This window comes from Lygodium microphyllum, chromosome 11 (genome assembly GCF_053477565.2).
Source record: "Lygodium microphyllum isolate KBCC chromosome 11, Lygodium_microphyllum_v1.1.10, whole genome shotgun sequence".
In the NCBI taxonomy this organism is placed as follows: Eukaryota; Viridiplantae; Streptophyta; class Polypodiopsida; order Schizaeales; family Lygodiaceae; genus Lygodium; species Lygodium microphyllum.
Genome location: NC_141145.1, coordinates 100,182,592 through 100,254,680, shown reverse-complemented (window position 1 = coordinate 100,254,680; position 72,089 = coordinate 100,182,592). Strand labels below are relative to the sequence as shown.

Here is a 72,089-nt window from a genome sequence, read left to right as displayed (position 1 = left end):
CGGTTCTTTCCAACCAATTATTCCTCAAATGCACTGACTGGCATTAGCCAAATCTTCTTTGGCTGCTTTACCATGTTTCATTTGATCTAGTGCCTGCATCCATACTTTAGATTGCACATTAGCTTTACATGTTTTCAAACTTGATTTAGTTGGCTCAATTTGTAGCCCATAGGTAGCTGCATCAATTGCTACATAGGCATTCTTTACAGCTAAATCTTCTAATCTTTTCTTCATTCCACCATTGCCAAAATTTGGCTCTAGTGGAAGACCAATTTCAATTGCATGGATTTTTTCATCTTTCCAAAAGATGGCTTCAGTGCTCCAACCTCACGAAAGGCAGAACACTCCCTCTTGTCATGTTGTTGGCTATCGCACCAAATACATCACCTCTTAAAGCCTTCTCTCATGGGTCTTTGAGTTGATGATCGTCCTCATTCTTCAACTTTGACATCCAGGTTTTCTACTTTGGAACTAATTTCTGTAAGATTCAAATGAAGGTCACGGATGCTTTTAATAAGTTCATCCATGACATCATTTTTAGAAGGAATAGAAGAATGGTTGATTAGTCAAAGGAATAGGGGATTTTAAAGGTGGAACAAGCTCCATCAATGGAGTTGTTGAAGTTAAAGTAGAGCCCAATCTTAGTCGCATCCGCTCTCTTCGAGCAATCATGTTAACTGCATCAATAACATCTATCCATGCAGTCTTGACTCTTGATTCGAAGATAGCATCTTCTAGGTGATCAGCAATCTTTTCTTGCAGAATGGGATCTGCAGTCTTAAGGAATAATTCAATCTTCTGACCTTCCATAGTTTGTTGGTCTTCAGCATCAAGTTGCCCAAATTTACTTTCAAATTCATGGTATAGAGCTATTGCAGCTAAACCTTTGTTGGGTTTTTCAACCCATTCAATGAAACTTTTCTTCGTCATAAAGCCAAAGTCTTGTAAGAAGAATTCTTCGCATAGGGCTTTTTTGAATGCAGCCCAATCCGCATCTTGTGGGAAAAGACCATGGATTATTTCTTGAAGACCATGCTTGGCTAGTCTGGCAAAATAACGGCTCCATGCATGTTGCAGTACACCAAAGAATAGCATTTTCTCAACATACAAATGAATGAAAACAGAGACATTTTAACCATTAAATTGTTTTAATTCATGCCTAGGGCCTTGTTAGCTGTGGAATCAATATTCTCTTCTTCTTGCCTTTATTGTTGTTGTTGTTGTTGTAACATGTGGATTTGTTGTTGTTGAGTCTGTTGTAGTATGCGTACCAATTGTTGTAGAGTATCTCCTAAAGAATCCCCCATCTTGGAGTTCTCTTGCACCGACCTTCACGTCAGGTTCACCAATGTCACAGCGTATAGGGTTGAAGATCACCACAAGGGTTTGGCAAGAGAAGAATGTATGGGGGTTCAAGAGCTTAGACTCCAAAGATGGTAGAGATAAGAGAAGGGTTGAAGGTGTCAAGCCAAGTTATTGAAGATAAGTGACAACAGGGTGAAGGTAGATTCAAGGAGAGGAGTAGACAGAAGAGAAGGGGTTCGAAGAGATTGAAGATGTAGAAGAATACTTCAAAAAAAGAATTAGAAGATATAGAAGAATACTAATAGAGATGAAGCCTGTCAGTTTCTTTTAGCATTATGAGAAAATATAACTCTAATAGACAAAAACGTGTACAAAATAATACCTTCCTCTATGCTACTCAGATCACCAATCTGATCCTATCAATGGCTCCGAAAGGGGGGTTAAATATAAGGACACTTGGCTAGAATCCTGCCAGATCACTCCTTCTTCATCTCCCACTTTTGGAGTGCTGTTCACCGCCTGAAAACAGCAATCACGCGTCGCGCGATTTTGCTAATCTCTCTTTTTACATAAAATCCTCTCAAATTAGATGAAAGCTACATGCTTTCTTTTAGATGTCATCCTAATCTAGAAGTTATCTATAGTTTTGTAGATTTTTTTACAAGAGATAATATCTAGACTATTAAAAATTGACTAAAATCTAATATTTTTTAACCATGGACACTAACAATAATGTCTAAAATGGCATTGGCTCTCTAAATCTAAAAGGAAGCCACACTCTAGATTTTTTTACATGGTGTGTGCGTAAGTAGCGGTGTCCAAGGGACCGAGCATCCTCATGCTGCTTGACTCCTTTAAACTTAATTTATAAACGTCCTATATGGTATGCACAAACAAATAGATCAAAATTTCATATGTTCTCAGCAACTAATGAGCATCAAAACCCCTCTTTCCCCCTACTGTTTAGATTATGCTTTGTTGATAGGTGTAAAGAGCGATGTTTTCATGTGTTTTTCTTGTAGAAAGTGGTAAAAACGGACTCTAACATGAAGACAAGCTAAACTGAGGCTTATCCCTCATGCTCTAGCCATATTATACATTCATGAACATAAAGCATATTTTTTTCTAATTTTCTAGCACAAAAAACTAATTTTTTTTATTTTTCACTATTTTTCTTCATTTATTTAGATAAAATTTTGATATTTCTAATTTATGGATCACAATTACTAAGAATTCATTTTACATTCATTTCTACTCCATGTGAACCCCAAAATCACAACAAAATTCCCAAATTTTATAATTTTCATGAAAACCGCATAATCGTAGGTTTTGTGTGTTTTGATGTAAATTATTAAATAACTAATTTTTATGGTTTTCTTCAAGATTTCGAATAAATTTCAGCATTATCAATCAAATGCATCCATTTACAAAAAATTTCATCAAACATCTTTCATGAAACAAATGAAATGATTGCTTACACATAGAAACCCGATTTTAGAGGCACATATTTAATGGTTGGGAGGCCGTTGATGCTCTCTCCAACTCTGATCTCTCATCTCCTTCACTCCGATTCCATTATTCCATCAGCATCTTGCTTTCAACTTCTTCCATAGAATCATGCGTGCGAAGAGCCATCAAGAGGAGAGAGGAGGGAGGAGAGAGAAAGACTAGTTTTTCAACTTTTCCACCAGGCCGTCATTTCTTGATCTAAGACCAGCGATGAGGAGCGAGAAATTGAATATGAAGGTTTTCATTCTCTGATTGGTGGGTTGTGTGCAGTCTTCATAGCCTCCCTCCATGAAATCGTCACCAAGAAGGCATTGTTTCGCTACCACTGCCATTTCAAAAATGCCCCCCCCCCCCCCCCCCCCCGAAATTTTTTGGGGCATCTGGTCCCCCTAAAGGGCCATGCCCAATTTACTTCCTTTGGTTGGTTCATTTCTACCTTTGAATTGTCCGGCTTCTAGTATCTCATTCGATGCTCTATTCCAAATCTGAAAAATCATGCCTGACCGACTTGACATTCAAAATGGCCAGAAAGCTCTCTCTCTTCAATCCTACCATCGAAAAATTTTACTAAAAATCCACAATCACCACAACGGTCAAAGTTTGCATTTCCATCTTCCTTGATCTCTAAAAATTGTCGAATCTTTATGTTCCGCTTCCATCGGCTTTAAACTCCTGCCTAAAATTTGCATTAATCTACTCCTTTTCAACACTTTACGGGTCTTTAAATGCAACTCTCATTGGCAACCACAGGATAGGGCAACTCAACTCGTTGAATCCCACAAATTGATCTGCACAAACAACAACAAAAGAAAGCATCAAGTTGCCACCAAAAAATATACTCAACAAATCTCAAGAACAACTCTCACCCTACCCCCTGATAGAATCAAGGCATGAGAATCCACAAGGGATAGGTCCAACATAATCTGACAGAAATCTACAGCAAGTTGCTAACCAACTACTCTAACATGGACTAGCTAAAAACCCTATCAAAGAGGTCATCATAGTGGTGGTCTAACTACCTACCTAACTTATGAAAACTGGACCACGACCTCCTACTAGGCGAGGACTCCTATAGCTTGGTCATCATATTTTTATTAGCACATTTACCTCCCAAAGTTTCCATACTTGGACGTGTAAAAAGGAGGGAGCTAAGTGTAGAGTGACCCAAGAAGAACAAGGCATCGGCCTCAGGTCCTAACTCGGTACCCAAGAACCTACCAAGCTCTCACAAGGTGACACTTAATCCTTTTCTTTCGCTCACTTTTGTTTTCGCTCCAACCTTCCTTATTATTTTTTCAACTAGCTGCTACCCTTAGGAAGACAAGGCATCGGCCCACAGGTCTAACTCATCCCTAGGAACCTACTAGGCCTCTGCAAGGCGATAATCAACTGCTTGTAGGTTTTTTTTTTTTAATTGAGGGGTTAGAACCTCTTTTTACACACCTTTGAAATTTTTATATTCAGATATATTCAAAACTTGCTCTTCTTTGCTATTTTGGAAAGCTTCGCTAACTGTCTCACACTAGAAGGGACTCCTAGGACAACTGCCTAGCAAGCAGGAAGGACAAGGTCACTAGGACTACCCTCTATCACAGGTCTTTAATGCCTAACAATGTTCTAACAGGAGGTAGAAAACTATTCAAATCTCCCCCAAATATACCTAAGCAAACCCTAGGACTTCATGCCTTGATTGCGAGTCCCCACAAAAAAATAGAAAAGAACCCCACATACACATATAACACTATTAGTTTAAGAGGAAAACTTGGAAAGGTGACAATACCACGTGGAATGGCCATAAGAAGCTCCCACACAGAAAAGGCTCCATCCAGGTACTTCATCCAACCTATATGATGCAATCACTAAAATAGAAAACCATTAAACGTACATGCACCAAACATACGTATGGCCCTCTTAGCCTAACATAAATCATTTTGTTCTAACCAAATATGGTCTACTTGGCATGTAAAATGTATCTTGTCATACTAACCAAGCTAAACGAAAGTCACAAGTCCAAGCCTTCCTACTAATATAACCTCAGTATGGGCTATTCCTCTTTGTGTACTATTAGCTGAATGAATGACCTCCTTGGGCTTGAATGTCTTACCTTTCAAATAGGCTGGTTGTTCCAACTTTCCAAAGGCCTCTCCTATATAGAGATCCGCAGATTTCAGCTCATGTGACCCTTTCCTATTTGGATTTTTGAATGTGTCATTGTCACTAGCCAAATTAGGTAGGGACTCAATCCTAGGCCATCATAATGATGCATCCCAGAATGGTGCAAATTGCTAGATATATCGTTATGGCCTCTAATCTCATCCACTTGGGAATTAACCATAGTATATCCACCTCAAACTCTTTGCTTGTGATCTAGCACACTAGCCACACTTTTAGAGATTTTGGGCCTCCAAAACCATCTCTTTCTAATCTTTGCATTGCATGATTGGCTGCCACCACTTCCTCTATTTTGATATTCTTTCATGATGACCGATCTTTCTTGGCTCACTAGCTATCTATCATTTCCCCTAAATCGAATCATTTTACTAGATTCAAGTCTAGGTGGATCTTTACCATTGTAAATCCCAGGTTCCCTATTACCTTGGCTCTCAATGGTTGAGACAGCCTCCACATGGCAGCATATATTAGCTATGTTGTGGGGCGTCATCTCGTTGACATGATTTTGATTTAAACTTAGACCACTGAAGGGTTGCTCAACCACTCCGCTTCCCCTATTAGGTCTACACCCATTTCTATCTAGCGCATGGGTTTGGAACATGGGATTGGCTACACTAGGATGCTAGGATTCATGGGTCTCAAGGTCTTTATAGTTAATTCTAGGATTCTCCCTAGTATACCTATCATTTGCACCTCAATAATAACTAACATTCAGTAAATGTTGCCAATACTTATGGATTTCAAGAGTGTAGTGAAAACTCTAATAGCTCTCCCAACATCTTTGAATACATCTTTCATAATCTTTAGCTTGAATCTTTGCCTCCTTCAATGACTTAGGGTTTCTCATCCTAACTTGGAACTATGTATTTATTTCCAAGCCATTAACAAAGAGTTCACCAAGTACATCTTCTGGTAGTTGATTGACTTTCCTTGGCCAAAGCTTCAAAATGTCATCAAAGGCTCTCATGTACTCTTTGACGAAGGTATACAACTCTTCTCGAGTCTACATAAGATGTCCCAATACGTGAGTCATGGGAACCTTCTTTTCATATTCATCTAAAAATCAATCATGTAACTCCTCGAAGGATTTGATTGACCTTCTTGGGAGGCTCCAATACCATTTCCTGGCCTCTCCCTTTAGGGTACTCAAGAACACAAGCATGTGATGTAGATCGTCAGACCCACTTGCAAGGCAAGCTAGGCCATATTCTTTCAAGTGTACCATCAGATCCTCATCTAGTAGCCTATGAAACACAGGGAGATCCCTATAAGGAGGAGGGCATTTAGTCCTCTTCTCTAGGATCAAGACTGGGTCATCAAGGTCTTCATATTCATCTTGACCTAGTCCTATCATTTAAGGGCCGCTAATCTCTAGAAGTCAATACCACTACAAGGTGACCTCTTAATGAGATGCATGGCAATAGAGATTGCCTCAGCCCAAAATTATTGTGGTTATCCTGCTTGGCTAAGCATACTATGGACCCTCTCCTGGATATTCCTATGCATACACTCAGCCATACCATTCTAGGGAGGGGTGTAAGGGGTAGCCAACTGACGCTTAATACCCCGCTCGTCACAAAACTGCTCAACGGCACATGAGACATACTCACCCTTGTTATCTATCCTTATACATTTCAGCCTATCCCCAAATTGGTTCTCTGCTAAAGCAAGCCAACGTTGAAAGACTGCCAAGACATTAGATTTTTGCTTTATGGGATAAGCCCAAACCTTACGTGAATATTCATCAATAAATGTGACAAAGTATTTCCCACCCCCTAATGACTGATAGGGCATGGATCCACATATATCTGAATGCACAAGAAAGAGGCAAAGGCTCACCCATGCGTGGAATACCAAACTTTTTATGCAAATTCCTAGTTTGCCTGACATATAAACAATGATCACATGACTCAAAATGCGAGTAGATAAAAGATGAAAGATATTACAAAGCACTAAGCATTTTCATTCTCTTAATAAGTGACATATGCCCAAGATGAGCATGCCAGAGAGATACATGTGGGATAGAACCCATTGGCAAAACATGGTCAACAGTACAAGATACATCCAAGGGGTAGAGGTTGCCATACTTGGCACCTCTTGCAAGAATAAGCCTGCCACAAGCTATCTTCCATGTAGAATCACCAAAGCATATATGATAACCTACATCATCAAGTTACCCAACAAACATAAGGCTTTTACTGAGTGCACGTACATGACGTACATTATGCAAAACAAAAGTACTACTAGAGGGAAACTGTAGAGTGACATCACCAGTGCCAACAATAGCAAGAGACAGATCATCACCTAAGTGCATAATACCAGATACACTGCGATACATATGAAAGACGAACTCGAATCCAAGAGCCAACATTGTGCATACATAGGTTGAGTCTCAATCAGTTGAGAGGCATCACATGAAGAGGCTACTAAGATGTAGTCACTATCGAACTCCTCAAGTTGCATGACATTTATCTCCTCAATCTTTACACTGGACTTTGCAAGTATAATGCTGCGATCATTGGATTTCTCCTACACTTTTTTTCCCCTTTTCTTTGTGCTTGTCATCGCGCATCTTATGGCACTACAACCGTCGTATATGTTCTATTTTTCCACAATAATGGCATGTAAGATCGACTTATGTCCATGGGACTTGCTCTCTCCACATGACTTAGATTGGGACTTTTGAGAGTCCTTCCCATGACAATCATTATCTTTCTTGCCACTTCTGCCACCTCTAACGAATACAGATCAAGTTTCCTTATGGGAAGGACTCTCTACATCTTTCAATTTCATCCCATCCAGTTTGTTGGTACAGATCGCAGTGTGAAATACATCCCAAGACTTGGGTAAAGTGCCAAGAAGAAATAAAGGATGCAAATTATCCTAAAACTCAATACCCTAAGCTGTATCTTTGAGATGACCAGCCATAGTGAGTCAAACAACATAGGCACACTATGCAGAACATAACCTTCTGTAACTAGCAGTAAAATATCCAAAACCACTGCCAAAACAAGTTGAAAATAAGAGAAACTACTAAAATGACCATTTTTCCACCAAATAGTACCAAAAGTACATCAAAATTACATGATTAAGCTCAGTAAATACATCACAGTCTGCATAAAACAATGAGCTAACAGTGATCCAAAGTCAAGTATGGCTACCATGTCAAATCCTGCATGAACCGGGCATGTAAAAGACACTCTAACAACCCAAAAACCATGAGCCAAACACCCAAATATGTCAAAGCAATCTATGTCAGTAGAAGGATACAAGCCCTGGTATAAAGAACTCAGAGAGTAAGACAAGCTAGGTGTATGCCTAATTGATAGGAGACCTGACAAAGATCAGTGTATGATTAAAGAGAAGATGGATCAAATCAACCCAAAAGCATCCAATGCAGACAAGTATCTATCAAGAGTATAGACATGTAAGAAATCCCAATCTCATCTACTCAAGAAGCTCAATTGCATAAACCACAAGCTCTGCAATATCCATAGATAGCATGAACCTCCCATTGGCCAAATTTTCAATGTCAATTGAGCAACCAAGCTCAAAGATAGCATGTGAATACATAAGGCATCATGGAGCCAAGACCGCATATCAACAGAGCATCCAGAGCAAGTGATCGGTCAAGCATCACCTATAACATCGAGTACATCACGTAGCGGTCAATGTCAAATCTCTAACAACCCAAATAAGCATCCAAGAGCTCCAAAGTATGCAAATGAAAGCCCAACTGAAGCTTTAAGTGGCAATCAAACATAGACAATGTAAGGAGCATGCATTTCTAACATATGCATCAAAGCATGTACCGAAGGGCCAAGCAAGACCATAGGCATAATGATTGTCACAAAGCATGCCACTGTAGACCAATGTCAATCAAATGCCAACCAAGACGGAGCTTGATCTAGGCTCAAAAGGCATTCTGGAGCAATACAAGGCATGTGCCAACCTCCATATGCATCCTTGTAGTCATATGAGTCACCCGAGAAGCACTCGTGATTACCAATAAGTAGAGCATACACTAACCAAATAGGCTCAGCCCTGGTTATTACAACAAAAAAATCACTGTCAAAATTGAGTAAATTATTCTTCAAATCAAGCTGAAAGCCACCTCAAATCATGGTCATATGATATACCAATGTACTAGCATCTCTACACATCAATAGTGCATAGAGAACACTCAAATCATGGCCAGGAGAAATAGGCATATTAAATCCTTGTTAAAAGAAGTTCAACCCTCTTATATACAGTATTGAATACACTATCAAACTAAGCTATTTCAATATCAAAATCAGCTCCAAATCCAATCCATAACATGGGTATAGCATTCCCATACATGTAGACATCACCTCAACATAACCAGGCATCATAAGACCAACAAAGCTCACCATAGAAGCATCAAATAGAGTGCTTCCCTGTATTTTCGGCTAGCAAACTTGAGCCAAAAAAAAGTAAATGAAGTGTTTAAATCAGTCCAAAATCAACTCCAAGCAATGACATAGCATCCTCGAATATATAAGTATCAACTAGGCCTTATCGAGCATCATCCAACCAATGGCAATGAGTGTAGACATCAAAGATAAGTGTTGCCCTATTTTATGATAGTCTGTAGAATGTTATAATAGTCCAAAACTGAATCTTAGCACTCAAATCGAATGCCAAGAGTGGAAGGATCAATGCCAAACATCAAAACCAACTGTATAAGTGCTTGTATAGCTGCCCAATGAAGAAGATATAATGTAGGAGATAAAAAACGTGAGCTGTTGCTAAAAAAAAGGGCATATTTCACACAACGTGATGTTGCATCAATAGGGTGAGGGCTATGGAGGGCTGCTCCAACTTGCTCGAGAAGGCTCAAAGGCTGCCCAAGAAGAATGCAACCCATAGGAAGCTCGAACGGAGTGGCTATAACTGCCAACAAAGATATGACTATTGTAGGTATTTGAATGGAAGTTGAGAGTGTGCTGGACTAAGCTCGAGAGCTCGTGAAGAAGAAGGCTCTGATACCAGTTGAAGGGAGGTGAGCCTTGAAGTGGAAGCATGAGTGGGAGCAAGAGCTATGGTGGCAGACGCAAGAGCAAGAGAGAGAGACACACACAATGTGGGAACTCCAATAGTCACAATGTGTGGCTGGCCTTCCCTTTATTCAAATGTCACTGAAAGAATAAATAATAAAGTGACAATGATGGGTGCTTACTAGCTGCAATGTGCAGGCACAGGTACTATCAGTGTGTAGTAATACATGAACGGCTAGGCTAAGGCGCCTTTATCCCCAACACATAACATGTTGGTTACTCCATATACACCTCTTCTTGCAATTCACCATGTAAGAGGGCATTCTTTACATCTATTCACTACAAACTCCAACCTTTGGCTCTACCAAAGCAATCACACATCTAATAGTTGCCATTCCAAACAACTAGACTGAATGTCTCTTCATAATCTATGCCATATGTTTGAGCATAGCCTTTTACAATGAGCCTAGCCTTACACCTACTAATAGAACCATCTATATTATGCTTAATTTTGTAGACCCACTTATAGCCAATATCTTTTTTACCTTTAGAAAATGATACTAGATTATGAGTCTTATTGACTTCTAATACAACCATCTCCTCATCCATTTCTCCATCTCGACGAGCATAGCCAATAGCATCATCAAAACAAGTAGGCTCAACATCCTCAACCACATTTATCATATAAGCATAATGGTGAGCTGCATAACCTTCAAAACTAAATATTTTAAATGGGTATCTAACCCTCCTAGACTACGTATCACTCGATCACTTAGTGGAGCCCTTATATTACCATGTGTTCTCTGTACACCTAGTAGCCTGACTAAGGAGTACCAAGCTTATCATTAAAACTCCATCAAACCCCAAATGACTAGGAGATGTATCATTACCATCTAATACTTTCTTCTTCCCTTTGTCTTTATCCACAATACTAGTAGATGTACCTAAAGATGTGGATCTACTCCTTACTCCCTCAATCCAAGGGCTAATGGTAGATGTAGTACCAAATAATGTTTGTGGTCCACTAAGGCTTCATGATTCTTGCTTTTCTTTCTACAAATAACCATCATGATCATCATCATCATCTAATGTATCACCACTAGATGCATACCAATTGCTCATCTTATCAAAAATAATATCCCTGCTCACTCTGAACTCACTTGTGACAAGGTTATTATAGCAATACTCTTTCTACTCTAAAGAGTATCCAATGAAATACATTTTTTAGCATTTTGATCAAGCTTTTCTCATAGCTCATCTAGCAATTCAGCATATGCAATACAATCAAATACTTTCAAGTGTGGCACATCAAGCTTCTTCCTTGTAAAGCATTCTTTAGGGATCATCCCATCAATTACAATTGTGGGAGTTTTATTCATAATATAGATAACATTATGAATAGCTTCATACCAAAACTGTTTTGGCCAATTCTTTTTAACCATCAATGCCCCTGCAACTTCTACAATATGTATATCTTTTATTTCTACAATCCCATTTTGATGTGGGGTATACTTCCAAAAATCATATATTTATCCCATGAGACCTCAAGAAGTCATTGAACTTATTAGAGAGGTACTCTTCCCTACCATCTAGCCTTAAGCACTTAACTTTCAAGGCTATTTTTATTTCAACAGCAACCTTAAAAGTTCTAAAGTGCTCAAACACGTTACTCTTTTTCTTCATAAAATACACCCATAGCTTTCTTGAACAATCATCAATAAATGTAATAAAATATTTGTTATCACCAAGAGATATGTTTTATGTAGGCCCCTAAATATTTACATGCACAATATCAAGTGTATTCCTACTCACATCTCTATCACGTAGAAATGGTTGTCTTGCATGTTTAACCAAACTAACATGCTTCACACAATTTATGAAATTTTGCAACTCTAAAAGCACGCAACCTTGTAATTACATGAATTTTAATATTTGCACATTTGCATGTCCAATACATTTGTGACATATTTCAATGTTTGCAACCACTCATTTATCTTTATCATACATAGAAACATCTATAGCAAGAATTTCAACATCTAAAGTAAACACATAGCTAACTCCACTTTTGTTTTGTAACCAACTTGCACTTATCATTAAAATCTTCCACAAGATAACCTTTTGCATTAAATTGAACATGCAACCCTTGGTCTACCATTTGGCCAACAAACACTAAATTCTTTGTAATGGATGGCAGATGTAATACATCTAATAGACTCTTTATTTTATCGTCATGCAAGGACAATGGAACTTTTTCAATGTGTAAAAAATTGGGTGGCATGTATCATCACTTGTCTGCATATAACATGGATTTTGTAAATTGTGTATCTCTCCAAACCATTTAACATGACTGGTCATATTATTAGATGTGCATGAATCAACATACCATACATTATCATGTGTCCCCTTTCTTGTCACAACATTCATGATATGCTACATAACAAACATATGTTCATTTTTATCTTCATTCTATCGTGAAGAGGATGCATAGTTTTCTTACTACAATTTACCGATGCAGATATCCTTCTTAGTATAATATTGATCTATAATATTATATATTTTATCACAATAATGATAAACATGACCAAAATTACTTAAACCTCTATTTTTCCATCCACCTCTTTCTCTAAAGCTCCCCTTGTCTCTAAAGTTTCCACAACCTCTTCAAACTTGCATTTCACCAAGCTGCTAACTTAACCTTTTTTGCTACTTTATCACCAGTACATCCCATACCATGGCCTCTTGAAGAGGATATGTCATGTCTTCTTCCTAAACTTAATTAAAACGCTTGGAACTACTCACCATGTACATTGATCTCTTTAGTGATCATGAGAGAGACCAACTCATCAAAACTAGAAATGCCTTCCGTATATACACAAAAATAACAAATGATTTCTAAGCCTTTTCATTATTAAGGCCACCCAAGGTAGATGAAACCAAATCAGCATCATCAAGTATTGCATCAATAGCTACTAAGACATCTACAATGCTTCTCACTTTCAAAACATACTCATTTATAGGCATCTTTTTTGTCTTAAAAGTGTTCAACTCTTGCTTGAGTTGAATATTCCGTGCCTTTGTATTTATTGAAAATAAGTTGTCAAAATTTTTACAAGCTACATGTAAAATTTTTATATTTTTTATATGTCCCAGCATAGTATTATCATTGACTACAGATAGCCAGTATATGAACTTTTTGTTTTTGCATTCCATTCTTTCCATACTATCAATTCGTCTATAGTCATAGGACTACTTAGCTTTGGCTCCTTTTCTTTACTTGAAGTGAACTCATAAAGTCCTTTTTCAATAAGGAAGTTTATCACACAAAACTTTCATGATGGATAATTACTCTTTCCAGCTTTTCAATGATGGGGTTTTCACTATTCTCTACCATTTTCCCAAATTTGGTACAAAACAGTAAGCAAGTCTTCTGCAACCTTTTACAACAAGTGCACAACAACAAACCAAGAAGCCTCTTTAATTGACTCTTGAATAGTATAGGTAATCTAAAATCTATTTGTATATAAAACTTGTGTTTGTTTCCTAACAAACACCTTAGAACTTACAAATTCAAAATCTGTAACATATGCACTCACTTCTGGTTAGCACAACCAAAATCATAGTATACCTCTAAACTATCATCTGCAACCTTGCGGGTAAAAAGCGGGTTTGAAATGCCCTCAAATGGCCAAAAAAGCAATAGAAAAGCCTCAAAGATACAGTACTCTACTTGCACACCAAATCTCACAATAATCTAAGACTTTTGCTCTGCCTTTCTTTTGATACCTCCATAGGTACTATCCAAGAGGAAGAGGAAGAATGGAAAAGCTTCTTACCCATTGCTACTTGCTTTTTCTTCACCAACCTTCAAAACCATTCTCTCTTACTGGCATCAATCTACTACCATATCAGGAATCATGTGGTGGGGGGACTTGCTTGAGCCAGTGCACCAAATACACATCATACACACAAGAGGAAGTTCACTCAAGAACACAAGAAGAGAGATGGAGACCAAAATATTTTCCTGCCGGTTTCTTCTTCTTTTTTCATACACAATACAATATACACAAAGTATAGATAAGATACAATGTAAAAGGAAAGTGGCCTACCAAGTCAAATAGTACATAACTAACTATACTAATCAATTGCACTATAGATATGTCAGTTATAGGTAGGTGCAACAAATCAAATATTATAAGTGATAAGTTAGTAGCCATGTGAGGGTCATGATGACCATTTTATGCTAATTGTAGATGTACAGACTCATCTGACTAAGCTATTCATCATCAACATCCACATTGTTGAGCTTTCTATCTTAACAATTTTCCCTAGAATGTTGATTTATGCATCCTTGTCATTATCAATGCAATGAGATAAGTACAATCTAGCTGGGCACAAAATCAAAGCAAAGCTTTCATTATCCTTTTGTGCTAATTAGAATGAATCTATGAAGAGTCGAGAATGGCTCTAAATGACCAACCACAAAACAATAAGAACAAAGAAGTAAAGAGAGATAGAAAGAGGGTGATCACATCAAAAGTGAGTTGAAGAGGAGTTCAAAAGCGAACACAAAATCTATCAAGATTATCCTTCAAACAAACCATTGGGGTTAATCCTTCACTCTCACACCTTTGCAAATTAGTCCGAGAGAGAGAGAGAGAGAGAGAGAGAGAGAGAGAGAGAGAGAGAGAGAGAGAGAGAGAGAGAGAGAGAGAAGCTTAGTTAGTGGAAGAATAGTGAAGCTAAAGAGGATTTCAAGACAAGGACTTGTTGATTTTTGCAAGTTCAAAGACAATGTCAACTCCTTTCCTCACCATTCCCATTATCCTTTCATCAATACCCCCCCCCCCCACTTACCTTTATTATCTCTCCATTCAAGACCTACTACCTACCCTTCTTACCTTTACTACCTCTCCATTTAAGTTGGGCAAGAAGTAGTGCGTACAAATGAGGTCCCTATCACACTAGTTCAAGTGTAGCTACCCACCTTGTGTTAGAAAGTATTTTTCTTTTCAATAAAAATTGAGGTATTAGTTCAAACACTAAGATACAACTGCTTGATTTCAAGGGTCCTTATGGATACCCCAAGACTTAGATAAATGGAAAATGAAGTAGCCATCTAGGAGTAAAAGGTCCAAAAAGAGCATCCCCTCGCATGATGGGTTAGTTCACGTGCTATATTTTATCTTAATTTGGTTAAGTATTTAGATTTGTAATGATAGAATGATTAGTTGGTGCCGAAAAGAAACTTATTATTAAAATTTATCCTTGATGAAATGTTAGGTTAAACATTTGGCTTCCCTTAAGGAAATTATGCTCAATGGGATGTTACATTAGATACTTGATCTTTCTTGAGGAGAAAGTCAATAGATTGAATGGCGGTAAGCTATTAATTTAAACATAAAAGAGAGAGTTAGGTTAGCAAGATTAAATAAACTTGGCCTTGCTTTAATAATCCATATTCAATAAAGCCTTTTCCTTGTAGAGGATTGGTTAGCAAAGAAATGTAGTTAAGATCATCCTTCCTTCAAACTTGTAAGGCACTATCCTTGCTATGAAGCTTTAAGACTTAAGATGGATTAGGTTAAGAGAATATTAGGAGCCAAATACTTAAAGAATTTCCTTCTAAGGTCTCTTGTTAAGAAGACTTTTCTCGTGACTTTGGAACAAGTCATTGTGATGCTAAAATTAACATCACACATGAGAGGTCTCTCTGTAGAAAGTAGAGTTAGCTAGGAGGCACCAATTAGCCAAGGGGGGATCTTGACATAATTCATTGGCACCTTGGGACTAGTCTAACCCTCTTATGAGCCTAGGATATGTCTCTTGGAAGGCCTCAATGCTAGCTAAGGGCAATTGCGATAAGAGGATAATTGCGATAATACAATAATTTTTCAACTTTGAAATAAAGTTATATTTTTTTAAAGGTTTTTTTTCTATTGTCTTTGTATTCCTGCTAATATTATGTGAACAAGCCTTGTTTAACATCTTAATTAAGAAATTACTTTGTATATATTAAACTAATATGCTAGGTAATTAGAAAATTGGGCAAACCCCATTTTGAATGGAGAACGAGAGGGAAAATCTCTAAACAAGTTGCCAATTAGCTAAGAGGTTTCCCACAAAGTATTAAACTAGAAACTTCTAGGAACAACTAAAAGTTTGACCATTTTAGAGTGCCATTTTAGGTCCTAAGTTCGTGTAGTTTTTGAGTGAGAATTTAGTCTATGGATGGAAGGGTTCATGAATCTAGCTCATTGTCATTTCTCACTCTCTTTGAGCAAAGTGCAACATAAGTTTGCTTCTATTCAAGCTCACAAAAGCAGCTATCCATGATCAATGCTAAAAATTTTGTTAGGAGGCCTTAGATTTAATTAGGAACCCTTTTTGCAAGTTGTTCCTTATATGGATGAGGCAAAGCTTCCCCATGAGGGTAGACTCAAGTGATCCTTGGCCAAAAATTTTAGGTATTCAATGGGAGTTCTAGATGGAGTCGCCTAGGTATATCCCTTAATGGACTACCAAAAATCGAGCTATCAGGGATTCGTTAGATAGGCACATAACAAGTAGTAAATTAGAACAATGAATTTATGGTCATCATCCAAGCATAATAATGATAAAAATGAGTACATATTTGTCATGCAACGTATGATATATGTTATTATCAGAAAAGGAACATGTGATAATATACCCTTGTGTTGATCCAAGTGCATCTATTATTATAACTAGCCATGGTAAATGGTTTGGAGAGATGTACAATTTACAAAGTCCAAGTTATGTAGAGATGCGTGATGATTCATGCCACTCAATTTTACATATCAAAAAAGTCCAATTGTATTTGAGTGATGATCAAACAAGATGTTTGTTAGATGCATTATATGTGACATTCATCACAAAGAATTTAATGTCTATTGGTTCAATGGTAGAGTAAGGGATATAGGTTACATTCAATGCAAAGGATTATTTTGTGGAGAATGTCAATGATAAGTCCAACTTAGTTACAAAAGGAAGTAGAGTTAGAGAACACATTTACTTTGGATGTTGGAATCCCTATTATAAATAGTGTATGTTATGTATGCTCAAGGCAAAGATGTCATTGCAAACATTGAAATATGGCACAAATATTTTTAATATGTGAATGTGCAAAGGCTAAAATTAATGTAGTCTAGAGGGTTGGTTACAAGTTTACTTGCATTTAGAACTGCAAAATTACATAAGGCATATGAAGAATATCAATTGAAAGGTGAGAAGGATTGAAGCTTGCTTGGAAAAGCTATGGTGGGAGAGCAAGAGCAAGAATTGGTTAAGCACTTATTACCAACTACTGAACATTTGGATTAGCACAAATGATTCATTCAACATATGGTTTTACAATTGATGTCTTATGGCAAGCAAAACTTTATGTTGAGAAGCTACAAAAGCAATAGGTCCAAAGAGATGCAATCATGAATAGCAAGGAGAAAAAAGACTCTAAAGTTGCTATAGTTTAAAAAATCAAAAGGAAAGTTAGCTATGATGATGGATTGCCTTATATTCCCCCCTTTTGGTTATAAATTATTTGGTGCTGCTTTTTTGTAAAATTTCCAAGGGAGATACCCTAGCTTAAAAGTAATTATTCTATCACTTGTAAATATTTTGCTTTACTTTTAATACAAATTTCATGTTTTCTACCAAACAAAAAATACAAGGAAAAGCACATGAAAAAAGAACTCTACTCAATAAAGGAAAAAATGCATACATCAAGATCACCCAAGCGACATAGGCCCATTAGAATTAAATTTGATAAAAGTGTGACATGGAAAAATAAAACACTTGACCAAATGGAACACACCTTGCTTGCTAATCTTCTTCTTTTTTGTAAAACTTCTATTATGCATTTTCTCTTTTTTCAAAAGGGTGATCCCTTGTGCTTGATAAACACCCTTAATAGCCTTACTAGTAGGTAGACTTGAGTTACTATTAAATTATATAAAGCAACATGCTAGATTAAAATGTATTGAGTAAACAGGCATGGCTTGAATCGCAAGTTCCCACTTTCACGCAAACTATTACCTCTTGTCAAAGAAGAGATCCTTCACTTTACTTCTTGATTAGGAAACTTTCATTATTTGGAAATGTGATTTCCTTTTGGAATTTTCATTTGTTAGTGTCTCCTATATCCTCCACAGATTCCAAGTGGAAGGGCAGGTTGACCCACAAGTATTAGTTCCTTGAGCTTTACATAGCATTTCTCTTATGCTACATGGTCCATCCATGTGTTTTATATTTAGCATGATCAAAAATGCATATGATGAGTGCCCTTGCAAGTATTATAAACACGAGAATGTGTTATTACTAAATTACCTATTTGTCAAAAGCTAAAAAACATAGAGATAACAAAGTACTAACATAATACTATTTTCGTAAGTATACTTTAATAGTAACACAAGGCTACCAAAGTGCTATAACAGTACTAACATAGATTTAATAAATTATTAACATACATCTAACAAATTACTGACATGCAGATTTCTTTGTGAGTATCACTTAGTACTAACAACTACCGACAATTAGCATTATTTTCCATTATACAAAAGAATACCAACCGTAGCTAGCATAATCACGTCATAGTGCTAGAGAGTAAGAATGCATGCATTACTACCATACTTAGACTATTTGTTAGTACTATAATAGTGCTAAAAGAGCGATTGAATGCAAAGAGTAAGAAACTCTACTAAAGAGTTGTAATATTACTAATTTAATCTTTTAAATACAAAGTAGTAAATGCAAATAATCAAAACAAGAGTGCATCAAACTCTCCTAAAATATTTACAACACTAGATAGATACATATTCCTAGTACATAACCCATTGTAACCATCCAATCACACTCATGCAAGCCACACATAGTGTGGTCAGAGAGGTGATGTGATTAACACAACATGTGATAGGTGTACATGCAAGGGGTAAATACAACATCCAATGCATCCAAGTTAAAGCCCAAGCCACTAAACACATTGCTACATACACAATGTACAAGAAGGTTAACAAAACTTTTATTGGTACAAAAGCACAAACAACATAAACCCCTATATCTAATGCATATTAGCATAAAATGTCAAGGAGAAGGCTATTAGAGGCTATATGATGCTCAAATTGGAGCAAGGTGCATTGGCTTAAACCTTGAATGTGTAGAGACTTTGCCATGCACATTATTTCCACAAAATCCATCACTCCCCCTCATCAACTCTATAATCCTATCATTAGTGTACTTTGTTGCATGTAGCTTACTTCTAGTAGCATTTAGCTATTCTAGCATCTCCTCTACCTCTTTTGGCTCTTAGTTTTGAGCACATCATCTACGAATTTTGGACTTTGCTAAAAATCTAGTCAGAAGTGGTTGTAATGGTGACACACTACTTCTTAGTTTTTTTTCATCTTCAACCTAAAGGCTTCCTCTAGCTCATTGACATAAGACTTGCATGTCACCAATGCCCCTTGCTACCTTTCAACCATTCCAAGTTTTTAGAAACCTTACTATTTGTAGATCACGTACAATGCTTATATTATTTCTTGGCATTTCTTGTTTTCCCTTAGCATGTCGCAAAGCCTTTGAATCCTCTAATTTGGTGCTTATACTACTAGAAGTAGATCCCCTCTAAAAAGAAAACTTGTGTTGAGCAAAATCAACCCTATCAACCTTCATGTTGTGATGAGGCAAAGGCATTGTCTATCAACTTCATTTTTAATTATGGTGTTTCTTTGATAAATTTTCATGTATAACTTGTGAAACTCGTCATATGAATCCATGTTGAGGAAGAACTAATGTGGAAGCCTCTACATGTGTTAGGATGCAATGAACCTCATGTACTCTCATCAACTAATCTTCCAATTGTCAATGAGTTTCAGGCCTCACTAGCAAGAAGATATTCTACTCAAGCTTGACTCCTCAAGGAAACTTGGGCGAACCCTTCCACGCTGCCTTTCCCTAGCTTTTCCTTTCTATTGAAGGCTAAACCTTTAAGGGAGAACACATGCATGCATGTAGATTGAGATCTTCACACACAGAGGGAGAAAGAGAGAGGGAGAGAAATGATAACCTCATCACTTAAGAGAGAGAGAGAAGTCATACAACACTTGTAATTTGAATCCAAATGATTAAAGGCCCATAATTAACATCATGTGTATGCATGCATGGTTTTCAACTTTCCATAACAAGATCTGTGCAACAAACATTTATTCAATACTAAATTTCCATATTCAATGCCGTTAAAAGAAATCTAAATTTACAATTATGGCAATAGTATATACATTGTAGCATGATTTCACCCCCTAGCATTTGGAGCTAAACTTATCTCAAGGTGATTGCCAATTTAGTTTCCATCCGAATTCTCCATGAAATTTGATCATTTAATTTAGGTGAGAAATCTCAACAAAAGTTTGATAAATTAGTTTTGATCAAAATTCTACATCAATGCATAAAAAAGGTGAGAAATCAAGACACTAAGGTCTTTGCTAAGGAGTTTATAATCTAGCATCTTATTGGATCATCCAATATGCTCAAGTATAAGCATATGAACTAAATGTGCAATCCTAGCTTACTTTCTTGTCATCTCTTGCAAGTGTAAGTGAGCCCTTACATTTCACTTTATTCCTTTAGTTGTTTTACTTTTGTTGTCCTTTCTAAGATAAAAAACTTATTGGAATGCCTAACTAAGCATAGTGAAGCTTCTTCTAATGCATGCAATGCCTAAACTTGTATAATGAGTCATTATTAACCAATTAGATGATACCACAAGTTCTTTATTCCCATCTTTTTAGTAGCTAGATTTTTTACATGTTTTGATTGATTCCAACATCATCTTTGACTTTGTTAAGGTCATCTCTATTTAGAACGTAATTGTCTACTCATACTCATCTTAGCTTACAAGATCTAGAACATCTCCTTATAAGATTAAGAAGATTATCTCAAGTCCCTAACATCTTTTGATTGACTTCAACCACATGTGATAATGTTATTAGCCTTGAAAATCATATTCTAAACCCTAAACCCATGTGCACATCATAAAGCTTTCCCTTTTAAAAAATCCGTGAGATAAATCACCTCAATATTAAAACATGTGGTTCAGTTTTGAACAATAAGATGATCATGTGTGTGATCCCTCTATGCCTTCTTACACATAACTATCATGCACATCATACTCTCATTATACTTGAGCAACAAGCACTCTTGGATTATTTACACCATGGCCTAAACTAAAATCACAACTAGACGATCAACTTTTTTATCCCCACAATTTGAGTGTACTTGAGATTGAGTTTAAAGAATAAAATTTGGGATTAAGTGAAAACTGCATGTATGGCACAATTCTCAAGGTTTCATACCCATGAGAGTATTTTTTAGATTGATTTTTCAACATAGCCTATTGAAGTCATAACAAAGTTGAGTTAAGGACAATGCGAGAACACATTGACTAGCCACAATAAGGAAGGAATGAGCATGTTTTGTGCCTTCGAATAGACTCGATTTAGTCAACAAGAGTTTCCTTTTTTCTCAGATAATGTATCAAAGGTTTTTTCCTATCAACTAGTTTCACCTAGCATTGCCACAAGGTGGGAAAGGTTTTGTTATTTTATGCAAAGGCTAGGGTTGGCGTAGAGGTTTGAGGCTTGGTAAGCTTACTTGAGAACATGTATATTATCAAATATTTGGCTTTGACAACATAAAGGTCCAACTAGTTGGCATAAAAAGCCTTATGGTCATCCAAAACCCACAGTAGAAATATTTTGGGTCATTATGTCTTCAAGGCAACCTAATTGATTCATAATTGCATAGAGGATGAGGTCTAAGTGTGTTGCTTTTCACAACTAAATCTAGGAATGAGGATTAAAGCCTTGTGACCTTCAATGCATGTGCATGTGGTGCAAGGTGTTCTTAAAAGGTTTTATAAGTTGGATGTGCATGTCAAAGACAAAACAAAGGCTATTCCTAGCTATGTAAGTTGAAAGCCAAGGTATTATGTGCCATTTTGAGTGCCATAATAACTTCAAGAGAAGGGTTGCTCATATTGAGAGAAGGTAAGTGGCAACAAAGAAACTTGACAGAGGAAGAAAGTTAGGTTGAGGCATTGTATGAGGTTCGATAGTGTAGTTGGAGACCAAAGAAGAGAACAAGGTCCTTTCAAGATGTTGAAGACAATTGCTTGCATTGAAGGCCCAACAACTGTCAAGCAGTATTTGCTGAATTGTGGAGCCTACTAACGATTCTAACTGTGAAGGTAGACAAACATGGTGATATGCATAGGACTAACAAAGCCTTGAAGTTGTTCCACCTCATCTTCCCCAATTATGTGGACCTTGAAGGCTAAGATGTAAACCAAGGTTTGCAAGATCTTAAATAAGTGTATTTAGAAAAAGTTGGATGCAATTTGTTTGTTCCATAACAATGCCATCTTTTTTCTACATAGATTGAATGCTCACATAGTAATGTAGCAATCCCAAGTGTGACAACTCAAAAGGGGTGGATATCATCTTTGAAGGTTCAAATTCTTACCTCATCTAGCCAATATTTTCCCAAAATCAAAATGCAAGTCAAGAATACGTAAAACTCATACTTCCAAGACACAATCGCAAAGCAAATAAAATATGTTTACATGACAATTATAAAATGGGTGCCTACTATCAAGATGAAGACAATTCTAGCCACATTGCAAATGAAGAGAAAAAAGACAAATATGAATTCTAAGAATAAGAAAGATTTGAAGATCAAGGCCAACGAGCATAAGCAAGCTAGTGCCCAAGAAGAAGCCAAAGCTAGGATTGAAAATCAAAATAGGAATCGAAGGCTAGAAACGAGGAGGTGAAAACCAAAAGCCGAGATCAACATAAAGACAACTCGAGAGAAATAGAAGTGAAACCAAATTGTGGGCTACCCTTTGAAAGTGTGAAAAGGGATGCTACTTATTCCTATTTAAGGTCGCCTCATTAATGAAGATATACAAGAATGTGAATTTTTGTGAATCCGTCTTTTACTCTCATGTACTCTTACCATATAGATCTTATGTAGCTAGCAATAGCATTTTGAAGAAATGTGACTAGTAACTAGTTAACATACGAGTTGATGACCACTAGAGAGCCTTTGTTCATCACCCCAAGCTAGCATGCATGCATTTATCTTCCCATACCAAGCTTAAAGATGTCTACTTAAGACCAGAAACAATCTTTTTCAATCTATTAACCTTTTTACTCATGTATCAATCTCAAGATTTGATAGCATTTGTGTGTATGTGGAAGAAGCCTATAGAGGACAATTGGACATATTTGTTTCTAGTTGGAGGTTAGGATATACTTCAACATGGATTTACTTTTTATTCTTTGGAAAAACACACAAGGGATTTGAACAACAATTCTAATACCAATTGTTGAAAAAATGATAAAAGGACAACCAAAGTAGACAACCAATCTATTAAAGCTCTAAAGAAATTGATTGGTCTCCTGAACAACCCCATAGTGGCATGTGTGGCTTGATTTAACTTGCATTCAAATGAACATCATCCTAAGCAAACTAGTTATGGAAATATTGCACCCTTGAGCCAAAGACATAAGTTTGAAACTGGAATCAACTCATACTTGGTTCATATAGAGTAGTAGTTGATGGTCCAAGCCTCTATCTTGTGACCTAATTTCTAGCCTATCGAAATGCTACCTAACTAATCAAGTTCACCCTTCCTTAAGACACTCATGTCGAGGAAGTATCAAGCCACTTATATAATCTAATCATATCATCCACTCAACCCACACCAAACAATGAGACCAAATAGAGCTCTAAAGTCCTCAATCATACATGACAACATATGTTCTCTATTTCTCATAAAAGGGGAAAACTGCAACTACACTAATCATCCTCCCAACAAGCCTTTAAGAACATTTGCACACCACTATCAAACGAAAGCTTACTTTAGAGTTGAAAAGCTACTCAATTATGTCTATCACTTAATATATCAAGCATATCTATCATTGTTTAGTCTCCATCAATTATTATTGTCTACAAAAAGCGTTTAGTTCACACTTTTAAGAACAAATATTAAGTTATTCCACATTGCAAACCCATGTGCACGCACATGCATACACACACAATACATTTCTTTTGTGAACCAATGTTTCATTAGCTCATTAATGCCACTTTTAAATAAAGTCCCATATCAATACTACAATATCATATAAGAATTGTTATAGTGAGCAATAGTGACAAGAAGACATGGCTAAGCTCTTACGAATGCACGAGTTCCTTACGATCCAAATCATCTAGAAAGCCCAAAACATGACCCACTAAAAAACTCTGAATATTTTTAGGCAACTGAACAAAAAACAACTAGAGTTTTACATAGTCCTCTATCCAAGAAATCTAGCATGCAATTTCCAAGGTGGTCTATCCAAACATACTCTAGCCATGGGGTATTTTAGGAGAGATAGGACTCTCCAAATGGTAACATTTCAATTGTAGGCATGCTACAAACACACCCCTCTCTATAATACACATTAGTGAGGATTTAGAAAAAAAAAAATGCATGCATCAAAGCACAATTTAAGGATGAATTACCCCTTCAAGCTTTGTTAAGATGTAAAGAACTTGTCACCTAGCTTGATGATGCATGAAGGGAATTGCAAGTTGAAAAGAAAGAAACTTTGGAAAAGAGCCATGGGCCTTACTTCAAATGGACTTCATCACCACTTGGCCTTCTAAGGCAATGATGGTCAAGTCCCAAAAAGTTTGTAGACTAGGACTCTTTATGAAATAACATACATAGTAGATAAATAGTTACGGTCAAATTGTATCAAAATCCATTTCTTGCCTTCATAATATAATCGGCACATCGATTTGGAGCCAATGGGTGCATCTCCACCAATGGGTGATTATATAGCATTGGTAGCACCTCAGCCAACAAAGGTTGTAATAGCATTGGAGCCTGACTTTTGCCATAAGATATTCTTTGTGAAAAGTGTGCTAACTCCTTCCTCTCACGGCAAGTTCATATATCAAAGCACAATTAAAAGATGATTTCCACATTGAGAATCACGGTTATGGTGATATTTCAATCAAGAAGGTCACCAAGGTATTGGAGTCTAATTCTTGATCAGCACATGATATTCTTCATGAGAAGTATGAGCATCTTCATTCACACATCCGTGCAAAGTGGACACTATGTGAATCAAAGCACAATTTAGAGATAAAACTCGTATTAAGGATGAAGGAGTATTTGATCTAGCTTTTCTTTATCTTAAATGGATGATGATTGTGCTTATTTTTTATGTTGGCTTGGTCACCATTAAGACGGTCCAAATACATTAGATGAGTAAAATACCCCTCATCTAATAAATCACCTGTGTGGTAGATGATCGAGATGAATGAAAGCCTTTCCCAAGCAAGATGAAGCTCGACATTGCCTTTATTCCTGCCAATTCCTTGTCCCAAGCTTTTAAACACAGCCTTTTTTGAGATGTACCCCGTATGGTATATTACATTCATTTCAGGTTATTGGCTCTCTCAGTAAGTCTCTATGCATTACACACATGGCACAAATACCAAGCTGTTATGTTTCTTTCAGGTTTGCAATATTGGCTCTCTCAGTAAGTCTCTATGCATTGCACATGGTGCACAAGGCATTGCTCTCAAAGAGGTAGAAATATTGCTGTAGAAAGTTCTACAGTTCAAGCAAGCATGAAGAGTTTTAGGTAGGCGAGCAGAATCAAAGGCTCAACAGCAGAACATATAGTGACCAAGAAGGGAGTGTCAAGCAGTCTGGAAAAACACGGTCAAGCATGCAACTCACAAGCATGGAAGCCAGGAAAGCCTCATTGCAACATGAATGCACACATGCACTCCCTGCATAAAGCACACCACACCACACACACACACACAAAAACTAAGACCGAAACTCAAAGGATTTGATTGACAGAGACTCACACAAGCAGCGGAGTTTGTGGTTTGATTTGATACAACAAACCACCTTATCAGCTCTTGGCATATGACTCACCACTTTGCCTCATCAATTGTAGTTTAATTTGATGCAATATACAAAACCTTATCAGCTCTTGAGATAGAACACTCGCCACTTTGCCTCACTAATTTGGCTCTCAACAATTGTCAGCAAATAAACTCTCAATCATTTTATTCTTGTACTACAAATAAAAAGCCCGATGTACAAAAAAATTGACAGCAAGCTGTATCCGAATTACAGCTTACAGTACCCTTGAGCCTGACACCAAAACTTGACAGCAAACTGTTTCCAAATTACAGCTTCTAGCAAGGTTGTGCATGACACCTGTATTTGGCACTTTCTGCTCCTGCAGAAAGAGCACCTCTAATATATCTAAGCATGCAATTCCATCAAGTAGGTTGCACTCACCTTTACAGGTAAGTTCATTTTTTAGAGCCTAGCATCCGGAAGTGTGCATGTCATCTCAAGATGACTTTGCCACCATTAAAAACCACCTCTGACATGAAACCTGTATTAGGCACTTTCCACTCCTGCAGAAAGAGCGCCTCCAATACATCTAAGCATGCAATTACATGGAGTGGGTTGCACTGACCTTTACAGACAAGTCCTCCATTTTATAGAGCCTAGCATCCAGAAGTATGCATGTCATTGCCACCATTAAAAACCACCTCTGACTACTGCTTCCAGGCCTTCTTCCCACGAAATTGTTTTGAAGACCTCCTCTTTGCCTTCTGATTCCGAGATTTGGCAGCTGTGGCTCTTTTAGCAGCTAGTGGCATGCTCTTACGCTTCTCTTTTTGTCGATTGCTCAAACCTCCAGTCTGTGCATCACAAGCAAGGAGAAACCGTAAGAAAGGGTAGTTTGGAGGGTGATTATCTCATAAATCAAAATCCTTCTGATTAACTACCAGTGGAAGCATCTGATCTGAGCAGCACAGACTAATTGTTTCTGACTGACTCGGAACATACCTTCTTCTGTTTTACAGAAGCCCGTGAACGGTAAGCTCCCCTCTCCTCCTGGCCTGCCCTGACAGAAGCTATACGTTCCTCTTTTTCTCGTCGCCTATGTATATTAGCCTGCAGCACAAGTATATAAATTCTGAACCTCAGGCAATGCTATTAGTACTTTGTAAAAACTCAGCCTAGACAACTCCTTCAACAGTAAGGAGATCATGCCTTCAAATACCTCTAAAGAAGCAGGATTAACCCGTCGCTCATGTATATGATCAGAGCTTGGGATCCGTATGGCCTCTTCCTTTTTCTTTCCTTGCTTACCAATACCATGCTCAGTTAAAACTGCACGAGCTAGTTTCTTAGCCTGTTCATTAAAAGCAATGCCCAAGGCAACTTGCATGTCAAGCCAGACCAGAATGATGAACATTGACAGAAGCATTACTAGATTTCTCTCTAAGCATGATGCACAGTAATAATATGAGATTGAACTAGGAAGAATAACCTGAAGTTTCTTAATGCGCCTAAAATCCTCATTTGACAGAATACAATCATCTTCGGTCTTCGCAGACTGGTCGTGATCACTACTGTGAGCACCTACAAATTTTTTAAGCTCCCTCAGGCTGCAGCCATTGTCAAGGATATCAACTTTTTGACGTTTTGCCTTATGCCCATGATCTTGATCTTGCTCCACCTTAGCTTCACCATCATACTGTCGTTTCTCTCTAGATTCCTGAGGTACATCGTCATCACTTTCAGGATCATCTCCACTACTGTGTATGCCTTCGCCAATCCCAATCACACTATCTTCCCCTTCTGAACTTCCAATTTCAGAAGCACTTTCATCCTCCCCCTCCCCTTCATCGTCACATTCATCCTCCCCATCTTTCTCATCTTCCTCACCATCTTCCTCCTCTCCTATTTCTGATGAGATTTCATCTTGACCTATAATATCTCCATCAGCATCATCACCACCGTCATTAGAAAGTGCATCACTACTTTCCAAGTCTCCAGAATCTTCACCAGGGCTCGCCAATAACTCAATACCCGGCACATTGCTTGGCACCACGTTTTCGCCAAAAGATTTTGGCTTTACCAAGAGATCTGCACCTTTTCCACGATCTTTCTTCTCTAACAATGAAGGAAAAACCTGCCAAACAAAACAACCTTGCTAGGAAGTTGCACAAACACTCCAACCCAAAATTTAACAATCAATTACATGAAGACTGTTATGATAACAAAAGAACAGTTTCATACCTGTCTGAAGACAGTAACAATTGAGCGTGCTGCGGATGAAACAGCTTTCTCACGTGATTTTTTATACATCGCAAGATCGTGTAGTAAGTCACGTGTCATTATCTGCAAGTCTCAACATAACATTTCAAAGTCATTTAACGGAAAACTCTAAAAGCTTGCATTTTGGTGCAACCCTAGGATGTTCTTCCAAAAAATGAAATTGTCTCACATGTGCCAATATCCATATTAAAAAATTGAGTATAATCTATGATGCAACTGCATAGGCACAGCCGTAAAGTTTGTGCAAAATTTAATGCACACATTTAAGATATGACTCTTGGCATACATTAACACATAGCTATGCTTACTAGAAAATAAGCAATCAGCCACGCATTTCGATCAAAGTGACAAGAAAAGAGCTCACTACTGATAAGAGACCACAGGTCATCATGGGCCAAAGCAGTGGGCCAGAAATGTATACTACAGCTACCATCTACATCACTTAAACAAAGGCATGTGATTGTAAACCAAACATACAAATGTCATGCGTGCGGGTGATTGCTTGATTTGCACTTATTCTTGTTATTGATATATTCGAGTTAAAACCATCACTCCAAAAAATTAAGGCCTCAGACTGGCCAAAAAAGGCTCCCCTAATAATAGGCCTCTCTAAAACTGTTGGAAAATGGCAGCTAGCTATGGAGGAGAGAAAAAAGAGACAATGAGAGTGTGCTGAAGTAAAAGAGTAGAGTGTACTTGCTGAACTGAAAGAATGAGAATCATAGATACAAGATAGGTCTAAGATACACCTAGCTCTAACTCAACTAGAGTTAACCGACTCTAACTCTTAACTCTAAGAGTGATGACACAACCTATAACTTTAGTTGTGTTCACAATAAGAACTGAAAAAGAAATAAAAACTAAAACATTGGGCACTACCCATAGAATTGGCAAATTCTAACACCCCTATGCAATGCCAATGTGGTAAAGTATAGGAATGATCAAACAGAATGGGTATAGGACCCTCCAATGGTAAATGTAGATCAGCCAACAATCTGCGCAACCATACACATCCACGGTTGCCATGAAGGCTACCCTATAGTCAGCCTCACAGGACGAGATAGCCATTGTAGGTTGTTTCTTGCTTAGCCATGAAATGCATGAACAGCCCAAAAAGAAACCATGTCCACTAGTAGACTGCCTAGTGTCTATATCACCAACCCAATCCGAATCATTGTAAGCCTATAATTGCAAGTCTCCCCCCTAGGAAATAATAATACATGTGACTGAGTACCTTGCAAGTATCTGAAGATCCACTTAATAGCTTGCCAATGTATAGTCCATGGGCTATGTATATACCTACTAACCTGAGATACTATAAACTAAATATCAGGGCATGTGTTGCAAAGATATATAAGACAGCCAACAACCTGGCTGTAAATTGCAACATCAAACATCTCTTCACCATCATGCATAGACAGCCTAGCTCCATAAGAGTACACATAGGTTTGCAATATTGTATATTAAACCTATGTAACAACTTATCCACATACTGTGACTGTGACATGATGATACCATGCTGATTTTGGATAAACTAAATCCCCAAATAATAGTGTAGACATCCCATATCTAACATAACAAATGCATGTTTTAATTCAGCCTTGAAATTTGCAATTTTTGCTTTTGAAAATCCAGTAGGCAACATGTCATCTACATAAAGAATGATAATCAACAAGTCTCCCCCTTCATTCTTCATGTATAGAGTAGGAGCAATTGGACTATTTTTAAACCCTTTGCGGGCTAAATATGCATCAATTTTAGAGCACCATGCATGAGGAACCAGTTTGAGACCATAAAGAACTTTGTTTAGCCATCATACCATGTGCTCTTTCCCCTTAACTACAAACCCAAGAGGTTTTGCCATATAAACATCCTCATGCAAATCCCCATTTAAGAATGTTGTCTTAATGTCCAACTAAAGTACCTTCCAACCATAATTTTCAGCCATAGCAATTACACATCTCACTGTACTCATATGGGATGTAGGCGCAAAAGTCTCTTCATAATCTATGCCCTTCTTTTGTGCATAGGCTTTTGCTACCAACCATGCTTTGTACCTGTCAATGATACCATTAGGCTTGCGTTTGAGTTTGAGTTTAAAAACCCCATTTTGTGCCAATGGCCTTCTTGCCAAGTGGATAATCCACAAAATTCCATGTAGAGCTAGTGGCAATAGAGTCTAACTCATCTTGCATGGCCTACATCCAACATACATCTTGCTGAGCTTCATCCAAGGAAGTAGGCTCATCAGCATCCGACAGTGAGCTCATAAATAAATACATGCTCATCAAAATCATCTATTTCCATAAAATCAGCCAAATGGGCTCCCCTTGCATCACGCACTACATGTCTAGCAGCCATTCTAGTGCATTGAGCTAAAGGAGCATCCATTTTACTCTCCTGGAGAGTTTGTAACAGCAATCTCAATACTATTTTTGCTACATTTGCAGCAGCTCTTCCATGTTATACTGCTTCTTCCATTGCATGTGGCAAACCATCATCAATACCCTACTATTTAGACGCATATGGTGCAGCAACATCTTGTTGTATTATGTTTGTCTGGCCATTTACAACAAGCACGGACTCCAAAGAAAGTGGCAAGAGACTCTCAAAGACATCATTAATGTCATGGGTGGCTGGCATTTGAAAGTGATCATGTAAAAATGTAGCACTTTCAGCAAATATGACATCCCTACTAACAAAAACTTTCTTTGTGTGTGAGTCATACAAGTGATAGCCCTTGCTTTCCGAACTGTAGCTAGTAAATATGCATTTTACAGCCTTTTCATCAAGCTTTCCACGAAGCTCTTTTGGAACATGTACATAGGCTATTCAACCAACACCGGAAAGTAGTCAACCTTGGGTTTCTTGCCATGGCAAGCTTCAAACGGGATGATTGTCTTTAGTGCCTTAGTGGGTGCACAATTCAACACATGATTTGCACACTAAAGCCCTTCTAACCAAAATTTATGAGGCAGCCCCCTGCTTGGAGCATAAAATGAGTCATCTCCATGAGAGTGTGATTCTTTCTTTTAGCAACACCATTCTGCTGAGGAGTCATTCTAACAATGGCTTGATGGGTAATGCCATGATCAAGCAAATATGTCTCAAAAGCACGAGACAAGTATTCATCCCCTCTATCCGTGTGAAGTGTCTATACCTTCAAGCCAATTTCAACCTCAAGCTTTAAAACAAGATGTTTAAAACGCATAAACATATCAGATTTTTCTTTTAGCCCATACACCCATGTATACAGAGAGTAGTCATCAATAATGATAACAAAGTTAAGATGACCTCCAAGTGCACGTATCCTCACAGGACCACAAACATCAGAGTGAATAAGCTACGATTTTCAAAATAATACGCACTGCACCATTCTTTTTTAAGGCAAATCTGTGCATCTTTGCCCAAAATACATCCTCGCATGCATGAGGAGGTGGAGTCTCCATTGGAGACAATGCATCTACCATATGACACCTCTGAAGGGTCATCAAACTCCCAAACTCATATGTCCATAGCGGGCATGTCATAGCTCTACATTCTTCATCACACGCGATAGAGTAGTGACTACTAGAGCATCATGAGACTGTGCATCATAGGTATCCAACAAAAACAAACCCTTATACAATGTCCAAAACAACCTAGGTGCATAATCCATCTCCCTGTCTCTGACAATGCATTTATCGTTCTCAAAGATGACCTGAAAGCCATGCTTGTTAAAAGCAGAGATAGACAACAAGTTCTTTGTAATGCCATATACAAAAAGACATCTAGAAGCATAAAGTCAGAACCATCTGCAACAGTAATAGTAACTATCCCAATGCCACAAACATCATAACTACTGTTGTTCGCACATGTAACATGCTTCCTAGCAAGGACTAAATGCAAAGAGATAAACAAACACTTCCTAGAAGTAATGTGCTTTGAAGCTCCACTGTCAAAATGCCACGTTCGTTGCATTTTAGCAAAGCATTAAATGCTGAATCAACCATTGAAGAATCATAACTGCAAGTCCAAAATGCATAGTCCTCCACAAAGTTGCTTAAAGCATCACCATTAGTAGATTTGCTGGCTGGCATCTCTCGGACAACCAAACCGGAGTCCTTTTTCTTCTCTGTGGCTGATCTCTTACGGAATTCATCAATATGGTGAACTGGCTTTTTGCAATAATGACATTTCACCTTCTGTTTAGACTTTTCTATATCTTGGACAGCCTTATTTGATGGCTGTCCAGTATAACCCTTTTGTTGATTTTTTGCATTTTGCTTGACTTTTCCTTTGCCTTTCAACTTAAAAAGCATATCCACATCTCCTAAATGCAATGCAACATTCTTCTGAGTCTGTTCCTTTTGCAACAAGAGGCCCTCCAACTCCACAAATGTAAGGGGCTATTGCCTCCCCCTCAAAGACAACATCAAAGAGGTGTGGAAACCAAGATATGACTCTGGAAGAGAGTTCAATGTGATGTTTACCAATTCAACATCTTGAATGATTTCATCCACATTCGGCAGTTGCTCGCACAAATCCTGTATGTGAGTAAAATAATCTGTCATGCTATCATCCTCATTCGTATTCATATTAGCCAACTCTCTACAAAGATAAGTACATTTAAGTATATCCCATACTGATTTTGAGGTCTTAGAAGATCGAATGTGTGAAATGATCAATTCTTTCATTAACTAGACAATCAAAGAAAGTGCATATACATCTTTTAAGTCCCATCTCCTTTGATCCTCAGTAGGAGGGAAAGAAGGGGCAACAACACCAACAACCTATCCCGTAGCGTTACGCTGAGATGTTTGAGTTGCAAGACCTTCTAGTCACTGCAAATCATCTGTAATTTAGTCCCACAAGTCCTTCGCTACAAAAAGGTTGCAGATCATAAAACTCCACAACAAGTAGTTTGATCCATCAAGTTTGTTCTCTTGAGTGAGGACACCAAAGATTTGCTCTAATCATTAGGCCCCTGACGTGCCATACTATTAGTAATGGACAAAAATCTGTAACCAAACACTTCTCTGCTGAGTATAGATTGTACTCCTCAAAGTACCAAAAATTCCCTCGAGATTATGCAACAAGTAGCAAATTGTCACACAAATGCCAAAGTGTACCCAATTTGACTTAAATCAATACTCAACCAAGAAATAACAGCAATGCACTATTGTACCACATCAGCCTCGTAATCCAAGCCCTCAAAAGTACAAATTACAGCAACTTAATGCCAATTCTTACCAAAATTTACAAACTTTTTCCTTTTTTTTGTCAATCTAACTAAAACAACAATTAAGTGCTATTGTACCACTTGTTTTTTGCCTTGAAAACTGTGTCAAGAAAAAGCCCCAAATTTCTTCTTGAAATTTCAAAGAAATTGAAGAATTTTGTACCTTACAGATTGAATTTATGTAGTAATGTCACCTCGGGGTCGTGACAACAGCGAACAACAGTTAGAATCTACCTTGTGATCCATGCCAAAGCCTCTAGGACTAAAGCCTCAAATATCTTGCGCAAATGTTAATGAAATTGTGCAATGTCAACATTTCTAGTAAAGATTTGCATAAGGATAGCAAATCGGACAAAAGCTCCAAAATTTTTGGCAAGAATGTCAAAGAAATTGTGAATTTTCTTTGAATTGGTTGTCAATTTGAACTCTAGGAGCAAAAATTGACAAAAGTCCCAAATTTTGGGCAGTATAAGATAAAGATTTAGAAAAAGATGGCCAAAATGGATGAAAATTTGTAAAATTTTTGAAAAAACCCCAAATTTGCAAATTAGGGCTTCTGCACTTTTTAGGGTTTGCAGAAAATCGCAAGTAGGTCTGAGAATACAGTGAGGGGAGGTAATAAAATAAGAGGCAATGCTGGAAACAACAACTCCTCTTCCAAAACAATAGCTCCTCAGGCTGCATGCAGGCTGCATATGGCAATGCGTGTAGGACTATGTGTAGGGCTGCGCACAGGCTGAAAACAGCAATAGCTCATCCTTCTCTTCCTCGGGCTAGCTGACAGCAACAAGACCTTAGGCAAGGCAGCACAAGCTGACAGTGGCTGAATTGAATCCACACGTAGAACCTTGCTCTAACCCAAATGTTGGAAAATGACAACCAGCTATGAAGGAAAAAAGAGAGAGACAATGAGAGTGTGCTGAAGCAAAACAGTAGAGTGTACTTGTTGAACTAAAAGAATGAGAATGAAAGGTACAAGATAGGTCTAAGATAGACCTAGCTCTAACTCAACTAGAGTTAACTGACTCTAACTCTAACTCTAAGAGTGGTGACAACTTATAACTTGAGTTGTGTTCACACTAAGAATTGAAAAATAACTTAAGACTAAAACATTGGGCACTGCCCACAGAATTGGCAAATTCTAACAACAAATCAGTCAACATCTCCACCTCCAATGGCTGATTTTACTGGATATTGCTGAGGAAGAATGAGAATCGGCTAGAGGATAAGAGAGAACACTAAAGAGATAAAATTCAGGCTTCCATCATGAGAAAATGGAAAAATTTGATCATTGCCCTGTCTGGACAGCCATGAAAGCTATCTCCACTAATGGAGCACCCCAAATCTAATGTTGCTTGGCTAAAACAGTTTAGACTGCTGTCACCTACTATTGTACTCTCTTCTGGGCAAGTCACCAACTCCTGGAGGGTTTCCTGTTGGGTTGAAATGACCTATAAACTATTGCAGCAACAATGGTAGCCCCTTCTCTCTCTCTCATCACCACTGACACTAATGGCTAATTAAATGTTCTCTGCCGAATTCTGACACTGAATACCACCTAGTACTTGTCAAGCATAACTTACTACAACTTTTGCCAATGTCACCCCCTAATCACCAAGGTTACTAAGGTCTCACTGTCACTTAATGGACTTGCATTTCACATGTGTACCTCACATGTGCACAACTTAATAATATCAAAGCTCAACACTAAAAATACACGTCCTCACGACATGCAAACCCTGAATTTGGAAGGCCCCAAACTTTCTGTAGATAGACAAGTTGCCCTCCATTCAACATAATCTATTTTTTGCAACTTGCAGGTGCCAAAGCTTCAATGTCCACACCCCATATGTGAAAGATATCTCAACAGGAGTTGTCACAGACTGATGTCCACCTATTGGCGCCTACTATCCAGCCTCTCCTTACTATAGGCAATTGTTCTCTATCCTAAAATCACTGCTTTTCATCAAGTGACTACAACTTTTTTTTTTCATAAAAGGTAATTGTATTAATTACGAAAAAAGTACAAGATTATTTGGCTACAAGATACAAGATGGCTCTAGGTCATCATACATAAAATCTGAGACATCACTATCAAGGTACAAAAGAAGCAGAGTGACTAGAGAGGGGGGAGAAGAAACTGCAACATGCCAAGTAAGTAAATCCTGTGTAGGGAGAATATCTATTAACTCAATCAAGTCAAGTTGACAATCAAGAAGTCCTTTCAAATGGGCTATATGACTCTACACGCCTAATGAAGCATCAAAGATAAATGCATTCCTCATGGTCCATATATGCCAACAACCCCTAAAGCGTAAGAAAGGAAAGAGCACTTAGCCCAACCACTCAAAATCAAATGACTGCCACGCAAGTAACGAACCAATGGCGAAGGGTTTCTACCAACATCTGACAAAAGAACCAACAACCATTGAAAATCCTTTGCTTGGAGAGCACAAAGGCAAGAGAAAGCGCACTAATTAACATTTTCCAAATGAAGACCTTGGATTAGAAAGGCATTTTGTTAAGCCAACCTATCATTACCATTGATTTCGACCATGCTTGGCCTTTGTGGAGACCCTAGGTGGTATTGCCTTTCTGGATAAGCCAATCCTTATCATAAATAAGCAAATGATATATCTGATTGGTTGAAGCATGACCCAAAAGCAATAAAACATTAATCATCCAATCCTGCCAAGGGGCCTCTATCATGAGAACATGTATTTTTGCAAGCCTCACTTAAAATGTGGATTAATTTTTAATCACATGTTTTAAGTCAATGTTACACATGTGAAGTACAATTGAGACTAGTGCAAATTAATGAGCCCAAGACCCGAGGGAATCAACGGATGTTAAAGGAAAATTGTAATTAGTTATATCACGCAAATAGTAGGTGGTATCCAGTGCCATATTTATTCTAAGTCATTTATTTTGTCGTAAGTGTCAATTGGTGACACTAGAGATGTGGTATTTAATGGTACTTAATGCTGATCTCATGGTCAAATTTGGCAGAAGGACACTTGGGAGATGACGTGTATTGGCCAATTATTAGTGGCTAGTCAAATTATTTTTTTGGGCACCAAAATTATTATTATATTAATTTTCAATAATTTAAGACTGAAAATTAATATAATAATGTGGATAATTCTGAAAATTCATTTAAAAAGGCAGCTACTTGTTAAATTTCCCAAAGGTAGGCTAGGAAAAACGTAGGGAAGGCTAGGAGAGAAAAAACAAAGGCTTAGAGAGAGAGAGAGAATCATCCATTCTTGCCGCAAACACATCATGAAGAGCTGAAGCAGTCATCATGAGCTGAGTTTCAGCAATTACCAATAGCCATTTGCAGATTTGGAGCAGCCAACAGCTGCACAAGATCCTAGACAGCTAGGTGACAGCCTCAAGCTGAAGGCATCAGCAGATTTTGGGTCTCAACATGCAGGCGACAACATTTATTGCTGTTGGGACAACCAACAACTGCATTTGACTAATTTTTCAATCATTTCTCATGACAAAGCTTCGAATTTTCTCTCTCCTCAGCATTCTCTCTCATTCCCAACCATTTCACACTTGCTTCGAAGATCTCAACATTTGGACCTTTCGAAGCTCAAGAATTTCAGTTTTCTCTGCTGCAAACCCTAATTTCTAGTAGGAATTAGGATTTACCAACTGCCTCGAGAAGCATGCCAAACATTGAAGACTCCAAGACCTAAATTATTCAAGGATGAAGGTGATTTTCAGCTGAACTCAGGTGGAGAACTAGCCAACCATCAAATTTGGGGCATTTCCACTCATCTTGAAGTGGGTGAAGGCCAATTGATTGCATGAATTAAGGGGTAAATCAAATTGAAGACTTGCCAGTCACTTTGGACAACAATGGGAGTTTGGATTGCGAAAGGGATTGAGAGAATCCCATCGTAAATCAACTTATACTTCAATAAAGCTAAAGAAATACTGAAAGGAGTGCTAGTTTCCACTCTTCTTGAAGTGGGTGAAAGCCAATTGATTGCACGAATAAAGGGGCAAATCAAATTGAAGACTTGCCGGTCACTTTGGATAGGAAGGGGAGTTTAGATTGTGAAAGGGATTGCGAGAATCCCATTGTAAATCAACTTATACTTCAATAAAGCTAAAGAATTACTGAAAGGAGTGCTAGTTTTGGGGCCAACCACATTTCCATTGTACATTTGTATTTTCAGTTTTGCAATAAATGCTTAGTGTTGAAATTAAGTTGTAATCAGGGAATTACTGCCCATCCACTAAAGGAAGGCTGGTTTCAGCCTCCTAGTCCAAAGAGGGAGGAGGCTGCATGGCCCGTAAAGAGATGGAGATGGCATTCCACGGATTGCAATAGCCTCAGGAAACACGAAGGTAGCATCAAACTGATCTGAAGGACATAACAACCCCATTGACAAGTATAAGAGCATCAGCAACAGCGATGAGTCCCAAGAGAATGGCCTTTCTTACTCTTTGCCTTGCCAAGAGAAAAGCTTCGAAACCGCCAACACTTCCGCTCTTAGGGAGTTCACCGTCTCCCAGTGAATACTATGTTAGCGATCAGATTCTGGTCTGGTCAGTTGGACTGACTAGTCGGACTGCCACATGGCAGTCCGACCTGGTACTGCACCAGTCGGCTGCATTTAATGCAGCCGACCTGTCTTTTCTGGGGCCTGTTTTGTGGCTATTTATAGGCGATATTCCAGCAGTCTTCTCACACTTCTGATCGCAGATTCAGGCTGGAGATTCCTGCAGATTCTGTCTCTGTTCGCAGATTTCAGGCAGGAGATCGTGCAGACTGCAGCGGACTTCGAGGTGAACAGCAAGTTGCATCGTCAAGGTGGAGACACGCAGTCCCGTGCACTGCGCCCGTGTACATATCTGCATATCTTTGTATACAGCACACTTATACAGCAGATCTTCATCTTCCACTGTCTCTTTCTCTCTCCTCTCTCTGCGTTCTCTCTCTTTCAGTCTTACGCTTCCGCACCGCTGCACTCTGACATGGTATCAGAGCAGTGTAGAACGGCTGACTGAGTGTAGAACCAACGTGAAGAGGAGTTTCCATCGCGACACAAGGCTGCGTTTCCAGCGTTTGAGGGCGAGCGGGAGGGCTGCGCCTCAAAACAAGGCTGAAGCGGGCGTGGGCGCACGGGAAAGGAGTCCAGTTGCTGGATTTGCTGCTGTTTGCTGCTGTTTGAAGAGGAGGAAGGCTGAGTTTTCAGCTTTCAAGTGCAAGTTTTGCTTTTTCATCGCCTCCGGCGGGTGAATAAGGTTCAGGATGCGGAAGAAAGAGCCCTAGCAGGCTGCGTTTTCACAATCAGAGGGGGCTGCTTTTGCGTTTGTGAAGGCATTACAGGTGAAGATGTCTACAGAGATTGACTTGGAGTTCCAGACAATCATGGACCGGAAGGTGCCTGTCTTACCGGCTCTTCCCGCAGATCAAAAACTCGATGGTGACAATTACCGCATCTGGCGTGTGATGATGTTGGCCATCCTTGAGTCCTATGATTTGGCAGAGCTTGTACAGGAGGAGATCGAACGGCCCTCGGTAAGAGATGAGTCCAAACTCTCTTCCGATGCTCGTGCGGAGTTGGCCAAGGCACAGTCTCACTGGGACAAACTGAATGCCCGGATTCGTTCTTTTCTTTTTCTGTCTTGTACTACAGCCGTGATAGCCCACATCGAGCACTTGATAGTGGCTAGGGAGATATGGCTGGAGCTTGATCAAATGTATAACCGGATGACCCTTATGAAGCGGGTTTCTTTGGAGGTGCAGATGCGGACCTTGTCGGTGAACAAGTCTTCTTCATTACGGGAGCACATCAACAAGCTTAGACAGCTTCAGATGCAAGTTCAAAATGCGGGGAAGCCGATTTCCTCCAAAGACATGGCGATCACACTTTTGTCCCAGTTGCCGCCACGATTCAGTGCTTTCTACTCTGCCCTTATTGCTTCGGGGCGTGAGTCTACTCTTCGGTGGGAAGAGTTGGTTCCTATGGTCTTGGACCAAGAGGAACAACTGAAGGGACAGCATGCTTCCAAGTCGGAAGCCTTGACAGGACAAGCCTCTTAGAAGAAGGGGAAGGACCAAAAGAAGAAGAAGAAGGACAACAAGTCAAAGAAGGACAAGGACAAAGAATCCACATGCCATATTTGTGGAAAGACTGGCCATTGGAAGAAGGATTGCCCTGACAAAGACAAAAAGGACACCAACACGAAGGACACGAAGGATTCTGGAGCGGTGGCTGCACCCTCATCAGCTGCGTTTCTTCATCTAGCTGTCATTGAGGACTCTACACCGAATGCTTCTGATGCTGCGATGACAGCTCCCCAGGCTCGAGAGTGAATCATTGACAGTGGTGCCTCCCAGCACATGACTCCATCAGTTGGTGTTGCCCAGTTGCGACCTTCGCGTGGGCAGATTCTCATTGGAGATAGCTCTTCGATGTCTATTGCAGGACAGGGTGAGATGCAGCTTATTCCAGATAGACGTGGTGGTACCCATACCTCAGAGGTCTTGCATGTGCCAGGTTTAGCGTATCATCTACTTTCGGTTCATAAGATTTGTTCCCTTGGACTTTTGGTGGAGTTTGACAGTGTTTCGGTGTGAGTCCTTGATCGTGGGTCAAGGAAGGTTCTCTCATCAGGATATGAGGAGAACGGCATCTACAAATTGATGTCTTCTACCGCCCTCCCTACTCTTCTTTTTACCTCTCAGACACAGTCAGAGCTATGGCATGCTTGGTTTGGTCACCTCAACTATGATTATCTTCGGAGGGCGTCACGTGGACAGCTTGTTCGAGGGTTGCCGGACATAGTGGTGAGCCAACAGCCATGCGTCTCCTGCATTCGTGGGAAACAGCATAGGGATGCGATTCCCAACAAAGCTTCGCAGCGGTCTACTTCCCTGATGGAGCTTGTATCTACGGATCTCTGTGGCCCTATGAGGAACGAGTCCTTGAGAGGAAGCTCGTACTTCATGTTGATCGTAGATGACTACAGCAAGATGACATGGGCCTATTTCTTGGCGTTGAAGTCAGAGGCCTTCTCCCACTTCAAGGATTGGCTTCTCTTTGAGGAGAACCGATCAGGCCGGCGATTGAAGACCTTGGGATCCGACAAGGGTAGTGAATTTGTTTCTAATGAGTTTACTCGTTTCTGTGCAGATAAAGGTATTCACCAAGAGTTTGCTAATACCAACACTCCTCAAGAAAATGGCATTCTTGAACCGAAGAACCGAAGTGTGATCGAGATGGCACGCACCATGATGGAGCACCGATAGACACCTCAGTTTCTGTGGGCCGAGGTTGTGGCTACTGCAGTCCACATCCTTAACCAATTCCCCACTTCGGCCATTGATGGGATGACACCTTTTGAGGCATACTTTGGGACTAAGCCCAATGTTTTTTATTTTAGGGTTTTTGGGTGTGATGCCTATGTTCACATTCCCAAGGCTCATCGTGATAAATTTGAAGCAGCTTTCCGAAAACAGGTGTTTGTTGGCTACAGCTCTCAGTCCCAAGGCTATTGTTTGTATGATCCCGTCAAGGGGGATGTGTACATCAGTCGAGCTGTGCAGTTCGTGGAGGTTCCGGCCATACCAGCGGGGTGAGGAGCATCCCCTACTTGGAGATCCAAGGGAGAGTTGAGCTCCCAAGACACTTCCTTTGGAGCCTGCGCCTTTTGATTCTGATTCTATTTCCGATATAGAGTCTACTGTTCCACCGGTCACCCCCGAGAAATTACCACCGGTGTATATCCCCAATTCTTCAGCTGATGGAGAGAGACAAGGAGAGGTCCGACCTCCTCCTCATTGGGCCCGTGACACACTCCGTGATTCAGGGATCGAGGAGGTTCCTGAGGAGTGGGGACCGCAGGATGGTCCGTGGCGGTCACGAAGGCACCAGGCACATTCTACGGAGCTTGTTTGCTCTAACTATTGTTTGATGACCCGTGTTATGCAGGATCGAGAGCCCACCTCCGTGAAGGAGGCTTTACAGTCCGCACCATGGAACAAAGCTATGGAAGCCGAGTTGGAGGCTATTGAGAGAAATGGCACTTGGTCACTCGTACCTCGCCCCCTGAATAAGAAGGTGATTGGCGTCAAATGGGTCTTCAAGACCAAGTACCTTAGCGATGATTCTTTGGACAAGCACAAGGCTCGCCTTGTTGCTAAAGGTTTTGCACAACGCTCAGGGATTAATTGTCATGATACTTTTGCCCCCACTGCTCATATGGCGACTATTCGAGTTGTTCTTGCCTTGGCTAGCCATAGGAGATGGCCTGTCTACCAGTTGGATGTGAAGTCGGCCTTCCTCAATGGTGATTTGAAGGAGAAGATCTATGTCGAGCAGTCTCCTAGCTTTGGATCTTCAGATGGGCACATCTACAGGTTGAAGAAGGCCTTGTATGGCCTCAAGCAGGCTCCATGTGCACGGAACGAGAAGATTGATTCATTCCTTCAGTCACAGTTAGGATATCGGCGTTCCAAGGCCGATCCACAGCTTTATATACACACTTCCGAGGCTGATTGTGTGCTTTTTGTGTTGTATATTGATGATTGTCACGGGTGATCATGCACAGAAGGTCAAAGAGACGAAGGCAACTTTACATCAGACGTTCGAGATGACAGATTTGGGTCTACTCCATTTCTTCTTGGGCCATGAGATTTATCAGTCTCAGAGGGGGATTTTCATCTCTTAGCAAAGACATGTATAGGAGCTCTTGGTTTCTTTTGCAATGGAGGATTATCAGACCATTTCTACTCCTATGGATCCGAACTGGAAGGCCACTTCACATTCAGCTTCTCCCATGGCGGATGCTTCCCGCTACCGTCAGTTGATTGGATCATTGATTTGGCTCCTCAACACTCATGTTGATCTTTGTTTTGCTGTTGGGCTCTTGGCAGGGTTCATGAGTGAACCTCAGACGGTGCATTGGCAGGCTGCCCAAAGGATACTTCGGTATTTGAGGGGGACATCTGATTTAGGGATTCATTATCCAGCAGGCACAGGTGGTTCAGATCTTGTACTTACAAGTTGGAGCGACTCGGATTGGGCTGGTGATGTGGACCACGGGCGGTCTACTACAAGTTACTGTTTTACCTTGGGTGCCGGTGTTATCTCATGGAGTAGCAAGAAGCAGCCCACGGTAGCCCTTTTGTCTACTGAGGCGGAATATCGGGCCGCGTCTTCCACCACATGTGATGCTGTGTGGCTTCGGAGATTGTTGGAGGAGCTTGGCTGCCCCCAGACTCGTCCTACTTTACTGCAATGCGACAATGAGAGTTGCATTGCCTTGGCACGGAATCCTGTTTTCCATGCCCGAACGAAGCACATAGAGATCCAATACCACTTCATCAGAGAGAAGCTTCTGGATGAGACCATCGCGGTGGAGTACTGCAAGACGGAGGACAATCTTGCAAATTTGTTTACAAAGGCGCTTCCCCAGGCTCTACTTCGGAGATATGCCAGATCCCTCAAGCTTCTGCCCCGCCCAAGTTTTGAGAGGAGGTGTTAGCGATCAGATCCTGGTCTGGTCAGTCGGACTGCCACGTGGCAGTCCGACCTGGTACTGCACCAGTCAGCCAACCTGTCTTTTCTGGCGCCTGTTTTGTGGCTATTTATAGCCGATATTCTAGCAGTCTTCTCACACTTCTGATCGCAGATTCAGGCTGGAGATTCCTGCAGATTCTATCTCTGTTCACAGATTTCAGGCAAGAAATCGTGCAGACTGCAACGGACTTCGAGGTGGACAGCAGGTTGCATCGTCGAGGTGGAGACACGCAGTCCCGTGCACTGCGCCCGTGTACATATCTACATAGCTTTGTATACAGCACACTTATACAACAGATCTTCATCTTCCACTATCTCTTTCTCTCTCCTCTCTCTGCGTTCTCTCTCTTTCAGTTTTACGCTTCCGCACCGCTGCACGCTGACATACTATTGCCACCTTTCCTAGCTGTTGTCCACTACTTGCTGCACTTAAAAGGCTTTGTTTGGTACTGATCTGCCTGCATTTTCAGCTCAGCTGCTGATGTCGACATTTGGCAACCTGATTCCTATCTGTGTTTTCACTCAGCTGCTGCTGTCTCGACCAGATTTGTTATTGCCCAGCTCCAAACTGTCCCAAAAACTGCATTTTGCAATTTCTACACTTCATAGGCTCCCACATCATCATTCAAGCCTGAATTTGCACTTTCCTCACTATCTTCTGCCCATCTAACACTGATGTAGCATCCACTATTGCATTTGCTAACTACAACCAAGCACCTTCAAAGGCTGCCTTGCTGCTCGAAATCTGTCAGAGTGTGACACACTCTCCAGCTCATACTCTCTAACCCATTCCTTGAGATATGGGGGTTCAGATGTCCGTATTCATTCACTACATAGTGTGCTTACTACATTAAGCATTGTATAGTTCTAACTGTGTGCTATTATCAATTTGTAACTTGTCATACAACTATATTTGAGTTTCTATGTTGGGCCATTTCTTTACATGGTATCAAAGCTATGTACTCTCTAAAGAAGCCTAGACCTTAATCCGAAAGCTCTTCTCAAAAGCTAGAAACTACAGTATGACACATGACTTCGAACACTTCAACACCTACCCAGTCCCCAAAGGAGTCTATGCCAAGAACTAAGCAAGAGTGGCATCCATTGCCAACTCCACAAGGTTCCAACATGGCCAAATGTCCTTTTGACTACATTGGAGACACACCTCACTATTCCATCAAAGATGAGAAACTGCAACAGATCTTGGCTAACAAAGCCAAGAAGACCGAACAGCTACATCAAAAAGCCTTTAAACAAAAGATGCATAAAGAAGGCATGCTTGATTTTTTCTTGTCAAATGTAGTGCACAAGTTTAATGATGTTGCAGGGCTATCAAGACCTCCATTAAAAATGGGCCCCTTCTTGGAGAGAGAGATCCGGAATATGTTCCCTATTTTCAGCCTATCTCTTCTACTTCGGTGCAAGTATTACAAGTTTGTACTTTTATCCCTTCGCCTAATTCTTTTTCTTCACTGTCTTTGCATCATGTTGGTAAAGATCAAGTTGAGCTAGAGTGCCATATGCTAATTGCGGTAAATCTCCCATTGAAGATCCTCTATGTATGTTAATACAAGAAGCGGTGATTAAGAAAAAATATGGTATCTCTTATTCTTCCTTTCCTTCTTCACATTATGCTTCTCAAAGTTGAAACCAATTTGGTGTTTCGTCTTCATTGCATTCTTCATCTTCACCTTCTTTTCAATTTCCATTACTTAATCAAAATCAATTTAATGCATCTTCATCATCATTTCCACAACAATTTCAAAATCCACCCATCCCACCCACTTCTTCCACTGCATCACTATTACTGTTTACACCATTCACCTTTGCATATCAAAAACCATAGGGCATTCATAGCATGCACCACATCCGAGGTCCTTCAAACATAGACAAAGCCTTTAAGAGCTCTATACCTTTAGTTCTAGGTGGTGCTCGTGCACCTTCGAGGGAAGCTCAGCCTCCATCCTATGAACCTTTGGGTTACACCCAACATGGAGGTTCCTCCCCTTGCTTACCCAAGTATCAACTAGCTAGTACCACACTTTGCCTCCATGGCTTTATTTAGTGGACCTACTAGTCATTCTGTTGTGTCCCAACTAACATTTAGACGGGGCTTCCGTGTTGATTTTTCTCAAAGTTCCAGAAAATGCCCTAACCATATCAATTTACCCATTTCACACAGTTTGGTTGGTTACATGTCTTTTATAGCACCTTTTATGTTATGCCATATAGAAAGGGATTGTCCAAAATCGATAGGATCCTTCAACTATGAAAATAACTTTCACATGATGGTGTAGGATAAGGCAAATCCTCTTCCAAACTCTAGTGCCTCCACCTCCATCGGCACCTTATGGAAACATTCATGTTCCAATGCCTCCACCGTCCGCACCATATGGATACCTATTTTTGCCTATTATTCCCCTCCCTCCTACCCACCTTATCCTTCTTGCCCATCTTATCTGATACCTCATGGTTCATCTTTCTCATCGACCAAGCATGCTTTTGTTAAAGGTTAGTCATCCCCTAGACTAGTATTTCTCACACTACTATTGGTGCAATCAGTTCTCTCAAAGGTACTCTCAGAGGGCATTACGCATTTTTCCTATCAATTTATGGGCATTTCCAGCAATCTTAGTGTACAGACACCTTTTCGGGCAAGTGACTATGCCACATGGCAAGCAGGCTGGTCACCGCTAATTATTTAATACATTTATGATGCTATCGGCTGATTGCTGATCAGGTCAGCCCATTTTTGCTAGCCAACTACATTAGTTTATGGCCGTTTATTTGGGCTATTTATGCCGCACTAGCAACCTGCCCTCCTCACTGTTGAGACACTACTTCTTCAATTTACACACTTCATTTAGGGTTTCGCACTGACAGCCCCAAAAAGGGTTAGTGTCCTCATTTTGGTCATTTCGTCATCGGTACAGCACCCTAGACAGCTTATGCTTGTAAATAGGCCATCACATCATTCATTCACCACTCCTTCAATCATTCTTTACGCCCCTTCTTTTGTCACTCACTCTTCTCTCTCTATACCATTGCTGCCCATACCCCTATTGGAGGGCATCGCAGCTCATGGCCACCTTTCCTCTTCTCCTTCAAGCACCCTATTCCCTTCATGCTTCGGGCTGCGTTTGGATGTCCCATCTCTGCTAGCATCATCATCTAACAGCTGGCGACAACCTCTCCCACATGGCAGCCATCACAATGCCTGCATTTTGGGATTCTCCACTTGATGTAACTCCTACAAGTTGTTGGCATCATCTCTAGTGCTGTCCACATCTGCATTTTCAGCCAAGATCCTTCTGCTCTACCTAGCGACAGCTTTCTCACCCTTGGAATCAACTCCTTGGGCCCCTTCTATTTGTGTTTTGCTGCCTAAGGACATCCTCCACATTTGGCATTATCATCCAGCAATGGGTGTCAACATTTGGGCTGCTCTTCCTATGTTTCTTAATCTTAAGTCCATTTTGGTAAAGAACCTAGCCTCCTTGAGCTCATCAAGCAAACCATCTACTTCAACACACTCTAGCATTTCTATTGCTCTCTCTCAACAAATGGTGATCATCTTCCTCATCTCCAATGGCATCTGAGGATTGTGGTTCGCTTCCTCAACAGTTGTCCTTCATCTTCCAATGATTACTTCGATAGCCCATTGCCCAGAGGATTGTGTTTCACTCCCTTCACTATGCAAATTCCCCACGCGTACTGCCACCTAATTCAAAATTAGGCAAGATAGTCTAGTCATCTTCTAAGCTTTAGCTCCATTGTATTAGCTTTTCTTCTCATAACATGATTCAATGCATCATCACTATATTCTTCTAATGTTTTTGAGTTTATCTTTGCTCTTACTATTTGCCGTATACACTGTGTTTCTCCCCGCAAACCCTCTCTAGCCTCTTAGTCATTTTTTTTAAATGGTATCAAAGCCAGAGAAGCTCGATGAGCCACAAAGATCCTCTACATCAAAGAAGGCAAAGACACGTTGCAAATTCGGCATCATCTACTGATTTCCCTCTCCCGCTGCACTACCAAGAGAAAGGGATACCTTCTCTTCCTCTCCCTCCCACCCTTCCTTTTACAGGTTGACACAGCCTCCTCGCGACCATCGTAATTTGCTATGGATGTTTCAAGAATGCCACCTTGACAACCCACAATTCTACAGTCTGCTCCCTCAAGAGACTGTGATTGTTGGATACTGCCCCTCGGCAATCCACTCCTTCGAGAGACAATGGCCATTCAACACCTTCCATTACTTTGGCTCTGCAATCCGCTCCACTAAGAGAGAGCAATTGTCGCCCTTGGCTCAACATGAAACCTCACCCTTACCCACCCTTGACTACTTAGGTTCGAGAGGCCACCGCTAGGAGTTCTTCAACATCTTCGACACCCCGAATACCTTCTTCAGCACAACTGACAGCACTTTCTTTGTCATCAGATGATTTGGAGTTCGTGATCCTTGAGCTTTTAGATTCGCTATCTCTCACAAAGAGAAATGTACTCTCTTTGCCCTCAGAGGGGACTCCTACTTCGGCTTCAGAGGGGGGCCCTACATCTCCACCCTTAGAAGGGGATACCTACTAATCATATGAATGAAGTGACGGCCTATTTATAGGTAGGCATAAGCTGTCTAGGGTGGTACACAATTCAGTGGGCATCCATTGATAAAATGACCAGAATGAGGACACTAGTGTGAAACCCTAAATGAAGTGTGTAAATTGAAGAAGTGGTTTCTCAACATTCCCTCTTAGGCCCAAAAAGGAATGAAGAAAGAGGAGCGAACAGAGATACAAAGGAGATGAAGAGGATCTTGGAGATCCAAGTTTTCCACATGAAGGTAACCTACAGGAAGGAATAGTAGACAAGATGAACTGTATAACCTGATTCCACCTCGGGAGAGAAGCCACTACCTTTGTAACTCCATATTGAAAGGAAGATTAAGGCCTCATCACCAAGTCATGGTTGAACCTCCAAGGTTTGAGATATAAGTGGTCTTTGAAGATCTTGCTCCTTCAATCATTCTTCACCAGTCTTCTTCCGTCACTCCAACACTCTTCCCTCTCCACACCATTGTTGCCCATACCCCTACTAGAGGACATCGCAGTTTGTGGCCACCCTTTCTCTTCTCCTTCACACCCTCTATTCCCTTCATCCTTCAAGCTACCATTTGGAGGCCCCATCTCTGCTGGCATCATCATCTGACAGCTAGTGACATCTTCTTCCACCTAGCGGCCATCACATTGCCTATATCTTGGGATTCTCCACCTGGTGTCACTCCTACAAGCTATTAGCGTCAACTTCAGTGTTGTCCACATTTGCATTTTCAGCCTGGATCCTTCCGCTTCGTTTGGCATCAACTTTCTCACCCCTACCATCAGCTCGTTGAGCCCTTGGTATTTGTGTTTTGGTGCCTGGAGACATCCTCCACATCTAGCATCATCATCCGGCACCAAGGGTCAACATCTGGGCTGCTCTCCCGATGTTTGAGAGCTCCGTACGCTCTGGGATTTGTGTTTGCTGCCCAAGCCATCTCCCCGGCATCTGAGGACTGAAGTTCACTCCCTCAACAATTGGTGATCATCCTTCTCATCTTCGATGGCATCAGCAAACTGCGGTTCGATCCCTCAACAGTTGTTCTTCACCTTTCAATGATTACTTCGATAGCTCACTCCCCAAAGGACTGTATTTTGCTCCCTTCATTGTACACATTTCCCACAGGTCTTGCCACCTGATTAAAACAAGACAGTGCACTCATCTTCTGAGCTTTAGCTACGTTGTATCAGTTTTTCTTCTTATAGCATGATTTCAGTGCATCATCATCGTGTTCTTGTGTTTCTAAGTTTCTCCTCTCTCTCAATGTTTGCCGTACACACACTGTGTTTCTCCCCGCAAATCCTACTCTCTCTCTGGTCTCTTTCAGGTGTTGGTGGGAAAGATTTAGTTCAAGAAGATAAGTCAAGAGTCCTTGTACATCTGCCCTCTTTCTGTCTCTTCTCTCTCCCTTTCTCTCATGTTCATTGCCTTTCAATCTTTTCCATACGCTTCCACATTCACTACACTCTAATAGCTTTTTCTAACAAGACTCATTTCAATGGGTCAAATTATACCACTCAATCAAATCTAATGAGGCATGTTATTGACTCTTTGAATCTATAAGACCTTGTTCAAAGGTTGGAACCCCAATCCAATCCCACACTTGTTCCATACAAGGCTATCTGCACACGCAAGGCTAGAAATGCCTCTGGCATAATCAAGTTGATGCAAGGTCTTCTCCTTGAGTTTCACTCCCAATTACAGCACTTTGACCTCGCATTTGAGCAATGAGCACACTTGACTAAACATTATGGGCTCTAAAGGGGACCCATCGTATCACACTTGACCATGAACTTCAAAATTTCAAAATCACTTGCCAAGATGACTTTAAGGTCAAGTTGGCTAAGTATTAGTGACTTCTTCCCAAGTACTCTACCATGAGGGCTCCTAAGTCCTATGATGAGTCATAACAAAGCATTGGCAGCTATTAGCCATGACCTAGCATTGGTAGTATTGCAATATTGGTAGTTACCATAGTGCTGCTAGTTACTAGAGAACGCAATTATTACAAAATTAATATCTACTAGTATATTGGTAGTCACCTCAATAGTGATAGCACTATATCTATGGTAAGCGCCACTATATTTTCAATTAGATGTATGGCTAGTGAGTTATCCAAGATTGTTTGTAGACTAATGAGTATCAATACAGTACCACTTTCTTGTAAACTATATATCTCAGAGGGATGTGAAAGAAGAAACCATCTATAAAATTAGAGTTAAAAAATGGTAGTACCTACCTCCTTGAAATATTAGCTTTTATATTTAAAGTAACAAAATCAAAATCAAGCTACTAAGTCACAAGGAACCTCCCAATCTTCTCTGACAAGTGTCAATCAAAGGCAAAAGGCACATGGACAAAACCAAAGACTCAGACCCCCACCCCTCATTCGAGCAACCTCCAGCAAGGAAGGTAAGGTGTTGGCAACCAAAATCAAGGACAATGGCATGGTAAGATCCACACTACCACCAATTAGCCATCACAATAGACTTCATTCTCAACACTAGAGGGCTTATCTAACTCATTTACAAAGGCTCACCTCGTCTCTTCAGAGACATCCAAGGCCGCAAGCCTCATTAAATATCTACAAGTTATCTCCCATTGAGGTGACTACAGAGGCCCACTCTGCACAACCTAGCACTTCTCTTGTTTGGATTATGGATAGTGGAGTTACACATCACATAGCCCCCATTCAAGACATCTTTCTTAACCAAGCCCCTACAGCAACCAAACATGTCCATGTCATGCATAACTCCTTGGTCAAGATTCAAGCTCACGATTGTCTCCTTGGTCAAGATTCAAGCTCACGATTGTCTCCTATTATCGGAGATAGTGCCTTCTAAGCCAACTCTATTATCGGCTCCTAACCTCTCTGCAGATTCTTCAATCCCTAGGCCCCCCTCCACGAGACCCGTTACCACACTAGTTTCAACAAACTATGTGGGATTCAAGGATCCTTCCACTAAATTCCACTCCGAAGGGCCCTAGAAGATCTACCCAACTTGCCCCTCAAGCTTCATTTGCATTACAGTTTACAGTAGACTACATAGTACGTTTCGAGCCCAAAAGTTGGCAAGAGACTCTTCAACACCCCCAATGGCAAGAGGCTATGAAAAAGGAGCTTAAGAGTATTAATTGAAATGACACTTGGACCTTGGTAGATCATCTGAGTCACAAGAAAGACATCCAGACCAAGTGGATTTTTAGGACTGCGCTAAAAGTTGATGGAACCTTCGACAAGTACAAGGCTTGCCTTGTAGTGCAAGGGTTTCAAGAGAAGCAAGGTATCAACTATGAAGAGACCTTTGCCCCTAGTACACGGTTGACGTTATTCCACCAATTGGTCATGCTAGCTGCTCACCATAATTGACTAATATACCAGATAGATCATGAGGTTTTTCCCCCAGTTACATTGTTCTCTATTTGTGTGTTTATGTTACATAGTTCAATCACTTACCATACTTTCGGGTGTGAACGCACCTTAAGGCACTTACACAACCCTAAGGTCTAAGGATTGTACTTCGTACTTGTCTTACACACTTGTGAATGAATCAAATCGTGTGTCAAGCTGTATCTACACTCTCATTCTCTCTCTACTATTCACATTGTGTATTAAGCTTGGAGCTACCATCTCCATCTTCAACATGCTTATGGCAATCTCCGAAGGCAATTTTTCCATATGCTTGCATGCTTGCATGCTAGCTTTGCTTGTCTTGCTTGCTTACCCATCTTGCCTTTCTCTCCGCATATTTTCCATATGCTTGGTATACACACACACACACACACACACTCTCTCTCTCTCTCTCTCTCTCTCTCTCTCTCTCTCTCTCTCTCTGTGTGTCTTAGGAATCCCTAGGCACTTACCCTAGTAGTATGTGGGATTGTTTTGCTTGTTTTATGAAAGCAGTGGGGCTATCCATTCTTATTTTTCCACATTTTGGGGCATAATGACTCAATGGAGCAAAAACTAATTTGAAACCATCATTTAATGCTAAATCTTTTGACTAATTACACTAAAAGTCCTTTTAAAAAATCCAAAAAAAGAAGCAAACACAATCCACTATTGATTCCATCTGCCTTTGCAAGACTTAATACGCCCCTTGGCAGCCAACATGCACCCTAGTCCAATGCCCTGGCCTCTCTGAAGCGATCACTTGGGCTCCCTTAGTAAGATAACTATTACCTCTGAAGTCTTGATAGGTCACTGGGTAGCCGACATGCACCCTTTGACCGATGTCGTCGCTACTTTGGGATGAAACACCTTGGGATAAAGGAAAAATCCATATAAAGAGCTTATTTCTCACAACTCAATTTTAGGCTTGAAAGGGGATGTTGAGCTAAAAATGCATTAGCCTAACTTAAACAGCCCAAAACACACTTAATTAAATAAGAAACCCTCTTATTTTAATAAGAAACATAATCCTAGAGAGTTACCATGTCCCACATGCAAAACCCTAATTTGGGCGCACCAAACTTTCTATAAATAGGCATGCAGCCCACCACTCTCCCTTAATCTTGTTTTTACAGATTTCAAGAGTTGTATCTTTGTTGCCCACACCTCATTCACAGAGGACATTGCGATCAAAGCTTCCCCCAATCATCTGCTACCACAATATCTTGGAGTTGTCGCCTACTACCTGAGTGCTGTGTTTGATGCTGACGTCAACATATGGTGTTGTCGCCAACAATCTAGAGTTGTCACCTTGATCTTCTCTCTCCTCAACAAGCTACACTTACACTTTCTGGCTGCCGCCCTAATCTTCTCTCTCCTCCACAAGCTGTGTTTACACCTAACAGCTGTCGCCCAATATTTCTCTCTCCTCAAGTACTTGTGTTTTTTTGTTTCTCTCCTGCACTGTCGTCTACATCAAATCTAGCCTTCCCTAACTACATTTACTGGTATTCGACACTTGAAGGCTGCCTTCGGCTGCGATTTGGAATCCGTTTGAAGTACAACACACTCTACAACTCATACATAACCTCTACCTCTCAAAGATGCAAGATTTCGAGGTTCAACATTCACTGCATAGTGTGTTTGCTGCATGAGCACTGTATATTTATTATTCATTGTGTTCATTGTCTCCAAGTTAAACCCTAACCCTAATTGTGTTCTATGTTTATCAATCAGTGCTTTGTCGTACCATTGGTTTTGTGTTTTTGTGCTTAGAGCATTTCTTTACACTTCCTCCATATATGGACAATGCCTTGACTTTTCTTCAGCTAATCCTTGCTGGTCATCCTTAGGAACAATTTCCAACTGCCCAGAGATGATGGTGACTATTATACTTACTTGCATTGTCATTACTTTCTTTGTCATGTGCCTGTTAAAACACTCCAGCCACAAGTAATGGCAGCACTCTAGCTATTAATCTCCTTTGGTTCTTAGTGTCCGCTGCTTGTACTGTTGCTATACACAGACTTGGGAAGGAAGGACATGCAAGGTATATGTCAAGTATATCTTTAATAGACTTGGAAGGAAGGAAATGCAAGCTTTATGCAAAGTGTATCTTTAATAGAAGGCAGCACCAATAGGCTTTGCAATAGTCTGTCTTGTTCACGTGACTTCAAGAGTACTCACAAAACAAACCATTCTTTCAGTTATGTTGACGCAGATCTGAGCAAGCCTTTGTCTTTTTACCTTTTGTCACAAAATTGGTATTGGAGAGCAAAACCACGAATTACAAGTTAACGCAATTGCTTAAACCATGGTGGCAGCACTTAATGACCCTTTTCTGAATATCTTCTCTAAACATGGAACCAATGGCAACAGAGTGCCTTCTGAAATAATGCATCAATTTAACCTTACAATGTGCCTTGTCTCCCCCTAAAACCAATGTGCAAATCCAACTTCCCGTAGTATCAATATACAGTAGAAAGCTTCAAACAGGTTCCAGTCCTATTCTCCTTCAAGGAAGCTCCTCCTTGCAATCAACAGTATGCCGTTCCTATGATGAAGATACAAAAAGGTGAACAGCAAAGATGGAAATGATACAGCTAACTAACAACCTGTTAAAGCTATAGCTTTCTCAGCCACCCTTTGACAACTTTTAAAAATATGGACCTAGGACAAGCTAAACATCCAAGGATGTAACTCAAATATCAACATAACTATGCCATAAGGACAAAGTAAAGAAAAGAGCTGATGAGTATGACCAACTCACAACATGTATAACTCTGATGCATGCTTGTATAGCTTGAAGAAGGTGTACCATGAGTACAAGGCTCTTAATATACATGTTTTTCACGAGACATCATCACCCTCCAAATAACTGCCTCCTATACATCATTTGACCACATTTTCTAACATACTGTTTTGCAACTGCCGCAGCTGCAGCAGCACTATGGCCAGGATAAGGCAAATATATTTGACTATCCTTCCTCAAATGCTATGGCACGAGGTCTTGTGATAAAGAAGCATATATAGTGTATTATGCATATACAACCTCTTTGGAAAGCTGGCATTCAATGATGACCTAAGAACTGAGACATCCCCTTTCCTAAGCATTAGTATAGTTCTCTTCTGACTCATGATTGAAAATATGCACCCTCAACTTTTAGATATTCCTTTTTTCGCCTTGCACTAAGCACACTCCTTTTCACCAAACAGTCAGAAAGCTGCACGTGCTCGCATTCAGCTGATGGCTTTAAAAGACATTACATATTCACCTGAAAAGGTTCCTCTGACTGAGCAAAGGTTCTTTCACCACAAAATTTGAAAACTTCCACATTTACTCACTTTAGTTTCAGCAACAGGTCTAGGCCATCTACCCTACCTGAATTTATAATTTGTTCTGTAACTTTGAAGGTGAGCTACTTGGAAAGATATTATCTGTATATATGGAGCTAAACAATATATGTTTCAAATCTGTCGTCAATCAAAAGCTACCTGCTTAAAGAAATTAGCATTCATGGTTCTCCTACAGCATTCACACTGTACATTGAAATTTCCCAAGAATCCACACACAAAATTGCCTACTGGCCGGTCTGATAAAATGGCAATTTGGAACATCACCTAGGTCAACAATGCTTAAAGTTTCACCACCAAATTTCCAAATAATCCACATGGAAAACTGACCACTGAAAAGTCTGTGCAGTGCATTTCAAAAATTACCTAGATCAATGCTTAAATTTTACACTTGCATTCACTGTGATTCATTATCGTTACTAATTACATGCTCCTGGTCTGAAGGTATAAGTTAAATGATGTAGTTGGACTGCAGCCAATGCTACCAATTACATGTTTCTGGTCTGAGGTGCTTTTGGAAAGAAAATCCCATTTACTAATCTTTTATTTGAACACCTTTCATTGCAAAAAGAATCAAATGATTGATGTGCCACTATTATGCAAGGCAATCTACCACTAGATTTTTTTATGGAACATTCTTGAATACAAAACAATAAGTAAAAATCAGTATATCAAAGTAAAGATGTTGGCATAGAGCAAAATTTTGAGGGTTCATCTGGGAAGGACCAATAATTTTCAAGGTTCAACTGAGATGAACATGTACATGGAACAGGACCACAACAATATAAAATTGGAATAAAAATCTCTCTCTCATGCAAGCTGCCAACTTATTCACAAATTATTTTTGGTGGCTACATAGCATGAGTATTTTAACTATCAAGGAAATGGAGAATAGAAGAAATCCCTCTCACAATAGATATAAAAGAGCTATATCAACAATAACTTTTACATATTGTAGTATCAAACATGTGGAAGACAATAAACATTCCATACCAGAGGCATTCTCACACACATCTCCCGCACAACATTCAATCCAACTGCTATCACCTGCATGAACAGAGCGCCTTCCATGAAAAGATGGCAGCTATGTCAAAGGGAAATACAATGACTAACATAAATGACACAAAATATATATAGAAACAGCGTTCAACCTCTGGTCTTGCTCGATCATGAACAAATTGGTTTACCAATTGGCGTAAGAGAGATTCTACTGCATCAGGTGGCACCTGACACAACAAAAATGAAGCATCACTCAGTTACACAAATTCTACACTATCCACTTGCTTCTGCTATTATTTCATCACCAACACAATATATAGTGTAATACATGTATCACAATTTATTTTATGTTTTCTTTATTTGATTGGTTTTGACTCATCAAAGGTATAAGCAAAGAGATTCTGAAACCAATTGTGTGTGCACTCTTTTTTGGCTTGGAAGCTATTTGTATCGATAGACAAATGCAAGGAGGTTCAGTGATGAACAATCACTTTTTTAGTGTGTTTATATCACAACTGAACATTCTGATTTTCTTCTTATTAACTTTCCTTCACGAATACCAAACATAGAAACACTGCAAATACTTGAAAGAAAATGTAACGAAAGTCAAGGGCCAGAGGTCATGATGGGTCCAAAATATACTTGGGACACACTCGCATCTATATTACCTGATTAGTGCATGCGGCCATAACTCAAAAGTATAGATATATATGATTGCAGAAGACAATTTTGATGCCTAGCGAGTGTGAAATAGATCCTCAACATAGATTGGCCACAATATGAATTGTGTCTAAAATGCAGAAAGGGCTGGTTGTTCAAAATGCATTAAGTTTGAATATAAGGCTCAATTTGAGTATTAAGTCCTGTTCTAAGGAGATATATCAACCAGCCTTCATTTTGGTGTCGCTAACTTCTAGGAGGCTCCTAAAGATAGAGTCTGAGATCAGCCTAAAGACGTCGTAAAAACAGGGACATCTTACAATTTAGGATAACTTGTTATTTTCAATTGGTCACTTGACAATGCTTAATAAATGTGGTAGTTGCTTTCGTGAGAATGTCCAGATGATTAGAAGCAAGAAAAAGAAAGTATGAACACTACCAGCATAAAACAAACACAAGCAGGCAATGGAATCCATAAGATGAAGCATGAGATGTACAATACAATAGCACCAAGATACATGCACAGTGATGACCAGCAGCAATGCCTCCAGCTTCCTCTCTCCAAGGATGCAAAACGATGCAATCCAGCAATGAGAGTGGCATGGAGCATATATAGAAGTCACAAGACAAGATTCTAGAGCCTCAGGGTGAAGCCCTAGACAACTAAGCCACTGAGCCTAAAACCCATGATACATACTAAACTAACAGCTCTTTCTTGACAGATTATACCTCAGCATAAACAGATGTAGAAAAATATACAGGTTTTCTGCGCAAAACTGCTTCTAAACCTAGCCATGACAAGAATAAATTTTTTGTTCCCTCAAGTTTTGACACATATGAACTAGAATACAACTATTGTACCATATCATGGCAAGCTTGAACAGCTGATGCAAGTACATGTGTTACATCCCGTTGATGAGGCTGCATAAACCAGAAAAAAAGAAGAGAGAACATGTTAATCCAAGATAATGCTTGCTTGTATTGAAATCACCCATCTTCATCTTTGTTTCAAACATATAGCACTACTTTTTTCATCAGATCACCAGCAACAAAGAATATGCAGTAACATACAGAGAGATTTTGTCAGAATACTAACCTGAAATGTTGAAGACACTTGAATGTGAAACAAATTTAAAATGAGAAATGTGAACTCCTGACATCATAACAAAAACAGAGACACATGCAATACCCCACAAACACATGCTATCACATGTAATCAGGCGATCAGTCAATGCAGGTACCTACGGATTATGGATGGTAGGAAAACACTTCCATGGTGATAGACTATTGTGTCTCAGATAGAATTGATACTTTTGTAGATCATACTTTGACAGCTATTGCAGGACAAGTTTCTGCCAAAAAAATTGCTTACTATGGAGATTGGTCAATATCCCCACAAACCTCCCTTTGACAACATTCAAAATGAGGGTGTCCAGAGAGGATGGTACAATGTGAGGGTGTCCGGGCACGATGGCACAACATGCACTTACTAGATCTTGTGTAGCTGAGAATAGTTTCAAACAGACTTGATGATTTGCTATTGAGATTATGCACCTAAGAGGGAAACTGGGTATAAAGGCACCTTAGGCCTTGTTGCACAGTGTGAATGCACCATTTTATGGATGATCTACCTGGTATTGTCAAAGTGAAGCAGTGCGGAAGCGTATGACCAAGACAGAGAGTGAACAGAGAGAAAGAGAGACAATGGAACACAGAAAATCTGCAATGAAGAATGCTGTATAAGGAAGCAGATATGTACATGGGGCCACGGGCACAAAATGTATGTTTGCGCATGTCTCCACCTCGAAGATCTCAAAATCTGTGACCCCGATTCAGTCTCCACGATCAACAATCTGGAAACCTGTGATCAAAATCTGTGTTTAAGTGTGTGCTGAAAACAGGCAATAAACAGCCTGAGAAAGTATGATAAAAATATGCTGTCAGCTGCATTTAATGCACCCGACTATACTGTCTGATTGCCTGCTGATATGGCAATCAGACCAGTGCTGCCATGTGGCACACCTACCTGCTGACGTGGCACACCTACGGACTGTACAAAACTGCCAGCACACACAATTGACAGGAAATGCCTGTCCAAGAGATGAAAATCTCTCTCACCCCCTCATAGACCCTGGACAAGGCAGAAGGCTAAGGGATCTAGAGTGTTGTCGAAGTAAAGCATGTGGAAGCGCCTTCGTAAATAAGTCTACAAGATTGTCCTCTATCTTGCAGTAGACCATATCGATAGTCTCACCTAGAAGCTTCTCCCAAATGAAATGGTATTGGGTCTCAATGTGCTTCGTGCTAGCATGAAACACAGAGTTCCGGGCAAAGGCAATGCAACTCTCATTGTCGCACTAAAGGACAGTAGGACCTGTCAGCGAGTAGCCAAGCTCCTTCAATAACCTATGAAGCCACACTGTCTCACAATACTCCACCTCAGTCGAAGATAGGGCAACCGTGGGCTGCTTCTTGCTACTCCATGAAATAGCACCGGCACCCAAGGTAAAGCAATAACCTGTTGTGGACCTCCAATGATCCACATTGCCAGCCCAATCTGAATCACTCCATCCTGTAAGTACCAAGTCTGCATCACCTGTACCTACTGGATAATATATCCCGAGATCAGGGGTCCCCCAAAGGAACCTCAAAATTCTCTGAGCAACCTTCTAATGCACCATCTTGGGTTCACTCATGAACCCGGCCAGCACACCTACAGCATAACATAAGTCAACACGAGTATTGAGAAGCCAAATCAAGGAACCAACCAATTGCCTGCAATGGGTAGCATCAACCAAAGGAGAATCGGAATGAGCTATAGCCTTCTAGTTCGGATCCATAGGAGTCATAATAGACTTGCATCCCTCCATCTCACACGTAGTCAAGAGCTTCTACACATACCGCTACTAGGAAATAAAGATCCCCCTCGGAGTCTGATAGATCTCATGACCTGAAAAGAAATGAAAAAGTCCCATATCCGTCATCTCAAACTTCTCATGAAGTGTTGCCTTCGTCTGCATGACCATCTAGGCATAGTCACCTACCACAATCAAGTCATCCACATAAAGGACAAACAGCACACAATCTCCACTTGAGGTGTGAACATAAAGCTGGGGGTCGGCCTTGGAACGCAAATACCCCAAACTCTCTTGGAAGAACAAGTCAAACTTCTCATTCCAAGCACGGGGAGCCTACTTAAGGCCATAGAGAGCCTTTCTCAACCTATACACCTTACCATCAGAAGAACTGAAGCTTGGAGACTGTTCAACATAGATCTCCTCCTTCAACTCCCCATTTAAGAAGGCAGACTTCACATCCAACTAATAGACTGGTCATCTCCTACGGCTAGCCAAGGCAAGAATTGCACAAATAGTAGCCGCCTGAGCTATAGGGGCAAAAGTATCATGGAAATCAATGCTTGGGCACTGTGCAAAACCTTTAGAAACAAGGCGAGCCTAGTACTTGTCCAACATGCCATCACTGCGGTATTTGGTCTTAAAGACCCATTTGACTCCAATGATCTTATGAGAAGGCTTAGGCACAAGGTACCAAGTACCATTCCTCTCAATTGACTCCAGCTCGTGCTCCATCAATCTCCACCAATGATCATGCTATCTCTAAGACTGGAACTTCCACGAACCAAACATCACGGCTTGTGTAGACATCCCGCTTAACGAGATCATACAATCAATAGCCTTCAGACTGCAAGCTATAGCCCACAAACACTTGTCTTTTGGAAGCCACTTCCAATTTGTTACACTGTGTTTTTGTGATATGAACATAGGCATCACACCCAAAAACCCTAATATAAGAAACATTTGTCTTAGACCCAAAATACACCTCATAAGGGGCCGTACCAACAACAACAAAAGTAGGGGATCGATTAAGAATGTGAACTACAATAGGCACAACCTCAGCCCATAGACATTGAGGTGTTTGTCCATACTCCATCATCATACGGGTCATCTTGATCACACTGCGATTCTTCCACTCCAATATGCCATTCTCCTGAGGGGTGTTTGTACTGGCAGACTCGAGGTGGATACCACAATCTGCACAAAAATAAGCAAGCTCATTAGAATAAAATTCTCCACCCTTATCCGATCATAAGGTCTGCAATCTCCGGTCCGATCAGTTCTCCTCAAAGAGCAACCAATCCGTTAAGTTGGAGAAAGCCTCCGACTTCAATTTCAAAAAATAAGCCCATATCATCCTGCTATAATCATCCACAATTAGCATGAAATACAAGCTTCCTTTAAGGGAATGTCCTCATCGGTCCACAAAGATCGATTGAAACAAGCTCCAAGGGTGTTGAAGACTACCGCCTCGAAGCCTTGCTAGGAATAGCATCACAAGTTTGCTTCCCATGGATGCAGGATACACACGGCTACTGACTCACCACAATATCCCGCAGGCCTCGAACAAGATGTCCCTTAGATGCCTTTCGTAGGTAATCATAGTTGAGGTGGCTAAACCGAGTATGCCAAAGCTCGGAACTATGTTTGAGAGGTAAAAAGAAGAGAAATCAAGGTAAAAGAAAACCACAACTTGTAGACTCCGTTCTCCCTATAACCTAAAGCAAGAACTTGTCACAATCCACAATCAAGAATCTCAAAGGAATCCATATCAAACTCGACTAAGAGACCAAGTGCACAAATCTTGTGTGCCGAAAGCAAATGGTATTCCAAGGCCGGCACATAAAGCACCTCAAATGTATGGGCACCACCCTGCCCATTTGGAATAAGATGCATGTTACCCCATCCCTGAATAGGGATAGAAGAACTATCACCAATAAGAATCTGGCCATGCGAAGGCCGCAAATGAGCAACACCTACTATAGAAGGAGTCATGTGCCAAGAGGCACCACTGTCAACAATTCACCCTTGAGTGTATGGGGCTGTCAACGCAACATCAAAGGCCTTCAGGGTTGATGCCTCAACCACCTCCAAGTGGAGGAAAGTAACTGATGAGGGAGCAGTCATCACTCTGGAATCCTTTGAAGGTTTCTCCTCCTCCTTTTCCTTTTTCTCCTTGTCGAGGCAATCCTTCTTCCAATGACCTATTCTTGCCACAAACGTAACAAGTAGGCTCCTTTTCCTTGTCCTTCTTTGTTTTGTCCTCCTCCTCCTTTTGATCCTTCCCCTTCTTCTAAGAGGACTGACCTATTAGTGCATCCAATTTCGAAGCATTGGGCCCATTTAACTACTCCTTTTGGTCCAAGACTATAGGAACCAACTCCCAACAAAGAGTCTCCGACCACCCTAAGGTAATCAGCATGGAATAAAAACCACTAAAACGAGGTGGTAATTGTGAAAGAAATTGCCATGTCTTTAGAAGTGATCACCTTCCCTACGTTTTGTAGCTTCTGAAGCTGCCTCAACTTGTTGATATGCTCCCGTATAGAAGATGACTACACTCATGGTCCATATTTGCACTTCCAAAGAAACTCATTTCATGACGGTCATGCGATTATACATCTAATCAAGCTCTAGCCATATCTCGTGAGCCACCATCAAATGCTCTATATGGGAGATCACAGCTATAGTACATGAGAAAAATAAAAACGAATGGATGAGAGCATTTAGTTTGTCCCAATGTGCCTGAGCCTTGGCCAACTCCAACTTATCACTTGTAGAGAGTTTGGACTCGTCTTGCAAAGAATGACGATAGATAGCCTTTGTAACAAGCTCCACCAAATCATAGGACTCTAAAATGGCAAGCATCATAGTGCACCAAATGTGGTAGTTCTCACCATCCAGCTTTTGATCTAATAGAAGAGTTGGTAACATAGGCACCTTCCTGTCCATCAACTCTCTCTCAGCCTCAGAAGACATCTTCACCTAAAATGCCTGCATAAAACACAAAAAGCACCCCTTCTGATTGTGTATATTCAACCTGCTAGGGCTCTTTTCTATTTGTCCCACCCCTTCTTCACCCAATGGAGGCAATGAAAAGGTAAAATCTGCACTTAAAGGCCCAAAATGCAACCTTTTTCCTTCTCAAAAAGCAAAAATCAGCGACAACTTCAGCAACTCTGCTCCTTCCTCGCATGCCCACACTCACCTCATCCTTGTTCTAATGTGTAGCCCTCCTACTCGCCCTTGAATGCTGAAAACACAGCCTTGTGTCACGCTGAAATCTCCTCTTCAGGTAGGTCCACCCTTAGTTAATCCTTCAATGCTCTGATACCATGTCAGAGTGAAAAGGTGCAAAAGAATATGACCAAGACAGAGAGTGAACAAAGAGAGAGAGAGAGAGAGAGACAGACAGACAGTGGAATATTACGGGAAAAAAAAAAGAGACAATGGAACACAAAATCGGCAATGAAGAATGCTGTATAAGGAAGCAAATATGTACATGAGCATAGAGTGTATATTTGTGTGTGTCTCCACCTCAAAGATCTCACAATCTGTGAACCCCGGGGCAGTCTCCATGATCAGCAATCTGGAAAACTGTGATCAAAATCTGTGCAAGTGTGTGCTGAAAACAGGCAAGAAATAGCCTGAGAAAAAATGATAAAAATATGCTGTCGGCTGCATTTAATGCAGCCGACTGTACTGTCCAACTGCCTGCTGACATGGCGAACAGACCCGCACTGCCACGTGGCACACCTGCCTGCTGATGTAGCACACCTGCAGATTGTACAAAACGGCCAGTACACACAATTGACAGGAAATGCCTATGCAAGAGATGACAATCTCTAACAGATATGCCTCATTGAGTCACTTGATCATTCCTGGTGGTACCAAGGGATACCAAGCGTGTGTAGTATCTTGAGAGGTTGGATTATAAAAAACCCAAACTAAAGGAGAAGGGTGAGAAGAAAAACTAGAAAAATGTAGATTGCCAAAAGAGGTCCTGGTCCATCATCGTACAAAGCCCCAAAAGGGTAGATAATCCAAGTGCCCTGGTGCACAAGCAAGTGGAAACTAGCCAAAAAAGGCTGAAAAAGAAAATTGCTGCTTGAAATGTTTAAACCTCTTTCCCCATTCTTCATTCCTGTGCAGCTTGCTGCGAGTATGGCATTGCCTGTACGAGGTGCTGAAGCAGAGACCCCCAAGCTGTCAGAGGAGATTGATAGACAGTGGGTTATATGAATAGGCAAATGAGGGACAGGGAGAGCTTATTGCTGGGCAAGCACAAGCACATTCAGTGGGCCACATGGGTGTGTGACACCACCCTATCCACCAGAGTTTGGAGGGACACTTATCAAATGGCAGATGAGAAGGTCCTGGAGCAGACAGTGGAGAGCATGGCAAGTGGCAGGCATCTTTACCAATCAAACATTTTTCCCCCAGATTGTCTAGTCATTTTGCCCCCCAGATTGTCTACTCACTTTGGCATGTTTTTCCCTGTTGATTCAATATTCAAAGTGCAATTTTCTTAGTCCCACTAGCCCAGACACAACTTTTTCATCGATTGTTGATGCAGTTTTAGCATTTCTTCCCCTATGAATTTTTTCAAACCTTCTTCTTGCTGACAAGTGCACCCTCTCTTTGTGCTAGATCAGATGCCCTACTCCTGTAAAACAAATTACAGAGCCTAGTCTTGTTTTTACATTGGCTCCATTGATAAGAGTAAGTATCAGGCAAGCAGCTTTGAAAGACAGGTTGTGCTGCCAGAAGCAGTTATTGGGCCAAAAGTCAGGCCAAATTTCTCAAACATTCTGGACAGCTTAAAAACAAGAGACCTTGTATAAACAGTGGAAGCAGTCACAATCACAGGCCCTAGAGACTAAATTTCTCAACCAGGCATATCTCCAAAGTACAAAGTGCAAGCTAAACAGTGGAAGAAGTCACAATCACAGGCCTAAGCCAATCAATTTTATAATTCACTTACACCTCCAAAGGATAAAAGAAGTGCATGCACAAGTTCCAAGCTGGAAACCTTACATGTAATCATCAGCTGCATGGACAAGTATAATGCATTTTTGTCTATACATCAAAGAGTGACGGACCAACAGCAAGGCACATGCTAACCTGAACATATTTCTGTAGGAAAGGATAGAAATTCAAGACGATCAATCGATGTAAACCTACAGCTCTGGAGATTACTTTCATCATCATGAGTTTCACCTGAAATTGTGCAATACCTGTGGCACCTTAGCTCAGAAAAACATAATGAGTTCAATACAAAGGCTCCCAGAGTCCTGAGGCAACTGCTAGGTGAATTTTTCATTCAGAAGCAGCAAATCAGAAAATGCGATTTCCCATCAACAAGTAATGATGCTTCAAAATGAGCTGCATAATTTGTTTTATGACAACCTCAAATCGTTCATTGCAATTTTGAAGACGAGAAAAAAGCTTTTCTGCAAATCCCTGCAAAATTAAAATGTGTACCAAAGAGTTGTCATTATTAAGCATGTATTGGTGCATAAAGAATATGCAGCATGTCTTGAGAACCTTAGTCCCAATGTATGTGTGGATGCACACTCGTGTCAAATGGTGGGTAGCTTACTTGTGGATCATGTAGCTGTTGCAAAGGTGAGGTGCTCCAATCACTATTCTCTGCTTGACTGCGCTGTTGTTTCTTCAAGCTCCGCATCACTCGCTGTAGTTTTGCCTGCTTTTTCCTTCGACTTGAAGCTGTCCCTTTATGATGAGCCTTCAATAACAGATCAACAATTTAATGGGCTGAATAATGTAGGTTTACTGAGCAGCCTATTATGCATTTTTCAGATTACAATGAGCAAGCTAACACCTTGCCTTATAAACAGCTTCCCTACTAACAGCAACAGATGGGTTGTGCTCCTGAGCATCATCATCACTTGACTCAGCCTCATCCTCATCATCCACTTGTTCATACCCAAGAAGAAAAGACAAAGCGGCCTTCATTATCCTGCAGTGAAATCTCATTCAAATTTGAAAATAGATTCTGCACAATCTAAGCATAGATGAATTTGAATGGCCAAACAACCTTACCTGGAAGACTTATGGAGGCATGCATTACAGATAGCATTTGCTGTTCTTTCATCAACCCACAGCTTTCGACGATGCAAATCACATAGAACAATCAATGCCCTCTTTGATCTGCCTTCATTGTCATCCTGTGTTTACAATGTCATCAGCTTTCCAAAAAACAGTAAGATTTCTAACAGGATGCTTAAGTGCTGCTACTTAGGAGTGGCCAATGAATAGCTTTCCTTATTCCAGAGTTGCCCTTTCTGTAACTAAAAAATATGTTTGTATGTGTGTTCAATTGGGTCTTATTAAACCAAAAGGAAACAGTACAACCATAATAGAATGACCCTTCGAAATGCAGATTGAATATATCACATGCAATATGCAGTGAACAATATGCTGTTGAGCCCATGTATTTCTTTGGTTCTGAGTAGTACAATTAGATACACCCTTTTGACCAAAAAAATGCAGTTAACAATACTGAGCTAACTTGAATCGCAACTGATGTGCACTTCCAAAGCCTTTCAATTCTTCAAAGTGTGCTAGCTTTCCCATTGTCAAATCTCTACTTGTTGCACTAGATTGAGGTAGCAGGACTGACTGCATAATTACACTACTCAAGGCTGCCTTACACATGTGGATTGAAATGAAGCTGCTGCTAGACACACATGATGCTTCAAACAGGGCCACAGAACACTTGACAGCTGACACATGAATCTTATTTGAAGAGCCAACAGTTTACTTATGTAACCCAAACTATCCATGGATCTATCACCCTAGTTAAGGCAAGTGAGTACAGGACACAAAACAAAGGAAATGAAAAGATCCCCAAAATAATATATTGATTGTGCACCCAGGTAAGAAAGTACATGCAGCAGTGCTCAGTGAGATCAGAGATGGAATACTGATAAGCCTGGCAGTCCTTTGATAGCAAGTGTGGCCCAATATGTGAGAGTATCATCGGAGTCCCGATCAAGGATTGCCTCTTCGAATCCTCATTCCAACCAGATGGAAGTGGAGATGCTTGTTGAGCACACAAAGTCGAACCATACCACAACTACTTCTGCACAAACAAAACCCCCATAACAGCACTCCAAGTAGAGTAGTCAGAACCTCTGAATTTATTGTTAGTAGAAGAACAAGTGTGCCATAAGAGTGAATCAAGATAGATAGAGAGAGATTCTTGGGGGACTTGGTCTTTGTACTATAGCATAGGAGGCAGTTTGGCTCCACCGTTTGTTGGTGGAGATTGGCTTTCCACAAACAAGATCCACTCACCTAAGCATAAACAACCAAAGTGCTCTAGCTCTACAGAAGAATCTAGTGTTTCATGCTCGCATGAAGCACATTGAGGTTTAGAACTGTTTTGTTTGGGAGTGGAACATGGATTCCAAGTTAGTGGTGACCTATTATCCCACAGTAGGACAATGCAACACACCTAAGAGCCTTTGTCTCAAGCTTCTATGCTTCATCACAACAAGTCTTTGGGTCTTCAGACACTCCCAATCTAAGAGGGAGTGTTAGCCTACATTTTGTCAATCTATCATCTCCTAGTTGTGAGCTTCTGACACATAGGAGCTCTGACTATTTCAGCCCATTCTTTCTCAGTGCATTTATTTTTCAATAAGTTTCAGGTGTGTCCACACTAGCAAAGGACATCGTACAACCTCTATATTTCTTTTTCAATGGCCAATGTGGGGGCCACCTACATTTATGATGGGCACCCTGTTCCTGATTTTCACCAGCTAATTGAGCATTTATTACAGCTGCTCAGCCAACATTTATGTGGCCAACTGCAGTCTGCATCTGGTCAGCCAGATTTGGAAATTCGGAGCCATACATAGCAGTCCCTCCTCTTTGGCTGGTCATTATCTCTTCAGCAAGTGAACAGCACACTTTGACTTCAACCTCTTCTCTGTCTTGTGCTGTCATTGTCATCAGCCTGATCCAATGTCCTCCTGATGCCTTGGGCTGCATGAAGGGACTGATCAATTTCTCATTGTATTCAGCTTTCCATTCAGATTCAGTGCAGAGTTATCACTTCATTCTCTTCTCCCTTGCAGTCTCTCTCTTCTCTTTTCTCTCCATGTTCGTGTTCCCTATTGTTGCACACAATCACAAGGTTGACTAAGTGGCTGATGTCACTTGGGCAACCATACCGGAGTCCTTTTTTTCCGTCCAATTTGTCCTCACTGCTGAGGATGCCAAGAACATCATTGTTATTCCCTGTCATTGCTGAATAAAAACTAAGGAACTTATAACCAAACCTTGCAACATGGAAGAGGTGAAATGCCCCAAATTTTTCTCCCAAAATTTTGAGACATTGCAGAAATTCAGAATTACTTACAGCTAATTATCAATGTCAATGATGAATGTTGAGACTTCAGCACAAATCGAAGTCGATTTCAGCAAAACCCCAAATTTACTATGCACATGTCAATGAAATTGCACAATGTCAGCAATTTCTATGATAATGCACGCAAAGGACTTCATAAGCAAACGGCCCAAATTTTCAAGTCCTTGGGATGCATGTGAAGATGCCGAATGCGTTGAAGATGTGCTAGACAGTCCAAGACAGGCTAAGAATGATGAGCGGACCTTGATGATGTTTGGAACAATAGCTTAGTGACAGGGCGGCACTGGAGCACCCTAGCTGTGGCGGACTATGGTGGGGCTGCTAACGACAAGCACCTGTTGTGGTGCAACACATGGAGCAAAAGGTGTAAATGGTGGCATTGCAAGACCAAGTGGCAGCACTGCAGGAGCAAGTGGTGGCTCTGCACAATTGACCACCGCATAGGTGACAAAATTGGGGCAGTTCAATAAGTTGGTGACAAACAAGGCTAGAGGCGACATAGTCAAAGCTGCAGGTGGCGATGGACACATGGCTATAGTGGCATACCAAGCAGTGAAAGAGGCAATATAACTAGAGAGTAGACAATACTAGAAACGCTAGCAAAGCCGCAACGGCTAGGTAAGGTAGTGTAGATGTAGACAAAGCTATGATGCCTAGAGGGTAGTTGGTGGTGGAGACTGAACTACCAAGCAGCTCCTCCTCTCAACTAGCAACTCCTCCTCCTAAGATAGCAGCTCCTCCTCGTCCTAAAAGAGCAACCTCCTCCTCCTTTGGCTAAGCAAACTTCAAGCCAATGGCATCGACAGAGGGGTGACAAGATGGAATCCGAATATTAAGCTCTAATACCAACTATTGGACATGGAGTAAGTGTCTTCTCGCCACAACAAGTGAGAAGAATGGTGTAGAACACATCATATGTCGATGATGGAAGATGTGAAAGATGCGTCACAACTAGATCCACCGAAAAAATGTCTATACCAAGAAATAAAACCTCATCCCGAATCTCCTCCATCCTATGGATGTGATCCCTCATCGTACGGGAATCTGCGCGACAAAAAGCTATTGGAATTTTGTATATCTTTTGCAAGATCAAAAAGATGGAAATTATAATAAAATTTCAAGATGCGCCAAAGGAAGAGCCAATACAACAACATGATGTTCCAAATGTGGATAGTGAGCATAAGCATTTGATGTAAGTGGGGCAATCGATGCATATGCAAGGCCAACTTGAAAGTGCCAAATCAATGTTTTTTCAGACAGTAGGTCAAGCGTGTAATATGGGGCAGCCAGGTTATTTTGGTGGTGAAACTAGTTTCCATGCTATGATGGGTCAGGAACCACATATGGAGATGTATGGCACAGCTCCTTATGATATGCAACAACTAATGCGTGGTGTGCAAGGCCCAAAGTATCCAAGTATAGCTAGTAATATGCATAACCCCGAGTATAGCAATGTTGGCATGATGCTAGAACACAAAGTGGCAAGTTTGGCAATGCACATACATGGTTTATGTTGAGAATATACTTTACTATGGTTGTGAAGTCAAAATAGTTGAGAAACACCAGTTATGGATACATCCAATGGGTTTCTAGCAATAGTTCTAGACTATATTTCAGATTTATATCATGTTTATTCAGTAGGTTTGGGGCAAATGACATGGTTAGACAACTGCAGCCAATGTTGTGATTATGATACCTTGTGAAAATTCCAATGCAATATGCTTTTCCTTTGGTACAATGTAGTGCAATCGAGGACGATTGCAAGGATTTCAAGGGGGAGGTATGTCATGGGGATGTGAAATTTCAAGATGCTTTAATCTTGCCAGTAACATTTGATTAAATTATTAATCAAATGTGCAAAGTGTTTAGCACATGTGATGCATATTGCAGTTATTTCATGGTAACAGGCCAAGAAACCCAAGGATGCAATGGGTGTCAAAGGGGTTTACATCTGATTCCATGGACAGCAGCATGTTAGTAAATGCCATAGACAGTCTCAACCATGGTTTATGCTGAGAATATGCTTTACTATGGTTGTGAAGTCAAAACAGTTGAGAAACACGAGTTATGGATACATCCAATGGGTTTCTAGCAATAGTTCTAGACTATATTTCAGATTTATATCATGTTTATTCAGTAGGTTTGGAAAAAATGGCATGGTTGGACAACTACATCCAATGTTGTAATTGTGAGATACCTTGTGAAAATTCCAATGCAATATGCTTTTCCTTTGGTATAATGTAGTGCAATCGAGGATGATTGCAAGGATTTCAAGGGGGACATCTGTCATGGATATATGAAATTTTAAGATGCTTTAATATTGCCGATAACATTTGATTAAATTATTAATCAAATGTACAAAGTTGTTTAGCACATGTGATGCATATGGCAATTATTTTGTGGTAACAAGCCAAGGAACCCAAGGATGCAATGGGTGTCAAAGGCAAAAGTTGAGATAAGCTATGACAACTGGGCTTTGGAAGCCAATTGGTGTTAGTTTTGACCCTAGGTTAATCCTTTGGCCAATAAGTGTCAGTGGTGACACTAGGGACTAGCATTAATTAATTTATTAATGCTGGTCTTAGGTCAACAAAGGTTGGGGATCACTTTAGGTTGCAAATGGCCTAGTCAATTTAAATATGGATGGGCACGTTTAATTTTAAGCAAGGTCAAAAGGGTTGAAATTAATTTTTAGGATTACTTAATCTTGAAAATTAATTAAACCGCTAGATAATGTTTAAAAATGGGTTTAGAAGGCTGCCACTTGGCAAAAATGCCCATGCAAACTAAGAAAACGTTTTTGGGGCCTAGATCTCAGCCATTCAATTAGTTTACAACCTAGGGAAGAGAGAAAATAAGCTATTGATCCATTTTCTGATCAAAGAATAGCAATTTGTTACAGAAGACATCCATCTGGGGGCCTCGACAAGCAAGGGACAGCGAGGAGACACCTTTCAAGGGCTAGCAATGGCATTCCTAATCAACTGACAGCATTTTGAAGGTGTCTGGCAGTAGGTAACTGCATTAAATGCAAATTGGAGTAAGTAGCAGGTAAATTAGGGTTTTCTCACAAAGAAAATCAGATCTATCACTCATCTTGGCTTTCTGATATCTTCTCTAGTAATTTCTGAAAAAATCTCAGCCAAATTTGATGGATAATAAGAGGATTTCTACTATAAACCCTAAATTTTTGCAATTAGGGTTTGACAACCACCTTGGGACCCGTGCCAACAAGAGAAGGCATTATACACTGAAATCAACACCTGAAATTCGTGAAATTGACAAGGATTTCAGATGTTAGCCCATCCATTGTAAATTGGAGCAGCATTTGGATAGTTGATGGTTCCATTTGTGCAAGTCTTGGGTGAAAATCAAGGGGCAATTGGCCCAAATTGCTTGCTGATTTTATGTACAACAAGGGACTTTTGGATCAACAAAGGAGATTGTGAAATCTCAACTTGTACATTGTCCATTAGCAATCAAAGTTAAGGATATACCGAAATGGACACCAATTTTGGGGCCAACCAGGTTTCTATTGTCCAAGATTATTAAGGTAATGTGTACATTTCAATTTATGCACAGTTATTAATTGTTGTGATTAAGTGCTTAATTAGGTTTTACCACCCTATCCGAAGAGAAAGGCTTGTTTCAGTAGGTTATTCAAGCAATGAGCGACATGCGGATAATATCCATAGATGATAGCACTTGCTGCCCTGTTTGCAAGCTCTCCATCTGCAACAAATCCCACAACGTGCTCTGAGCCAAAAAGCTCAATACCTATAACCCACTCTGTTGCAAGTACATCTGCCAACTTTCTTGTCCCTGATGCATCATGTGAAGATATGAAAACATCTCCCCGCAAGAATAAGCAACCACACCATAAATGGATCACCAGCGTATATCACTCAAACCATCAGCAATCAATGAAACTCCATTTTTAGCCCACTGGCTCTTTCCAACCACTTCTACTTGCTTAACAAGGCGCTTCTCCTTGTCAAGCAAAGTGGTGTGTTAAGGTCTCTGATGATGGAGATACATACGAAGGGCCATACTCACCAATTTTCTTACATATCAATTTAAAATACTCTAATCTAACTGCACGAAACTAAATGTGATCATGATAGAAAAAACGTGCCACTGATGGATCCACCTCTTCCTTCTTCTTGGGATCCCAACTAGCATCAAGTGTGCTATGTTTACGTGCAACATGTGGTGCTACTAATGCCATGGCCAATGCAATGCCTATAGTAGGTGTGGAGGTAACACTTCCTAATACTGATCTTGCTCTAGACACATCTGATGGGGGTGGGGTCACAAAAGTTGCAAGGTTAACTATAACACATCGTGGTCTAGACATAAGATACGCTTGTTGACCTACTACATAGTCACAAAGCTCAAGCAACAATTAGTATTCTATATTTTAATATTTAAGTAACTTTGAAAAATTAAAATCAATAAAAATTCAAATAGAGATGCTCGGTTCAATAGATTACCTTGTTTGCTCTACTAGTTCACTTGTACAGTCAAAGCTTGCCAGCCCATGGTTAAGATACTCAACTACTCAATTGGCGGTCGACATTTACTTCTTCCCACCATGACCAATCGTCGGACCTTTCTTCTCAACCACCGACACAACGAGTGGGAGGAGAGATGAAGCCATATCTGGCTAAAAACTGAAAAAAAAATGGCCAATGAAGCTTCAAGGTAAGCAGTCTACCACCTTGCGTTTCTTGTCAGGAATGGGACAGGAAGCATCTTGCCAAACCAAGATACAGTTCAAGACGAATTCATAACAGGGACCGCATTTCAGTATTCCAAGGGGCAATTCCAATCGTTT

General features: G+C 40.3%; 1 protein-coding gene across 1 annotated transcript; it reads right to left on the bottom strand.

Annotated features, from left to right (window-relative positions):
* Positions 1-25,999: 25,999 nt before the first annotated feature.
* Positions 26,000-67,782, bottom strand: LOC148029154 (uncharacterized). Its single transcript, XM_087688537.1, has 18 exons — positions 67,588-67,782; positions 67,056-67,122; positions 66,676-66,905; positions 66,606-66,627; positions 65,766-65,776; positions 64,918-65,042; positions 64,702-64,834; positions 64,454-64,600; positions 64,261-64,314; positions 63,976-64,071; positions 56,858-56,917; positions 55,489-55,563; positions 55,331-55,384; positions 28,186-28,287; positions 27,434-28,078; positions 27,164-27,295; positions 26,947-27,054; positions 26,000-26,798 (listed from the first exon to the last, which is right to left on the bottom strand). The coding sequence occupies exons 1-18, from the start codon at positions 67,780-67,782 to the stop codon at positions 26,652-26,654; spliced, it is 2,403 nt and encodes an 800-aa protein (XP_087544663.1). The 3' UTR covers positions 26,000-26,651.
* Positions 67,783-72,089: the final 4,307 nt, after the last annotated feature.

What these genes read in the sequence shown, in the direction of transcription:
- LOC148029154 (XM_087688537.1), bottom strand. Translation starts at nt 67,782, where the DNA reads ATGTGTCCATCGCCACCTGCAGCTTTGACTATGTCGCCTCTAGCCTTG. An exon ending in TCCTACAGAAATATGTTCAG is followed by an intron (nt 56,918 to 63,975) that starts GTTAGCATGTGC and finishes TGGTTTATGCAG; the next exon opens with CCTCATCAACGGGATGTAAC. An exon ending in GGCGCATTAAGAAACTTCAG is followed by an intron (nt 27,296 to 27,433) that starts GTTATTCTTCCT and finishes TTTAATGAACAG; the next exon opens with GCTAAGAAACTAGCTCGTGC.